The sequence below is a fragment of the Macaca nemestrina genome, chromosome 12 (genome assembly GCF_043159975.1).
Source record: "Macaca nemestrina isolate mMacNem1 chromosome 12, mMacNem.hap1, whole genome shotgun sequence".
Lineage (NCBI taxonomy): Eukaryota > Metazoa > Chordata > Mammalia > Primates > Cercopithecidae > Macaca > Macaca nemestrina.
The window spans coordinates 11,672,057-11,743,520 of record NC_092136.1 but is presented as its reverse complement, the minus strand read 5'-3'; the positions used below and the strand labels follow the sequence as shown (position 1 = coordinate 11,743,520).

General features: G+C 46.9%; 1 protein-coding gene and 1 pseudogene across 1 annotated transcript; both read left to right on the top strand.

Annotated features, from left to right (window-relative positions):
• Nucleotides 1–18,479: 18,479 nt before the first annotated feature.
• LOC105469438 (nucleophosmin pseudogene) lies at nucleotides 18,480–19,604 on the top strand (annotated as a pseudogene).
• A 6,054-nt stretch (nucleotides 19,605–25,658) lies between these two features.
• LOC105469439 (asparaginase and isoaspartyl peptidase 1) lies at nucleotides 25,659–58,204 on the top strand. Its single transcript, XM_011720436.3, has 7 exons — nucleotides 25,659–25,798; nucleotides 26,189–26,389; nucleotides 41,332–41,474; nucleotides 41,997–42,154; nucleotides 53,964–54,082; nucleotides 56,337–56,447; nucleotides 56,890–58,204. The coding sequence occupies exons 2-7, from the start codon at nucleotides 26,200–26,202 to the stop codon at nucleotides 57,093–57,095; spliced, it is 927 nt and encodes a 308-aa protein (XP_011718738.2). The 5' UTR covers nucleotides 25,659–25,798; nucleotides 26,189–26,199; the 3' UTR covers nucleotides 57,096–58,204.
• The last annotated feature ends 13,260 nt before the right edge of the window (nucleotides 58,205–71,464 follow it).

Sequence of the window (71,464 nt, the reverse complement as noted above, 5' to 3'; positions counted from 1 at the left end):
ATGTTCTTCTCTAAACTACTTTCTAGTTAGCAATTCCTCTAACCTTTTATTTTGTTGGTTTATTTTTCCTCTAACCTTTTTTCAAGGTTCTTAGCTTCCTTGCATTGGATTAGAACATGCTCCTTTAGCTAAGAGGAGTTCGTTATTACCCACCTTCTGAAGCCTACTTCTGTCAACTCATCAAACTCAATCTCTGTCCAGTTTTGTTCCCTTGCTGGCAAGAAGTTGTGATCCTTTGGAGGAGAAGAGGTGTTCTGGTTTTTGGAATTGTCAGACCTTTTGTGCTGGTTTCTCCCCATCTTCGTGGATTTATCCACATTTGGTCTTTGATGTTGATGACCTTCAGACAGGGTTTCTGAGTGGACATCCTTTTAGTTGATGTTGATGCTCTTCCTCTCTGTTTGTTAGTTTTCCTTCTAACACTCAGGCCCCTCTGCTGCAGGTCTGCTGGAGTTTGCTGGAGGTCCACTCCAGAGCCTGTTTGCCTGGGTATCACCAGCAGAGGCTGCAGAACAGGAAAGATTGCTGCCTGTTCCTTCCTCTGGAAGCTTCGTCCTGGAAGGGCAACCGCCAGATGCCAGCCAGAGCTCTCCTGCATGAGGAGTCTGTCAGTCCCTGCTGGGAGGTGTCTCCCAGTCAGGAGACACAGGGGTCAGGAACCCACTTGAGGAGGCAGTCTGACCCTTAGCAGAGCTCGAACGCTGTGTTGGCAGATCCACTGCTCTCTTCAGAGCTGGTAGGCAGGGACGTATAAGTTTGCTGAAGCTGTGCCCACAGCTGCCCCTTCCCCCAGGTGCTCTGTCCCAGGGAGATGGGGATTTTATCTATAAGTCCCTGACTGGGGCTGCTGCCTTTTTTTCAGAGATGCCCTGCCCAGAGAGGAGGAATCTAAAGAGGCAGTCTGGCTGCAGTGGCCTTGCTGAGCTGTGGAGGCCTGGTTTTGTTTACATTGTGAGGGGAAAACCACCTACTCAAGCCTCAGTAATCGCGGATGCCCCTCCCCTGACCAAGCTCAAGTGTCCCAGACTGACTGCAGACTGCTGTGCTGGCAGAGAGAACTCCAAGCCAGTGAAACTTAGCTTGCTGGGATCCACAGGGGTGGGATCCACTGAGCTAGACCACTTGGCCCCCTGGCTTCAGCCCCCTTCCCAGGGGATTGAATGGTTCTGTCTCACTGGCACTCCAGGTGCCACTGAGATATGAAAAAAAAAGAAAAAGGCCGGGCGTGGTGGCTCAAGCCTGTAATCCCAGCACTTTGGGAGGCCGAGACGGGCGGATCACGAGGTCAGGAGATCGAGACCATCCTGGCTAACACAATGAAACCCCGTCTCCACTAAAAATACAAAAAAATTAGCCGGGCGTGGTGGCGGCGCCTGTAGTCCCAGCTACTGGGGAGGCTGAGGCAGGAGAATGGCGGGAACCCGGGAGGCGGAGCTTGCAGTGAGCCGAGATCGCACCACTGCACTCCAGCCTGGGCGACAGAGCGAGACTCCGCCTAAAAAAAAAAAAAAAAAAACTCCTGCAGCTAGCTCGGTGTCTGCCCAAACAGCTGCCCAGTTTCGTGCTTGAAACCCAGGGCTCTGGTGGCATAGGCACCCAAAGGAATCTCCTGGTTTGTGGATTGCAAAGACCATGGGAAAAGCATAGTATCTGGGCCAGAGTGCACCATTCTTCATGTCACAGTCCCTCACAGCTTCCCTTGGCTAGAGGAGGGAGTTCCTTGATGCCTTGTGCTTCCCTGGTGGGGTGACGCCCCACCCTGCTTCAGCTCGCCCTCCGTGGGCTGCACCCCCTGTCTAACCAGTCCCAATGAGATGAGCCAGGTACCTCAGTTGGAAATGCAGAAATCACCCGCCTTCTGTGTTGATCTCACTGGGAGCTGCAGACCGGAGCTGTTCCTATATATATAGGTTTAATTTTCCATCAATCCTTTAACTTATTAGTACCTGTGTTGTTCCCCAAATAAAATAAGTGCACTAGCTCAGTCTCACCTCCCTTCAATCACTTCTACATTATACCTCCATCCTCACCATTTTACAACATCTCAAATTAATCCCTGGTTGTCTCAGTTCACTTTCTCCTTTTTTAGATCTCGCTTTCTTGGAATACAATAAACTTTACTAAAATATTTGCTTTCCCACACCTCTCATATCAGCATTCTGGTTTTATTTCTCTTCTTACTGAAGTTCTTTCTTTAAGATTCTGTTCACAGAAAGTTTTTGTGTGGCAAGTCGTATTAGGCTATGTATTAGTCCATTCTCACACTGCTATAAAGAAATACCTGAGACTGGGTAATTTATAAAGAAAAGAGGTTTAATTGACTCACAGTTCTGCAGGCTGCACAGGAAGCTGGTGGCATCTGCTTTGAGGTTTCAGGGAGCTTTTAGACATGGTGGAAGCCAAAGTGGGAACAGGCATCTTACATGGCAGGAGCAGGACCAAGTTGGGGGGAAGGCCACACACTTTTAAACAACCAGATCTCACGAGAACTCACTATTGTGACAACAGCACCAAGAAGAAATGACGTTAAACCATGAGAAACCACCCCCATGATCCAATCACCTCCTACCAGGCCCCACCTTCAGCACTGGGGATTACATTTCAATATGAGATTTGGGTTGGGACACAGATCCAAACCGTATCAGGCTACATGTATCAGTTAGAAATTTATTTGGCTACAAATAACACCCAAATGACTGACATAAACAAGATGGTGGTATTTTGTTTTGTTTTGAGACGGAGTTTCACCCTTGTTACCCAGTCTGGAGTGCAATGGTGTGATCTCGGCTCACTGCAACCTCCACCTCCAGGGTTCAAGCCATTCTCCTACCTCAGCTTCCAGAGTAGCTGTGATTACAGGCGCACGCCCCCATGCCTGGCTACTTTTGTATTTTTAGTAGAGATGGGGTTCACCATGTTGGCCAGGCTGGTCTCAAACTCCCGACCTCAGCTGATCCACCAGCCTTGGCCTCCCAAAGTGCTGGGATTTCAGGCGTGAGCCACCGTGCCCGGCCGGTTTCTCTTCTTTTATATAAAAGAAATCTGGAACTAGTTGTTGTAAAGTTGGTACATTGACTCCATAATAATCAATTTCCCAGGCTCCAGGCTCTTTTTCTCTGTCTGAATTTCACCCTACTCAGTTCATGGTTTCAATACTCAAGGTGGCCTCATATTCTAAGAATGCCAGAGCTCCAGTCATCATGTCCATGTTCTGCGAAGGGACAAGGAGAGAGGGAGAGCAAGGGGCACATTTCCCATCCAGATGTGCTGCCTGGGCCGGGTGGGTGAGGGCTGCACACAGAGCAGAAGTTCATCTGGAGACTTACACATCCACCACACAGAAGCTCATCTGAGTCCCTGGCCGAGTCCTGATCCGGCTGCAGTAGCTTTTTCCCTGTGAAAGTTAATCTTCAGGAAATGGGCATCCCACTCCGTATGTGGCAATGAATTCCAGGGCTTCCAGGTTGAAGCTCCTCTGCCTCTGTCACCCGCAAACATCAGGCAGCAGCAGATGTTCAACAGGACCGGCCCGCGGTGCTCTCTGCCGCTGCGCCACAGCACCACCTGCTGGTCAGGAGACTGCTCGGCATCCCCGCCGGGGCTGGAACTCCACTGCCACCTCAGGTCAAGAGCAAGTGGAACCTCTCCTGCAGATAATGCACGATGAGAGGACATTACAAGAGGCCCCAAGCCTGTAATCCCAGCACTTTAGGAGGCCAAGGCGGGCAGATCACCTGAGGTCAGGAGTTTGAGACCAACCTGGCCAACATAGTGAACACCCCGTTTCTAATAAAACTACAAAAATTAGCCGGGCATGGTGGTAGGTGCCTGTAATCCCAGCTACTTGGGAGGCTGAGGCAAGAGAATAGCTTGAACCTAGGAGGCGGAGGTTACAGTGAGCCAAGATCGCGCCATTGCACTCCAGCCTGGGGGACAAGAGCGAGACTTCATATGAAAAAAAAAAAAAAAAAGACATTGCAAGGAAGTGCCACAGCCGGCTGGGTCCTCTGCTCTGGCTGGTACTATAGAAGGACGCATGGAGCCCTTGACAGCATTTTCAGGGCAGGGTAATTCCCCATTTTATGCTCAATCGCAAGACCTTATTTCTTTTCTTTTTGTTTATTTTCTTTATTTTATTTTATTTTATTTTATTTTTTAGATTGAGTCTCATTCTGTCATCCCAGCTGGAGTGCAGTGGCACAGTCATAACTTACTGCGGCCTCAGCCTCACTGGGCTCAGGTGATTCTCCCACGTCAGCCCTCCAAGTAGCTGGGACAACAGGCGAGCACCACCACACCCAGTTAATTTTTGTATTTTTTGTAGAGACGGGGTCTCATCATGTTGCCCAGCCTGATCTCAAACTCCTGGCTCAAGCAATCCACCCACTTTGGCCTCCTAAAGTGCTAGGATTACAGGCATGAGCCACCGCATCCAGCCTGGCCATTAAGCCTTAATTCAAGGCAACCAGTTCTTTCCAATCCCTACACTCTACCTTCCAGGCCAGCCCAGAATAAGACTAGCACCTCCCACCTCATGAACCCAGAACTACCCTTCTTGCCGCCTCAGAAACCAGCTCCCCACCCCAGAATGAAATCACTTCTCATTTAAGCTCTCAAAATACATAGGGTCTTATCATAGTCCTCGCCTCAGATGCACAGGGCCTCCTTCCCTACTCCTGTGCTTCCAAGGATGGCTACTGCGATGGAGGTCTTGCATTGGTACCCACCCCACCTATCATAATTTATAATTCTCTATCCTGCTCTAGGACCTGGTGGGCTAACCTGTGTGTTCTACATAGACAGACCCCTTTGCCCTCTGGATTCCAGTTGGATTTGGCCAATGAGAAGCACTGGCAAGAGATGAGGGAGAGAGCCTGGGCACGATGGCTCATGCCTGTAATACCAGCACTTTGGGAGGCCAACACGGGCAGATCACCTGAGGTTCAGGAGTTTGAGGCCAGCCTGACCAGCATGGCAAAACCCAGTTTCTACGAAAAATACAAAAATTAGCCTGGGGTGGTGGATGTGCCTGTAATCCCAGCTACTTGGGAGGCTGAGGCAGGGAGAATTGCTTGAACCCAGGAGACAGAGGTTGCAATGAGCCAAGATCTTACCGCTGTACTCCAGCCTGGGCAACAGAGCATTACTCTGTCGAGAGAGAGAGAGAGAGACAGACAGACAGACAGAGATGAGGGAGAGAGGAGAAAGAGATCAAGTCTTTATTTCCCCACTTCCCTCTTTGTAAGGTGGCAGCATCCCTTGACCAAAGGCCACAGCTCTTATCAAGCAGCTCCCTCCACAGAGCTCTTTCTGACCCCAGGTTCTGGCAACTGCTTATTTCCCTTGTATCTTCAGGGCTAGGAGAGGTCACAGAGCCCTGTCGCTAGGGTACTGTGCTATCCCTTGTGTTTCCTACCTCCCGCCCACACCTTTGTAAAGAGTCCCCCTATGTATTTCTCCTTGATCTGAGTGTGCGCTCTTCTGCCAGGAGCCTAAGACAGTTACCTTCAGTGGCAGTCATTTCAAGGTGGTTTTCTGTACCAGGATGCACTGTAAAAACCTAGAGCTTTTCTTGCTAAAGAAAAGAATAATCACAAACTAATCCCAAGCAGGACAGCCCTCTCCAGAAGTTTCCCCAACCTAATTTACAGAGATGATTTTCACAAGGGTTATGTCTTTTGACCCTAAACTTTTATATACCATACAAGCAAAATCATATTGACTGCTAGGTGGTTGGCTAAGTCCCCTTGAGAGCTAATTGGCTGACTCCCTCCCACTAACCTTGAAACATGAATGATTTTACTTTATACCTCAACAAAAATACAAACTTCTGGGAATATTCAATCTGGGAAGGCCAAGAGTAGCCAGCTTCAGAGGGAAAACACAGTGACCAAAGAAGGCACAGGACACGGTGCTCAGGCCACCCAGCTCATCCTCACCAGGTGAGGTCACGTAAACCATACCCCACCCCCCCCATACACAGGACAGCATCTCAGGGAGAGAAGCAGGGGCGGGGTGCAGGCCAGTTGAGAGTAGAACAATTTTATCCAAAAGAGGGTGAACCCTACCTAAAGGTAATTTGCTAATCAGATCCTAAGTTTTTAACTGGATTGGACGTTTAGTGAAATGTTTTTGTTTTTTGTTTTTTTTTTTTCTAACCAGTAGGTAGGGGACTTAGGAGGAAGGCCAGATAAGTTATAAGAAAAAAAATTTTAATTATACTTTTTCTGTATTTCTAAGTTGTGATATAGGTTAAATTTTTGCAACTTGTCACGCTTACTAAGGAGCATTTCTGTCAAGGAAATCAAAGGGAAACATGACTTGGAAAAGAGACTTCCAGCAGGAGTAAGGAAGTAGGAGACCAACTGGGCACTGGTGCCAATGTAACTATAGATACTATATATATCCTATATAGATATGCTATACTATATAGCATATACACTCCACTATTAATATTACAATAGTATGTATACTATAGTATACATACTGAGTATATATGAGTAATAATATATTACTGTTTATACATAAAAATAATTATATATTGTGTAATAATATATTTGTATGATAGATTACTATATACATTATTAGTTATATTATTAGTATAACTATTAGCATAATATGTTATTATATATAATCATATATAGTTGTATATTATATTTACTATATATAATTATGGTTATTACATAAGTGTATATACATAGCTAGTTAAGTATATAATAATCTATCATACAAATATAATTAAATTATTACATAATTAATACATAATTATTATGTATAAACGGTAATATATTATTACAGTTTTATATCTGTATACTCAATAGTATATAGATACACACTGCACACACACGCACACATGCACATACACAAATGTGTACATCGAAGTGTTTCTGGTGCTATCTCCATATATTAATACTTTAGGTGGGAATATTCAATCCGGAAAGATCAAGAGTAACCAGCTTCAGATGGAAAAGGCAGTGACCAAAGGAGACACAGGACACTGTGCTCAGGCCACCTATGGATATTTTTCTTTTAACAGAATTTGAATATTCTGGTTACACCTGCATTTGATATTTCAGGTGAATTTGTTTCCACAGATCTTAGCCACTCCCTTGATGTTTCTGACCCAAGCACAGGGCAGAGCCCTTTGTGGCTGGCTTGCAAAGTAAGGCGAGAACACAGTAGAAGTTTCTCCAACCCCAGCCCTTTCCCTCCAGCAGAAACCTTCGCAGATCCGCGTGGAGACTCTGGCCCAGCAGCAGGGTGTTGGGAGCCCCTTGACATTCTCTTGGTTGCTGGTATCTGGCCCCATCACGAGCGCTGCAGTTGGAAAGCTGCAGAGGCAGGGGCCTCGCCTGCACCTGGAGGGCAAGGTTCTGCAGCTTACATCCGACTAACGGGCTCACTGATGGCTTCTTGGCACAGTAAGGGCAGCACATGGAGCTCCCAAGGGTGAGGAACTGGACTTCGGTCATATTGATCTTTGGTCTTTTCTTCACACCCTCTCCTTGAATCTCCCTCTCCCTCTGCCAGAAAAATTGCAGATCCCTTCGAGAATAATCTATGGAGCCTCCTTATCAAAAAACGCTCACACTTCAACATGATCTTTCCATGCTGAGTTCCCGTAATTTTCCGGTCTAGAGACTCTTTACTGGAAGGTTTTGGGAGAGGCAGCTTGCTCCCCTAAGGAGATGCTAAGAAGTTGACGGGGGCACTATTGGGCTGCGGTGAAAAGCACAGGCTCAGACATCCGTTGACTCTTGATCCCAGTCCTTTGCTGTGTCACCATGAACAAGTTAGTCAACCTGTCTAATCTTGATCTCCTCACTTGTAAAATAGAGGAAATAATACATACTTCGTACAGTTGTAAGGATCAGTTGAGATGTGCCTGGAAACTCCATATCACAGTTTCTGGCCCTTAGTAAACAGTAAATTATCGTTATAATTATGACCGCAGGGAGCCCTCTTCTGCCCATTCTTTCCAGATGCTTAGTGAGGACCACTGTGCATAACAGAATCTTCCCAATGGGGACCTGTGGCCCATGTGAACCCTGCGGAGTCAGAACAAAGATCTAGAACCACTGCATTCGCCAATTCTGCCCAACCTCATACATTTGGGCACATATACTTGTTACCCACACTAGAATGAAAGTGTCTTACAGAAATGTCATATTCCTTTTGTATCCTCCACAATGTCTACAAATCCCTGGGTTGGGCATGCTATTAATATTTGATAAATGCTAGTTGATGAATTGTTGCTAGTAGTACACTGGAAAGTAATTAGGATGAACAGTGGCCTATCATCATCGGAAAGCATCTGGCATCATGGAAAAGTATTTACTGCCTACCATTCATCCTTTAGTAGAAATAGCGCCCTGCTTATAAATTAGAAACCCTGATTGTCTTGATGGATGCCTCTTTTGCAGCCTCAGGTAGTTTGACTTTGCTTACTGTTAAGGAGGTGTTCAAATTATTTAAAACAATTACTCAAATTGTTTTGCAAAGCCTGGAGAGCATCATAAAAACTCTAGATCATAAATCAGAAAGAAAAACAAGACAGAGGCAAAGTCACAGATGTGACCTTTGTTTTCAGTATTCTTTCCAATGAACAGCTTGGAACTGCCACGATGTCAAAGCCATGGCTGCCTTAGTTTTCATGTAAAGTATTACTGCCTTTTTCCAATCAATGAACAGTCTCCACTATGGGCCAGGTTCTATACTGAGCTCTGAGGCTATAACAGTGAAGAAGATGGATAAGGCCCCTGTCCTCCTGGAGTTCACAGTCATGGCTTTTGTGTTTGGCGGCGGGGGTACTTGTGTCCTTCAAAGATGTTGTCCATTAACCTAGGGATTAGCACTTTGTAACATTCTGTGTGTCACTTTTAGAGAGGCAGCTCCCAAAAGACAGGGCCCGTGTGAGGTCCATGGCATGATGTGCTACATGGGGCAGCCTGCAGCCTGGGAATAGAGGAGATGCAGAACCGAAAAGAAGATGGGATCTAAACAAAAGTCAGTGTCCACAGGAGACATGCAGGAGAAAGTGAATATCGAGTGACAGAAACAAAAGTCAAAATGAGGCTGGGCGTGGTGGCTCACGCCTGGAATCCCAGCACTTTGGGAGGCTGAGGCAGGCAGATCACTTGAGGTCAAGAGTTCAAGACCAGCTTGACCAACATGGGGAAACCCCGTCTCTACTAAAAATACAAAAACTAGCTGAGTGTGCCAGCGCATGCCTATAATCCCAGCTACTGGGGAGGCTGAGTCAAGAGAATCGCTTGAACCCAGGAGGCAGAGGTTGCAGTGAGCCGCGATCATGCCACTGCGCTCCAGCCTGGGTGACAGAGACTCCATCTCAAAAAAAAAAAAAAAAAAAAAAAAGTCAAAATGGATGCGCCTTCGCGAGGTGAATCAAAATCCATCCCTGCCTGCGCCAGGCCCCATGGATACACACGGGAGCCGGAGAGCCACAGAGCTGACAATGCAGACGGGGAGAGCCATCATAGACTCCAGCTGCACGGTTACTGATTTCAGCGGGGAAAGACTCTCCAAGGGAGAAATAGGGGTTCTACGAACGCATCGTACAGGGACCTATCCTGGCCTGAAGGGACTGCTATATCCTTTCCAAGAAACCTAGACATAAAAGATGAAATAAAGGGCAGGCACGGTGGCTCACGCCTGTAATCCCAGGACTTTGGGAGGCCGATATGGGCGGATCACGAGAGGAGATCAAGACCATCCCGGCTAACACGGTGAAACCCCGTCTGTACTAAAAATACAAAAATTAGCCGGGCGAGGTGGCGGGCGCCTATAGTCCCAGCTACACGGGAGGCTGAGGTGGGAGAATGGCGTAAACCCAGGAGGCGGAGCTTGCAGTGAGTGGTGATCACGCCACTGCACTCCAGCCTGGGTGACAGAGCGAGACTCCGTCTCAAAAAAAAAAAAAAAAAAAAAAAGGTGAAGTAAAATAAACATGATAGAAGAACTGGACACACGGGTGGGTAAGGAAAAACCAAAAATTCCAACTTAGCAACTGGGAACTGATGGTGCTGTTTATGAGGTGGGGAATTCTGGAGACAGAAAAGATTTGGAGGAAGCATATTAAGTTCAGCTTGGGATGTGCTGAGTTTGAGATGCCTAGAGGACATCAGAGTAGCCAAAGTGATCATTTAAATTGTTCCATAGAGGCTGGGCGTGGTGGCTCACGCCTATAATCCCAGCACTTTGGGAGGCCGAGGCAGGTGGATCTCCTGAGATCAGGAGTTTGAAACCAACCTGGCCAACATGGTGAAACCTCATCTCCACTAAAAATACAAAAATTAGCCAGGTGTGGTGGCGCATGCCTTTAATCCCAGCTACTCAGAGGCTGAGGCAGGAGAATCACTTGAATCCGGAAGACGGAGGTTGCAGTGAGCTGAGATCATGCCACTGCACTCCAGGCTGGGTGACAGAGCAAGACTCCATCTAAAAAAAAAAAAAAAAAAAAAAAAAAAAATTGTTCCATAGAACCTTCCAGTGGCTTGCCAGCAGAAGCCACACTTAGGATAGAAGCCACACTTTTTTCTTTTTTTCTTTTCTTTTTTTTTTTTTTAAGGCAGTCTGGCTCCGTTGTCCAGGCTGGAGTACAGTGGCACAGTCTCGGGTCAATGCAACCACCGCCTCCGGAGTTCAAGGGATTCTCCTGCCTCAACCTCCCGAGTAGGTGGAATTACAGGCGCATACCACCATGCCCGGCTAATTTTTGTATTTTTAGTAGAGACAGGGCTTCACCATGTTGGTCAGGATGGTCTCAAACTCCTGACCTTGTGATCCACCCATCTCAGTCTCCCAAAGTGCTGGGATTACAGGCATGAGCCACCGTGCCCAGCCATGAAGCCACACTTCTTACCAAGGTTTTTGGGGTGTGGACCTTGCTGACTGGCACAGCCTCATCTCATGTTTCTGTCTCTTACTATGCTCCAGCCACAGCAACCTTCTCTCTCTTTCCTGAGTACGCCAAGCCTGCTCCTCCTTCCCTGGACAGATCTACCCCTGGATTTTGCACAGCTGATTCTTTCTTACTATTCACAGTTAAACCTAAATATCCTCCCATCAGAAAGAGCTTTCCTAACTAAAAGAGGTATTCATGTCCTATCACCCTGTTTTATTTTCTTCAAATGCCTTTTGCTCCCTGAAATTATTCCATACACTCATTTGTGTCTGTCTTTCGACACCCTAATTTTACCCAGAATGTAAGCTGCTCCATGTGGGTCAGGGGACCAACCCTGTCTTGTTCAAGGATGTACTGTGAGTACTTAAAACATGGCCTGGAACATAATGGAGGCTCAATAGCCATGGAATGAATGGATAAGATATTAAGGAATACATAATATATGTGGATTTGCAAGTGAGATAAAAGGTCTGACTGCAGGTAAATACCTTGGAGTTGTCAGTGTACAGATAACAACTGAAGCCAGGGAAGTAGTGGGTCTAGGGAGAAAGATTACAGTTAAAAGAAAAAAAAAATTTTAAGCCAGTCTAGGCTGGAGCCTGAAAAACACCCAATAGGTCAGGTGGGGCTCATAATGGAAACTGAGAAGGAAGGTCCAGAGAAGGAGGGAGGAAGAGGCCTAAGAGAGTGCGAGGCCACCGAGAAACGGAGAGGAAATTTGGAGGACAGAGCGGTAAAAAGACTCAAATGCTACTGTGAGACCAAGCAAGACAAGAATTACGAAGTGTATTTTAAATGTAGTGCCTTTTAAAAGTTTTTTATTTTTAATTTTGTGGGTACACAGTAGGCATATATATATTATTTTCGAGTTACATGAGATATTTTAATACAGGCATACAATCTATAATAATCACATCAGGGTAAATGGGGTATCCATCACCTCAAGCATTTACCCTTTGTGTTATAAACAATCCAATTATACTCTTTTAGTTATTTTTAAATGTACAACTGAATTATTATTGACTCTACTCACCCTGTTGTGCTAGCAAATACTAGGTCTTATTCGGTCTTTCTATTTTTTTGTACACATTAACCATCCCCACTTCCACCACCATCCCCCACTACCCTTCCCAGCCTCTTGCAACCATCCTTCTACTCTCTGTTTTATTTTTTTTGTTTGTTTTTTTGTTGTTGTTGTTTTGCTTTTGAGATGGAGTCTCACTCTGTCGCCAGGCTAGAGTGCAGCCGCGCAATCTCAGCTCACTGCAATCTCCGCCCCCCAAGGTCAAGTGATTCCCCTGCCTCAGCCTCCAGAGTAGCTGGAATTACAGGTACGTGCCACCCAGCTAATTTATTTTATTTATTTATTTATTTATTTATTTATTTATTTATTTATTTATTTTCTGAGACGGAGTCTCGCTCTGTCGCCCAGGCTGGAGTGCAGTGGGCAATCTCAACTCGCTGAAGCTCCGCCTCAGAGCTTCAGCTCTGAGAATGGTTCGCACCATTCTCCCACCTCGGCCTCCCAAGTAGCTGAGACTACAGGTGCCCGCCACCACGCCCGGCTAATTTTTTGTATTTTTAGTAGAGACAGGGTTTCACCATGTTAGCCAGGATGGTATCAATCTCCTGACCTCATGATCAGCCTGCCTCGGCCTCCCAAGTGCTGGGATTACAGGCATGAGCCACCGCCCCCGACCTACTCTCTATCTTTAGGAGTTCAATCGTTTTAATTTTTAGCTTCCATAATTAAGTGAGAACATGCAGTTTGTCTTTCGGTGCCCGGCTTGTTTCACTTAACATAATGACCTCTAGTTCCATCTATGTTGTTGCAAATGGCAGGATCTCATTCTTTTTATGACTGGATAGTACTTCCTTGCCCATATGCACCACACGTTCTTTATCCGTTCATCTTTGATAGACATTTAGGTTGCTAACAAGTGTTGGCTATTGTGAATGGTGCTGCAGTAAACCTTGGAGTATGGATATCTCTTCAAAATCCTGATTTCCTTTCTCTTGGGTATACGCCTACCAATGGGATTGCTGGATCATATGGCAGCTCTGTTTTTAGTTTTTTGAGGAACCTCCAAACTGTTCTCCATAGTGATTGTACTAATTTACATTCCCAGCAACAGTGTACAAGGGTTCTCTTTTCTCCACATCCTCACCAGCATTTGTTATTGCCTGGATTTTGGATACAAGCCACCTTAACTAGGGTGAGGTGATATCTCGCTGTAGTTTTGATTTGTATTTCTTGGATGAGCAATGATGTTGAGCACCTTTTCATTTGCCTGTTTGCCACTTGTATGTCTTCTTTTGAGAAATGCCTATTCAGATATTTGGCCCACTTTTAATCAGATTATTATTTTTTTCCTATAAAATTGTTTAAATGTGGCCAGGCATGCTGGCTCACGCCTATAATCCCAGCACTTTGGGAGGCCAAGGCAGATGAATCATTTGAGGTCAGGAGTTCGAGATCAGCCTGGCCAACATGGCAAAACCCCATCTCTACTAAAAATACAAAAATGAGCCAGGTGTAGTGGTGGGTGCCTATAGTTCCAGCTACTCGAGAGGCTAAGGCGGGAGAATTGCTTGAACCCAGGAGGCGGAGGTTGCAGTGAGCCAAGATTGCTCCACTGCACTCCAGCCTGGGCAACAGAGTGAGACTCTGTCCCAAAAAAGAATGTTTAAATGTAATGTTTGAGCAGACAGGTTGACCTTGGAGGGAAGAGTTTGGATGACAAGTGTGCTGGTGGCAGGAATGGAGTGAGTGGGTGGTGGGATGGGGACACAGGGAGAGAAGAGGATTTTAGAGAGAAGATAACGCAGTTGGCAGATTCTCTAGAGCCTATTAAGGCATTGCCTTGTGGGATGAAGTCATTATAAATATGGGATCTCAAAAAAACAATGGGTATAGGGATCACGCAAAATCGTGAATTTATGTACAAAGCCTCAGCTGCCCACATATAAAACAGGCCAGTGTGAAACTCCCAGTTAACCGTGCTTCTGAGGAGAGTGTCTGTTCATCTGAGGCTAAGGCAACACTGACCATTATAGCTCCCACTGAAAGCTGATGGTTCTGGCTTTCAAGTCAGGGACCTGTGGTTATCAGTCCTGGATAAATCTAACAAAAGGAGTGACAGGCAGAATTGCCTGCAGCAGTAATGAGAGAATCCAAAACCAAAAAAGATATATAGGATGACTCCTCCAGGATACTTGGACATGCACCTGGAGGCTCTGCAGTTAACCTGCATATAGGAAGGGAGGAGCCTGGGATTCTGTCGCTGACACTCCAGCTTCTGTTGCATCCCCTCTCCACTTTTCCCAAAGGCACAGCAACTCCTTGGGTCATCGTACATTGGCAGGAGAAAGCTGGGTTTGCCATCAGACAAAGAGGATGACCTCGGTTAACAAAAGTAAAGCATTTGGGAGGCCAAGGCGGGTGGATCACCTGAAGTCAGGGGTTCGAGACCAGCCTGACCAACATGGTGAAACCCCATCGCTACTAAAAATACAAAATTAGCTGGACATGGTGGCACATTCCAGTAATCCCACCTCCTTGGGAGGCTGAGGCAGGGTAATCACTTGAACCCGGGAGATGGAGGTTGCAGTAAGCCGAGATCGCACCATTGCACTCCAGCCTGGGCAACGAGAGCGAAACTCTGTCTCAGAAAGAAACACAAACAAAAACAAAACTAAAATAACAGGAATGCTAACGAGAAAGGGCAGCTCTGGGTCAGCAAGCACACCCTTCTTTGTCCAAAGGTCAGAACCCAACACCAGCAGCAGAGAAGGAGCCCAGGGTAACCTGGAGGAAGACATCAGCTGGCAGTCAGAAAGGCTGCTCCGGGGCTGGTCAGGCAAACGAAATGACCTCAGCCAAGCCTATCTTATAAAATAACAATCATGTCCAATATATCATTCTAGTCTACATCTCATAAAGTACTTTCACATACATTATTTCTTCTCATTAATCAGTTGGAAGGAATATATTCTAGAGTGGCTCCTGGAAGAGAATGGTCTAGATTTATTTGAGCATAGGGAGGATAACAGTGTTGGTCCAGCTCAGAAGAAGCAAGTGAGGCTGCCAGGGTCACCCAAGGCAGACACACAGCATGGGAATTTCGGCGTGGGCCCTTGACCCTAAGATGCACAGGAATGGAACACTCAGGCTTCATTTTAAGCTTTCCCTGCTTGTGAAGGTTAATTTCAGGTGTCAGCTTGACTGGATTAAGGGATACCCAGATAGCTGGTAAACCACTGTTTCTGGGTGTGTCTGTGAGGGTGTATTCAGAAGAGGTTGGCGTTTGAATCACTGGGAAGATCCACCCTCACCTAACGTGGGCCCAATCAGCTGAGGGCCCACATAGAACAGAAAGGCAGAAGAAGGGTGAGTTTGCTCTTGCTGTCGTTCTGCTGGAGCTGGGACACCCTTCTTCTCCTCCCCTAGGCCATAGGAACTGGAGGTTCTCTGGCCTTTGGACTCTGGAACATACATCAGCTGCCTCCCAGTTTCTCAGGCCTTCGGCCTCAGACTTCCATTTCACAATATCAACTCGTCTGGTTCTGAGGCCTTTGGGCGTGGACTGAGCCATGCTTCAGGCTTCCCTGGTTCTCCAGCTTGCGGCTGGCCTGCCATGGGACTTCACAGCCTCCATCCTCACATAAGCCAATTCCCCCTAACAAATCCCCACATATATTTATACAGATAGATAGTTATATATAATCTCCTGTTGGTTCTGTCTCTCTAGAGGACCCCAACTAATACACCACTCCACACAGCTGTACAGTAATGGAGGTCTAAATGATAATCTTAGTAAAATGTTTGCTAACTACCTGCCATCTCTAATTAGCTACCCCGTTAGCTAGATCAAATAGCTAATCAACTAGCTAGACCAACATGCAAAGGAGAGAATCCTCCTCTCATTACACATACTTCTGGAAAGGCTAATAAATGTAGAAGAAAGAAAAGTGTCAATCGCCTAACTCAGGATCAGCAAACTTTCTGCAATGGGCCAGGAAGTAAATATATGAGGCTTTGTAGGCCACCATACTCTGTTCCAGCAACTCAACCCTGCCACTCTAGGGTGAAAGCAGCCGGAGGCATTATGTAACAAACAAATGAATGTCAACTAATAAGAAATAAGGGCCGGACACGGTGGCTCACACCTGTAATCCCAGCACTTCGGGAGGCTGAGGCGGTAGATCATGAGGTCAGGAGATTGAGACCATCCTGGCCAACATGGTGAAACCCCATCTCTACTAAATTACAAAAAATTATCTAGGCATGGTGGTGTATGCCTGTAGTCCCAGCTACTCAGGAGGCTAAGGCAGGGGAATCACTTGAATCCAGGAGGCGGAGATTGCAGTGAGCAGAGATCGCACCACTGTACTCCAGCCTGGCGACAAAGCGAGACTCCGTCTCCCCCACCCCTCCCCACAAAAAAAAGAAAGAGAACCCCTGCAGGGCAGCAAACAAGAGAGGAATTGCAATGCAGGAGACACAAATCTAGCAAGCAGCTAAATCACGTTCCCTCCAAATGAGGTTGAGCAGGAGATTATAGGGGTTTACTGTAAATTTACACAAGTGGGATAATTTAGCATGGTCTATGATTAATGGTGATTGATTGACAGCTTCGAGTGTCTCTAGCAGATGACCAGCTTATGTTGGCACAGGTCTCTCCCCAGGAGATTTGTGATCAGGCCCAATATAAATAGGTTAAACTAAAAGTACCTGCTTCTTCAGGATGTTTACAGTTTGGCCCAGTTCCACAGGTGACATTCTGTCTGGGTGTATATAGGCCTGGGTCCAACTCTTCCTGCCCACCCAGCAACTTTTTAGATGCCTCTGACATAGCCATTTCCATCCTGGATTTCCTTCCATATGAATGTGTTTGTTTCCCAATAAGACTTTATTTCTGAACCCTGAAATTTGATTTCACATAATTTCCATGTGTCACAAAGTACTGTTCTTCTTTTGATTTTTTTAACCATTTAAAAATATAAAATCCATTCTTAGCTTTCAGAATGTATCAAACAAACAAATAACAAAAAAAAAAATGTAGGGCTGGAGTTGGCCCACAGGCCATGGTTTGTGAACCTCTGATCTAACTCACTAAAGATTGCCAGCGCAGGTAAGATTTACTAATTTTCACAAACCTTCAAGGATCAGATCATTTCCATGCCATTTTGACTGTTTCAGAGCACAGGTCAAACAACAATAGCTAACATTTATTGCACGTTTAGTGTGTGTCAGGCAATGTGTTATGTTCGTTCTACCTACTATTTAAATAGTCCATGTTCCAGAATACCAAACTGAGACTCAGAAAGGGTGATTTGCCAAAGGTCACAAAGCTAGTAAATGAATGAAAGGATCAGGATTTGAACCTGGGTCCTCTGCCTCCGGAGCCCACACTGTTGCTTTGAGGGTATGAAGGCATCACATCTCTTCTGAGTTTTGAATCAAGTGAAAAACATGCCTGGGAGTAAAATATTACTTTTAATGGCGAAAACCGCAATTACTTTTGCACCAACCTAATAGCCATCACAAGATCTCAACATCAAGTTAGATTCTAGGCCAAAATGAACTTTGCGAACCACTGTGGCTCCATCTTCAGGCCTGCCCCACTGAGCTTAAAAACATTCAGAAGGGCCGGGCACAGTGACTCACGCCTGTAATCCCAGCGCTTACTTTGGGAGGCCAAGGCGGGCAGATCGCCTGAGGTCAGGAGTTTGAGACCAGCCTGGCCAACGTGGTGAAACCCCATTTCTACTAAAAATACAAAAATTATCTGGGCTTGGTGGAGGGCGCCTGTAATCCCAGCTACTCGGGAGGCTGAGGCAGGAGAATCACTTGAACCCGGGAAGCAAAGGTTGCAGTGAGCCGAGATCGTGCCACTGCACTCGAGCCTGGGCGACAGAGCGAAACTCTGTCTTAAAAAATAAATAAATAAATAATTTTACAATGATAAAACTCAGTTTAAAATAATAAAGCAGAGGGCTGGGTGCGGTGGCTCACACCTGTAATCCCAGTACTTTGGGAGGCTGAGATGGGCGGATCACCTGAGGTCAGGAGTGTGAGACCAGCCTGACCAACATGGCAAAACCCTGTCTCTACTAAAAATACAAAAATTAGCTGGGCATGGTGACGGGCACCTGTAATCCAGCTACAGGCGCTGAGGTGCTGAGGCCTCCCAAAGTAGCTACAGGGAAGCTGAGGCGGAAGAATCACTTGAACCCAGGAGGTGGAGGTTGCAGTGAGCCAAGATCGTGCGCCACTGCACTCCAGCCTGGGTGTCAGAGCAAGATTCCGTCTCAAAAAAAAAAAGAATAAAGCAGAAAAGGAGAAGCAGTAAATGATCTAAATCTTCATCTAGCCAAGCAAGAAGTCAGTAAGTAATGTTAAATCGGGGAGTTATGGGTGTATACACTTATCCGTAAAAGATGTGGTGCAGCTTTTCCCTGGTGTGATTCCAACCTGCGCGGCTGTTCTCTTGAGCAGTGGTCATTTATCTCCATCCACCTTCTCTCCCACCTAAGTGCGTGCGGCCACCCAATGGAAGATGCCATGGACATGGACATGAGCCCCCTGAGACCCCGGAACTATCTTTTTGGTTGTGAACTAAAGGCCGACAAAGATGATCACTTTAAGGTGGATAATGATGAAAATAAGCACCAGTTATCTTTAAGAACGGTCAGTTTAGGGGCTGGTGCGAAGGATGAATTGCACATTGTTGAAGCACAGGCAATGAATTACGAAGGCAGTCCAACTAAAGTAACACTGGCAACTTTGAAAATGTCTGTACAGCCAATGGTTTCCCCTGGGGGCTTTGAAATAACACCACCAGTGTCTTCTGGTTGAAGTGTGGTTCAGGGCCAGTGCATATTAGTGGACAGCACTTAGTAGCTGTGGAGGAAGATGCAAGAGAAGATGAAGAGGAGGGGGATGTGAAACTCTTAAGTATATCTGGAAAGCGATCGGCCCCTGGAGGTGGTAGCAAGGTTCCACAGAAAAAAGTAAAACTTGCTGCTGATGAAGATGATGATGATGATGATGAAGATGATGATGATGATTTTGATGATGCGGAAACTAAAGAAAAAGTGCCAGTGAAGGAATCTATATGAGATACTCCGGCCAAAAATGCACAAAATTCAAATCGGAATGGAAAAGACTCAAAACCATCGTCAACAACAAGATCAAAAGGACAAGAATCCTTCAAAAAACAGGAAAAAAAACTCCTAAAACACCAAAAGGACCTAGTTCTGTAGAAGACGTTAAAGCAAACATATAAGCAAGTATAGAAAAAGGTGGTTCTCTTCCCAAAGTGGAAGCCAAGTTCATCAATTATGTTGAAGAACTGCTTCTGGATGACTGACCAGGAGGCTATTCAAGATCTCTGGCAGTGGAGGAAGTCTCTTTAAGAAAATAGTCTAAACAGTTTGTTAAAAATTTTCCATCTTATTTCTTTTTGGTAACAGTAGATATCTGGCTGTCCTTTTTATAATGCAGAGTGAGAACTTTCCCTACCATGTTTGATAAATGTCGTCCAGGTTCCATCGCCAAGAATGTGTTGTCGAAAATGTCTGTTTAGTTTTTAAAGATGGAACTCCACCCTTTGCTTGGTTTTAAGTAGGTATGGAATATTATGATAGGACATAGTAGTAGCTGTGGTCAGACATGGAAATGGTGGGGAGACAAAAACATACATGCGAAATAAAATTCAGTATTTTAATAAAGTTAAAAAAGAGAGAGAGAGAGATGTGGTACAGTCTCCCAGAAGATATAACCAAAAGTTGTAAAGTGGCTGTCCCTGGGTAGAAATGCCAGCGTTGGGAGGTGGGGAAGTGGGGAGTGGTGAGGGGGAAAAGAAGAAGACTATACCTTTAATTTTAAATTATTTTGTGCCATTTCATTTTTTAACTATATGCAATGGAATAAAATTATGTGCTTTTCCTCTTTCCTGTATTTCTCTTCATATCATGACTCTCCTCCCAATGAGACTTCCAGACTTCAGTTTTGTGTGTGTGTGTGGTTTTTTTGTTTTGTTTTGTTTTGTTTTGTTTTTGAGACAGGGTCCAACTCTGTCACCCAGGTTGGAGTCCAGTGGTGTGATCTCAGCTCACGCAACCTCTACCTCCCAGGCTCAAGCAATCCTCCCACCTCAGCCTCCTGAATAGCTGGAATTACAGGCATAGGCCACCATGTCTGGCTAATTTTTTTTGAATTTTTGGTAGAGACGGGGTTTTGCCATGTTGCCCAGGCTGGTTTTGAACTCCTGAGGTCAGGAAATCCACCTGCCTCCGCTTCCCAAAGTGCTGGGATTACAGGCGTGGACCACTATGCCCAGCCATGGATTTTGAGTTTAAAAGAGACAGCCCAGATATAAATCAAAATATTTATAGGAATCCAAATTCAAGCACCCATACATGCCCCATCCTAATGAAACAGGAAAAGTTCCTTATCCCCCTCGCAGGGCATGCAACAGGGGGAGTGGCTCGCTTCTTCAGTGCCCCACGGCTCAAACCTCTAGGGAAGCATGCAGATGGGCAGGTTGTGTGGCTCCGACCCCTCGGCAGCACCTGCGGGTGAATGCTGACAGCTCCTGAAGCCCCAGTGGGCGTGTGTTACAGGGTGCTCTTTTAGTTTTGCCATCCACAGGCAGCTTGTGTTAATCAGCTCTATTAGACCTTCTGCCTTATCACAAGGACAGAGGGCTTTCTGTATCCCGGGGTTCCTGCCTTGGTGTACCAGAAGAATTGGATCACACGTGGGGTTGGAGAATGAGTGCAAGGTTTTTTATTGAGGAGTAGCTCTCAGCGAGGTAGATGGCGAGGCCAGAAGGGGGATGGGGTGGAAAGGTGATTGGTTCCCCCCCCCCCCCCCGCCCCGGCTGCCCAGTGGCCAGGCTCTGCTCTAACTGCCCCAGGCAAACTCCACCATTGTTCCACCGCTCCATGGCCTGCTGGCATCTGTTGGTGCCTGTCAGTGTGCTCTTCCACCGATGTGCTCCTCTCGACGTCCAGCCACTTGTGTTCCTGCCCCCTAGGGTCTTGAGGTGTTTTTTTGTTTTGTTTGGTTTGGTTTGGTTTGGTTTGGTTTGGTTTGGTTTGGTTTGGTTTGTTTTGTCTTTGAGACAGAGTCTCACTCTGTCACCCAGGTTGGAGTGCATTGGTGCGATCTCGGCTCACTGCAACCTCCGCCTCCCGGGTTCAAGCGTCCTCCTGCCTCAGCCTCCTGAATAGGTGGGATTACAGGCACACACCACCACTCCCGGCTAATTTTTTGTATTTTTAGTAGAGACACTGTGTTAGCCAGGATGGTCTCGATCTCCTGACCCCGTGATCCGCCCGCCTTGGCCTCCCAAAGTGCTGGGATTTCAGACGTGAACCAGCCACCACACCTGGCTGGGTCTCGGGGTTTTCATATGCACAGGATGGGGGTGTGGTGGGCCAGAGTGGTCTTGGAAAATGCAACATTCTAGCCCGAAGGCAGGAGTGCCTGTCCTCACCTAGGTCCATGGGCACAGGCTGGGGGTGGAGCCCTAGAAAGGGACCATGCCCTTCTCTACCCAGCACTTCCCTGCCCCCATCCCATATCACTAACTGAATTACAACTCTCTGGTCAGAGGGGAGGAGAAGAAAGTTAGAAAGAAGTGCTATTGCACAAAATGCTGATGTGGGCCTCCTAAAAACAGCCTCACGCCCCGTTCCTGAACAAATTCATGAGTTCTAGATCTCCTAAATAAATTCAGGGATCTCAGAGTTGAAAGGTACGTGTCCCGCTTCTTGTTTGAAAGCCCTGGAAGGCAGCAAGCTCAAGATACTTTTACACATTCTAGAATTTGGAGGGAGCCTCACAGATTCGCATCCTGCCCCCAGTGGGGTCAGCCAAAAGCCTTTTCCTCATGTAGCTGAGACTGGCGGGGATGGGAAGTTGCTAGGCAGTAAGAACGTAGTAAAGGCAGCCTGCCGGTTCCCCAGTGGACCTTCAGAAAATGTTAGTTGTGGCCAGGTGCAGTGGCTTACACCTGTAATCCCAGCACTTTGGGAGGCCAAGATGGGCAAATCACTTGAGGTCAGGAGTTTGAGACCAGCCTAGCCAAGATGCTTAAATCTCATTTCTACTAAAAATACAAAAATTAGCTGGGTGTGGTGGTGCATGCCTGTAATCTCAGATACTCGGGTGGCTGAGGCAGGAGAATCATGTCGGAGCCTCGGGAGATGGAGATTATAGTCAGCCAAGATCACACCACTATACTCCAGCCTGGGCAACAGAGTGAGACTCCGTCTCAAAGAAGAAAGAAAAGAGAGAGAGAGAGAGAGAGAGAGAGAGAGAGAATGAAAGGGAAGGAAAGGAAGGAAAGGAAAGGAAGGAAATGTTACTTGCTTCTTTCTTTCTGTCTTCTCTTCCTCCCTCCCTCCCACCCCCATTCCTTCTTCATCAGTCTCTCTAACATGCCTCCTTCATTTCTGACCCAGACCCTCCCTGCTCAGTCCTCCTTTTCTGGTCTCATCTCCTCTCCCCAACTCTGGCATTCCCTAACGCAAGCCTCCTCCTCCTCCTAGAACATCCAGAGCCACTGTGGTTAGAAGCACCTCCTCGGGACTCTAGTCAACCTCCCTAGTCAACCTCACACAAATGGGTTACCCCTCCCTTTAAAATCCCTCTAAAATGATAGTAAACAATCTTAAAAAGAATACTACCCACAAAGACAGGAAGAATGGGAGAGATGACAATGGCAGGTGAAAGAGATCACTTTGGAAGATGAATAACAAATGGCAGATTAAAGGAAGTTATAATCTACTCGAGAGGTAAATCCATTTGTTCTGGAGAATGCTTGAGAGACTCAGTGCCTAGACACACAGGAATCTCAAAGATGGGGAGGCAGGCGTGGCAGGTGTTCCCAGCTGTCTATCCAATAGCCTGTCACCCTTCTTTCTTGCCAAGAGACCTTGATTTTATCCAGGGCCATGATGTACTCTGCTGAAATAAAAACTCATTCCCCAGACTCTCTTGCCACTAGAGGCAGCCCCTCAATCCAGTTCTGGCCAAGGAAAGTCCACTTGGAGGACTTCCAGGAAAGCTAAAGAGTTTTCCTGAATTAAAGGAGCAAAGGGGAGCAAGCAAAAGCCTTCTTCCCTCTGCCTTTCCGCATTCCTCCTGCCCCAATAGTGATCAAAGTACCTAGCAGTGCCACAAGTGTGAAAGCCACACTCCGAAGAGAAAGAGAAGGAGATGGGACATCTGTGTCACCTTGGAGCTGCTGTATCAGCCTGGGCAGCAACCACTAGATTTCTTGTTGTTGTTGTTATTTTCTTTTTTTTTTTTTTTTTTTTTTGAGACGGAGTCTTGCTCTGTCACCCAGGCTGGAGTGCAGTGGCCGGATCTCAGCTCACTGCAAGCTCCTCCTCTCGGGTTCACGCCATTCTCCTGCCTCAGCCTCCCGAGTAGCTGGGACTACAGGCACCCGCCACTTCGCCCGGCTAGTTTTTTGTATTTTTTAGTAGAGACGGGGTTTCACCGTATTAGCCAGGATGGTCTCGATCTCCTGACCTCATGATCCGCCCGTCTCGGCCTCCCAAAGTGCTGGGATTACAGGCTTGAGCCACCGCGCCCGGCCGTTGTTATTTTCAAATTATCTGGTTAAACCACTGTGGTCACATTTTGTCAGGGACAGTTGAATACAATCCTTAATCCATAACATGGTTGTTGCTGGAACATCGTCTACAGAGGAGTTAGCCAGGTTCCTTCTCCTATCCCACAGAGTCAGACAAAAAGATGCTTCCTCCTTCCTCCTCAAAGACCAGAAGGTTATTTTCTAGAGAATTTATCTAAGAGACTTTGCACTGGGACAGGGAATATGAAGCCCATCAGAGAAGTAGATATAGGCATGAGACTGAGATGGGAGGATCAAATGGAAACCAACACTCTACCCGCCTGGGCCACCAGCCGCCTTCCCCAGCCTCGACAGATTCTTACATTCCAGATCCATCAGGAAAAACAGTAGCGATGGGGTTTGAGTTAGGGCTGGGCATAGGGTAGGGTTCAGGTTCCTATAAATAGCTGAACCCAAATGATGGTGAGCTGTGTTACGATGACACAAGCAGGCTCACAAACGAGACACGTGCTAAAATAATCCTCTTCCAAGAGGTGAGTGTGGTAGACAGAATAATGGCCCTCAAAGGTGTCACATCCGCATCTCCACCTGTGAACATTCCTCACGTGGCAAAAGGGACTTTGCAGATGAGAATACAAATTGTAAGAAAGGGAGACTATCCTGGACTATCTGGGTGGACCCAATGTCATCCCTAGGGACTTCCTTTAAGAAGGAGGCAGAGGCCGGGCACGGTGGCTCAAGCCTGTAATCCCAGCACTTTGGGAAGCCGAGACGGGCGGATCATGAGGTCAGGAGATCGAGACCATCCTGGCTAACACGGTGAAACCCCGTCTCTACTAAAAAAATACAAAAAACTAGCTGGGCGTGGTGGCGGGCGCCTGTAGTCCCAGCTACTTGGGAGGCTGAGGCAGGAGAACGGCGTAAACCCGGGAGGCGGAGCTTGCAGTGAGCTGAGATCCGGCCCCTGCACTCCAGCCTGGGAGACAGAGCGAGACTCTGTCTCAAAAAAAAAAAAAAAAAAAAAAAAGAAGGAGGCAGAACAGTCAGAGTCTGAGAAGAAAATCGTGATTATGGTGACAGAGAGAGAAGTGACACAGCAGCAGAAACAGAGGCCAGAGGGAGAGAGAGTTAAAGATGCTAGGCTGCTGGCTTTGGCAATGGAGGACAAGGCCATGAGCCAAGGATACAGGCAGCTTGTAGAATCAGGAAAAGACGGATTCTCTTCTGGAGCTTCCCCAAGGGACTCAAGCCTGCAGACTCAGTTTGAATTTCTGATCACCAGAACTGTAAGATAATGTGTGTTGTTTGAAGCCAATAAATTTGTGGTAGTCTCTCACAATAGGTCACTAGAAGGGGAATGACCGATCCTTAGTGGGATGCCAGGGAGGCTTTGCAGGAGGGGTTCATTTAAACTGGGCCTTAAGGCAGGAAACGAAGGTAAAAAGGAGTAAAGGGAATTCCCAAGAGTGGTAAAATATGTTATTAGTGTGGGTAAACAAGAAGGGAAGGGATTCTCCAATCCACAGGAGATCAATCACAGTTTGCCTGGATCTGTCCCTGTTTATGCCCATTGTCCCGGTATAATTTTTTTTTCTTTTGTTTCGGAGTTTCACTCTTGTTGCCCAGGCTGGAGTGCAATGGCGTGACCTCGGCTCACCGCAACCTCCGCCTCCCGGGTTCAAACGATCCTTGTGCCTTAGCCTCCCGAGTAACTGCGATTACAGGCATGCGCCACCACGCCCGGTTAATTTTGTGTTTTTAGTAGAGACAGGGTTTCTCCATATTGGTCAGGCTGGTCTCGAACTCCCGACCTCAAGTGATCCGTCCGCCTCGGCCTCTCAAAGTGCTGGGATTACAAGCCTTGAGCCACTGTGCACAGTCTAGAGTAGATTTTCAATCTGCAATTACAAAACTGTGGCACGCCACTTCACGCTTCTCGCCACCAACCCAACCACCCAGCCTCTGCGCTGGTCAGGAGGAGGAGGGTCTCCGCATGCCACCACTAAGCTCGCGCCGGCCAAGAGCCGAGACTCAGAATAAGAGTGAGATCGGTGCGTGCCGGCCGGGCTTCGGGGCTTTACGGGAACTGGGCGGTGCGGCGGCCCCGCCCTCGTGCGCAGGCGCAGAACCGTTGTGGCCGGAGCGGTTGCGGACTGAGCGGTTTCAAGCCGGCGTCAGGGAGCGGCGGTACTGGGCGATTGCTGGGGCGGCTCGACCCAGCCTGAGGCCTCGGCGTCCGCCTCCGGCTGTGCGCTGGGTAAGTCGGCGGCCCTCCCGGAGCAGCCGCCCGAAACACGGGAGGGCGAACGAAATAAACGAAAATAGACATTTTCCCCAAGGCGAAATAGACATCCTCCCACCGCGCCGGGGCTTGGAGGCGGGCGGCGGTGGGCGCGGGATTACGTCCCCGGGGAAACTGAGACCCCAGCTGGTCCGGGCCGGGGCGGAGATGAACGCAGGAAGGCGCCGGGCCCCTGGGCTCTTCCTACCAAGCCCGACCGAGCCGCCCCTACGCACCCCCAGCTGCGAACCCGGCCTCGCATAATAGAGACTGGGCATTATCCCACCGGGGTCTCCCGAGGACCTTGTGCCCGCGCGACTTCCCTGGGCTGGGTTTGGACGACGCTTTCGCCTTCCTGCTGCCTAGGATCCGCCGACATGAATCCCATCGTAGTGGTCCACGGCGGCGGAGCCGGTCCCATCTCCAAGGATCGGAAGGAGCGAATGCACCAGGGCATCGTCAGAGCCGCCACCGTGGGCTACGGCATCCTCCGGGAGGGCGGGAGCGCAGTGGATGCCGTGGAGGGAGCTGTGGTCGCCCTGGAAGACGATCCCGAGTTCAACGCAGGTAAATGTGCCTTTCAGCTAGTAAATAATGTGAGTCAGGTCAAGCTCCTTCTTCAGAATAAATATAACCTACGTAAAGCGTTAGGGAATCCAATGAGCCTTGGGGGTGAAACTCTGTAAAAAAGAAACAATATTTAATTTTTCTACCTGTGATGAAGAGAGTCAAACGCTAAAATATTTGGAGAGATTTATACTGAGCCAAATATGAGTGACCAATGGTCTGTGATACAGCTCTTGGGAAACCCTGAGAACATGTGCTTTTAGAGACATAAGATGTCAATCAATACATACTAGAGGTACATTGGTTCCATCTGGAGAGGCGAGACTACTGGGGGAGGGGGAGTGGCTTCCAGGGCATAGGTAAGATTCAAAGATTTTCTGATGAACAGTGGTTTAAAGTTTTGTCTAAAGACCTGGAATCCACAGAAGGGAATGTCTGGATTATATAAGGACTTGAGACTGCAGATGGAAGTAATAGAAGGCGGTTTAGCATGGTGGCTCGCTCCTGTAATCCCAGCACTTTGGGAGGCCAAGGCCAGTGAATCACCTAAGGTCAGGAGTTTGAGACCAGCCTGGCTAACAGGCGAAAGCCCATCTCTACTAAGAATACAAAAAAAAAAAAAAGCCGGGCATGGTGGCAGGAGCCTGTAACCCCAGCTACTGGGGAGGCCGAGGCAGGAGAATCGCTCGAACCTGAGAGGCAGAGGTTGCAGTGAGCCGAGATCATGCCACTGCACTCCAGCCTGGGGGACAGAGCAAGACTCCGTCTCAAAAAAAAAAAAGCTGAAAAAAGAAGGTATGCCTTAAGATAAGGGGTTGGGGAGACCAAGATTTCCCTTATGCAGAGGAAGTCTCCAGGTAGCAGGCTATTGAGAGAATAGATTGTAAATATTTCTTATCAGAGTTGATCTCTTCTGAATCAGGAAAAAGGCCTAGGGGATTTTCAGAATCAGGAAAAGGAAGGGGATTCTCTTCAGAATGTAGATTTTCCCCACAAGAGATAACTTTGCAGGACTATTTCAAGATATGGCAAAGAAACATAATTTGGGGTAAAATACTTCACTTTCAGGACTTACTGTCATGTGATGTCATACTAGAGTCCCGCTGCAATTTGGTATCTTGTTGCTACAAAGTCTGCTTTGTCCGTCTTAAGATCTGTTTTATTGTAAATGCTGGTCAACTGGGCTTGAATTCCAAAAGGGAGGAGGGAATAATGAGGCATGTCCTACCTCCCCCGAGAAGGTTCCAAAGTTTTCAGGTTAACCTTGGAATGCAGAGTGTATTCCTTTGTGTTTCGCTTCTTTCACTCAGTTCACCCTTTTTTAGAATACTAATCATTATAGCTAATTATGAGTATCTACCATGTATCAGGACGTGGTCTAAGAAATTTACTTGATTTATTTAATCTGAACATTAAATGAGTTGATCATTTAACTCAGTTAAGTTGGTTAATTTGTGTTAAACTAACTCATGCTAACTCTTAATGAACATTAAATGATTAACTCACTTATGAGTTAATCACTTAAACTCACTTGAGTTAAATGAGTTAGGTATAAGTTAGGAATAATTATTATCCTCATTTCTCAGATCAGACTAAGGCACAAAAAGATTAACTTACTGGAAGACATTCATCTCCTTGTTTTAAAATGGAACACCTAACATCTAGGCTAGGGATTGAAATACTTCTTGGAATTATACCACCCACCCAACATCTGTCAGGGAAAAGAATTTCAGGAAATCTTAATTAATCATCAAATATTTACTGTTTGTTCTGTCCCCTTTACGCAACACTCTTTAACGCTTGTGAAAAATTGTGTAAGTCTTCCTGAGACTGGCGCAGTGGCTCACGCCTGTAATCCCAGCAATTTGGAAAGCTGAGGTGGGTGGATCACTTGAGCTCAGGAGTTCAACGCCAGCCTAGGCAACATGGTGAAACCCCATCTCTACAAAAATAAAAAATAAAAATATCAGCTGAGCATGGTGGCATAAGCCTATAGCCCCAGCTGCTCAGGAGGTTGAGAAGGGAAGATTCCTTGAGCCCAGGAGGTCAAGGCTGCAATGAGACAAGACTGCGCCACTGCACTCCTGCCTGGGTGACAGAGTGAGACCCTGTCTCTGAAAATAAAACTAAGTCCATCTGAATTTAAAATGAGACCTAATAGTGTGCTTTCATGGCTCCGTTTGTAGAGCCAGAATTTACCAGATAGGGACTGACTTTGCCAGCAGAGGGAGCAGCCAGCTCTTTCTGTAGGTGACTTGTTAAACCATATACCTCCTAGCACTCAGAGCCCCCTGGGCTGACAAACCCTCACTTATTTACACAGGACCTTCATTTGAAATGGGTCACTCTGGTTTCCGACCATCTCTTATTCTAACCATTTGTCATGTGCATGAATTGGGAAGCACAGATTAGGGAATTGGAGCAGCTAGTTCTCATTATTTTTGCTCTGTATCCAGAGGCCTTCCTTCTCAATGTCTGCCCTCTCATCTTTCAAATGTCGTCTATTCAGCACATTGAGGAAGAAAAGAGTAGAGCTGAAAAGAAGGAAAGCAAAGATTATGGGGGGAAAGGTGGGACTTTAAACGGCATACTGTGTACCTTGGCTTTTCCCAGCCGAGGTCAGTACAGGCAGGCAGCATTCCCAGCAGCCTCTGCTATAATTCTCTAGAATAAATAACTGTTTGGGAACTTCATACAAAAAGCTGACTCTCAGTAGATATTGAGTTCAGTGGCAGTGATTAGCATTCATGACACAACTTCTCTGAACATTTGTAAAAACATTGTTTATTTACATTCTACTCCTGTTTCAGTATGGATTTTGCTTTATGTTTAAAGCTTATTTCATAATAGTTTATTAAAAAGTGGTTGATTTTTAGATACCAACACTGTAAAGATTGAACTTTTAAATTTGAATGCTAGAAATATTCTTTAAAAACTTACTTAGATTGGCAACCAAATGACCATTTGCTTTCACTAGAGTTCAACGATATTTACACAGCATTTGAAATATTCTCTCTACAATTCAATTTTATAAGCTATTAAAGAATCTTTGAGATAACAGGATTTTTTTCTTTTTTTTTTTTTGTTTTGTTTTGTTTTGTTTGAGACTGAGTCTTGCTCTGAGACTGAGTCTCACTGTGTCGGCCAGGCTGGAGTACAGGGGTGCGATCTCGGCTCACTGCAGGCTCTGCCTCTCAGGTTCAAGCGATTCTCCTGCCTCAACCTCTTGAGTAGCTGGGACTATAGGCGCCCACCACCACGACTGGCGAATTTTTTGTATTTTTAGTAGAGATGGGGTTTCACCGTGTTAGCCAGAATGGTCTCGATCTCCTGACCTCGTGATGCGCCCGCCTCGGCCTCCCAAAGTGCTGGGATTACAGAGGTGAGCCACCGCGCCCGGCTGAAAACAGGATTTTTTTCATTTATCCACTCTCTTTCTGGACTTACAGTGTAGAATCAATGAGGTAAAATCTGTGGTGGGGTCTAGGAATTGTGATTCATTTCTTTGTTTTGAAGATTCCCAGGCGATTCTGAGATACAACCAGGTTTAGAATGTACTAGCCTAATACCATACAATTTTAATGGGTTTGGTGTTGGTTTGTTGGTATAATTTGCATACAGTAAGATCCCCTTTTTGGTATACAGTTCCATGGCAGTGACAGATACATAGAGTCATGTAATTACCACCACGATCAAGATATAAAACAGTTACATTACTCTCCCACATCCCTTTGAGTCCACGCCTCCATTCGCTCCCAGCCCCTGGCAGCAACTAATCTGTTTTCTATCCCTGTCGTTTTGTCATTTCCAGGATGTCATATGTTTGAAATGTTTGTTTTTTGGTGCTGTAAAGAAATAGTACTCGAACATAAATTTCTTTAGTAAGGCCATTTTTATTTTTTGTAGAAAGGGTACACTTGTCACCATTTTCGTCACGAGAGTATACTGAACACAGGAGACGGGGTTGTTTATGACCTGGCGCATTTACCCTACTGCTGTGTCCAGTTTCTATTGGCTAGAACGGGACCTTACATTTTGTATTTGTGTCGATTGGCTAGCAACTTAGAATTTCTTAAAAGAGGCAAAGGTAGAGGAGAACAAAGGAAGGAGGAAGTAACCTGTGGAATGCTGAGGAAGGTAAAAACACCTTTAAATAAGAAAGAGGAACAGGCTATGACCTGATGCTCGCTTGGACCAATATAAGCCTGCCAGGGCAAATATTTAGGCTACATTGTGGGAGCTAAGAACGTAAAGTACAGTGATTTGTTTATTACGGCTAGCAGATGCTCAAGAACGTTAGCACAGGTCTTTGAATACATTTTGCTTCTAAGAGAAGTTGCTGTTTATTCCTAATTAGGCAGGAAGGAAAGTCTTTGAAGAGGAACCTCCACTTTACTTTTTACACATAAATGGCAGCACTTTCAGAGGCCGAGGCAGGTGGATCATTTGAGGCTAGGAGTTCAAGAACAGCCTGTCCAATATGGCAAAACGCTGTCTCTACCAAATATACAAAAATTAGCCAGGCATGGTGTGGCACACCTGCAATCCCAGCTACTCAGGAGGCTGAGGCACGAGAATCACTTGAACCCAGAAGGGGGAGGTTGCAATGACTCAAGATTACACCACTGCTCTCCTGCCTGAGCAGCAAAGGGAGATTCTGTCTCAAAAAAAAAAAAAAAAAAGTCATAAATGGAATCATGCAATGTGTAGCCTTAGTCTGGATTCTTCGGTTCACATAATGCATTAGAGTGTTACCCGTGTGGACACGCGTATCAGTAGTTTTTCCCTTTGTATTGAGTAGTATTCCACTGTATGAATATGCCACAGTTGGTTTAACCGTGTAACAGCTAAAGGACATGTTCCATTTGGGGCCATTATAAATAAAATCACTGTACACATGTGTATACAGGTGTTTATGTGAACATAAGTTTTTATCTCCCTTAGGTGAATACCTGGGAGTGGGACTGCTGGTTTATGGCAAGAATTTAACTTCAGTAGAAACTGCCAGCCGGGCGTGGTGGCTCAATCCTGTAATCCCAGCACTTTGGGAGGCCGAGGCAGGCGGATCACCTGACATCAGAAATTCAAGACCAGCCTGGCCAACATGGCGAAACCCTGTCTCTGCTAAAAATACAAAAATTAGCCAAGTGCAGTGGTGGGCGCCTGTGGTCCCAGCTGCTCAGGGGGCTGAGGCAGGAGAATCGCTTGAACCTGGGAGGTGGAGGTTGCAGTGATCTGAGATCGCGCCACTGCCCTCCAGCCTGGTTGACAGAGTGAGACCCTGTCTCAAAAAAAAAAAAACTGCCAAACTTGTACATTCCCACTAGCAATGTATGAAAGTTCCTCTTACAGGCCGGGCGCGGTGGCTCATGCCTGTAATCGCAGCACTTTGAGAGGCCAACATGGGTGGATCACGAGGTCAGGGGTTTGAGACCAGCCTGGCCAACATAGTGAAACCCTGTCTCTACTAAAAATACAAAAATTAGCCAGTTATGGTGGCACACGCCTGTAGTCCCAGCCACTCAGGAGGCTGAGGCAGGAGAATCACTTGAACCTGGGAGGCGGAGGTTGGAGTGAGCCCAGGTCACGCCACTGCACTCCAGTCTGGGCAACAGAGTAAGACTCCAGCTCCAAAAAAAAAAAAAATGTTCCACTTAATCCACATCTTCACCAGCACTAACGAGTGTCAGCATGTTTTATTTTGGCCACTCCAGTAGGCATTTAGTGGAATCTTATTATGGTATTGATTTGCATTTCCCTAAATGGGAAGAGATATTTAACATCTTTTCATGTGCTTTTTTGTTGTTCGTTTTTTTTTTTTTTTCTTTTTGAGATGGAGTCTCATTCTTGTTGCCCAGGCTGGAGAGCAGTGGTGTGGTCTCAGCTCACCACAACCTCTGCCTCCCGAGTAGCTAGGATTACAGGGCGTGTGACTCCACACCCGGCTAATTTTTGTATTTTTAGTAGAGATGGAGTTTCATCATGTTGGCCAAGCTGATCTTGAACTCCTGACCTTGTGATCCACACACTTCGGCCTCCTAAAGTGCTGGGATTCCAGGCATGAGCCACTACGCTTGGCCTGTTGTTCATATTTCTTCAGTGAAGTATCAAAGTCTTGCTGATTTTTTGGTTGGTGTTGTTGCTTACTATTGAGTTTTAAGAGTTGATATATTCTAGATATACCTTTTATCAGATGCGCCGATGGGTCTGCAGATATTTGCTTCCAGGCTGTGGTTTGTCTTTTCTTTCTCAGTATTTTATTGCAAAAAGCAGAAGTTCTCAATTTTGCAGAAGTCCAGTTTATCAGTTTTTTAAAAATCAGTCATGCTTTTTGTGTTATATCTTAATATTTGCCTAACCCAGCATTGCAAACATTTTTCTTATGTTGTCTTCTAGAAGTTTTAGGTCTGTGATTCACTTTGAATAAATTTTTGTATAAGATGCAAGGTATATATCAAGGTTCCATTTTTTGTTTTTGTTGGGTTTTTTTGTGGCTACTTAGTAGGTGTATTTATTTGTGGGACTACATGAGATACTGTGATACAGACGTGCAATGCGTAATAATCAGGGTAAATGGGATAGTCATCCCTTCAAGCATTTATCCTTTGTGTTATAAACAATTCTATTCTTTTAGTTAGTTTGAAATGCATAATTAAATTATCAACTATAGTCACTGTTGTGCTATCAAATACTAATTCTTATTCTATTTTTTGTACCCATTGCCTATCCCCCCTTCTGCCCCAACCCCACTGTCTTCCCAGCCTCTGCTAACCATCTTTTTACTCTCTATGTTCATGAGTTCGATTGCTTTGATTTTTAGCTCCCACAAATAAGTGAGAAAGTGTGAAGATTGTCTTTTTGTGCCTGACTTATTTCACTTACCATAATGACCTCCAGTTCCATCCATGTTGTTGCAAATGACAGAATCTCATTCTTTTTTATGGCTGAGTGGTACTCCATTGTGTATATGTGTCATTTCTTTATTCATCTGTTGATGGACACCTAGTTAGCTTCCAAATCTTGGCTATTGTGAACAATGCTGCAGCAAGCAAGGAGTGCAAATAACTCCTCCATATACTGATTTCCTTTCTCTTGGGTGTGTAGCCAGCAGTGGGATTGCTGTATCATATGGTAGCTCTATTTTTAGTTTTTTAAGGAACTCAGGGTTGTTTTTTGTTTTTGTTTTTGTTTTTTCCTGGAGTGCAGTAGCATGACCTCGGCTCACTGCAACCTCCACCTCCTGAGTTCAAGCAGTTCTCCTGCCTCAGCCTCCCAAGTAGCTGGGATTACAGGCACCCACCACCATGCCTGGCTCATTTTTGTATTTTTAGGGGAGACAAGGCTTCACCATGTTGGCCAGATTGGCCTTGAACTCCTGACCTCAAGTGATCCACCCGCCTCAGCCTCCCAAAGTACTGAGATAACAGACATGAGCCACCACCCCTGGCGCAGCACCAATTGTTGAAAAGGCATATTGCAAGTCCCCTGGTTATGCACACTTCTGTCCAACGTGGCCACAAATCAAGGGTTACCATGACCCCCTCCTCAGGCTTGATAATTTGCTAGGATGGCTCATAGAACTCAGGAAAACATTTATGTTTACCAATTTATTATAAAGAATATGATAGAGCAGTGGTCCCCAACCTGTTTGGCACCAGGGACCAGTTTCGTGGAAGACAGTTTTTCCACAGAGACTCGCTGGCCCAGTTCACAACAGGGTGCACACCCCTATGAGAATCTAATGCTGCCGCTGATCTGACAGGAGGCAGAGCTCGGGCAGTAATGCTCACTCGCCTGCCACTCACCTCCTGCTGTGGGGCCCAGTTCCTAACAGACCACAGACCAGTACCAGTACCGGGGGATTGGGGACCCCTGTGATAAAGGATACAGATGAAGAGTTGCACAGGGCGAGGTCAATTCAGTTCTGACGCTGTCTATCTGGGGTCAGAGTCCAATCCCACAGGTTCAGGGCTCAGTCCCATAAGACTGTGTCCTACTTCAGATGCCAATCTTTAGTAGTAGCTTGTCACTTCTACTTCTGACCAACCAGCTATAAATCGGGGTTCCCGTGACTACCTCCTTGAGTTCAGTTAATTTGCTAGAGCAGCTCGCAGAACTCAGAGGAATGTGTTTACCGGTTTATTATATGAATACTGGATACAATGGAGGATACAGACAGATGAAGAGATGCAGAGGGCCAGGTGTGGGGGCACGGGTGTGGAACTGCCCTGCCCTCTTCAGCACACCACCCTCCTGGCACCTTCACATATCCAGCAATCCAGAAGCTCTCCCGTCATCAGCCCTATGGGTTTTTAGTGAAGGCTTCTGTGCGACTGAGTAACAAATGTAAGAAGTCATGTTTGCTCATTTCTACATGCCAACGTCATTTCACAAAGCCCCTGACTCTGTGACCATGTGCAGATGTGCCACTCTCTGGAAGAATGAAGACAAAACTGGATAGAGCACACGGCCTCCATGTCGCTTGCCTGAGTCACTGTATGTCTTAAAAGATAAATGGGCCGGGCACGGTGTCTCACGCCTGTAATCCCAGCACTTTGGGAGGCCAAGGTGGGTGGATCATAAGGTCAGGGGTTCAAGACCAGCCTGGCCAAGATGGTGAAACCCCCGTCTCTACTAAAACTATAAAAATTAGCCAGGTGCAGTGGCAGGCTCCTGTAATCCCAGCTACTTGGGAGGCTGAGGCAGAAGAATTGCTTGAATCGGGGTGGCAGAGGTTTCAGTGAGCTGAGATCACACCACTGCACTCCAGCCTGGGCATGAGACTCTGTCTCAAAAAAAAAAAAAAAAAAGTAAATGATATATGATCCTAGTCCTTGCCTTTACCTACACTTAAGATAACATCTGGGCCGAGAGTGATGGCTCACACCTGTAATCCCAGCACTTTGGAAGGCCAAGGCAGGCAGGTCACCTGAGGTCAGGAGTTCGAGACCTGCCTGACCAACATGGTGAAACCCCATCTCTACTAAAACTACAAAAATTAGCCAGGCATAGTGGTGGGTGCCTGTAATCCCAGCTACTTGGGAGGCTGAGGCAGAAGAATTGTTTGAACCCAGGTGGCAGAGGTTGCAGTGAGCTGATATCACGCCACTGCACTCCAGCCTGGGCATGAGACTGTCTCAAAAAAAAAAAAAATGGTAAATGATATATGATCCTAGTCCTTGCCTTTTCCTACACTTAAGATGACGTCTGGGCCGAGTGTGGTGGCTCACACCTGTAATCCCAGCACTTTGGGAGGCTGAGGCAGGTGGGTCACCTGAGGTCAGGAGTTCGAGACCAGCCTGACCAACATGGTGAAACCCCGTCTCTACTAAAACTACAAAAATTAGCCAGGCATAGTGGTGAGTGCCTGTAATCCCAGCTACTCGGGAGGCTGAGGCACGAGAATCACTTGAACCCAAGAGACGGAGATTGTGGTGAGCCAGGATGAAGCTGAATTTGTCTCACGCCAAGTACTCCAGCCTGGGCGACAGAGCGAGACTCCGTCTCAAAAAAAAAAAGGTTAACATCTGACAGGATTAGTGATTATACATACCTCTGTCATCTATAGCCAGATGCACTCTTGCACCCAAACTTTGATGTGATTCTGCTTTAATGTAACTTCTGAGCAAGTCTCATGTAACCTCCGAGCCTGTACTAACCCTCCACAACCTGTGTATCAGCTGTGAGCGGAGACACGGTTTGGGAGCAGTTTGAAGCACCTCTCTGAAGGACCCCTCCGTACTGTAGTCATCAGTCTGTAGTCCTCAGTAAGATTTCTAAATAAAATGAATTCTTTAAAAGCTCAATTATTTTTTTCTCTAGTTGACATTTCATGGCATAGGCACAGTTGATTAAATCGTTGGCCATTAGTTATCAACCTTCAGCCTCTCTCCCTGTCCCCGGAGGTAGAGAGGTGAGACTGAAAGTTCTGGCCCTCTAATCACACGGTTGGTTCCCTGGCAACCAGCTCCCCATTTTGAGGTTATCCAGCCCCTAACCATCGGTCATCTCGTTGGCATACAAAAAGATGCTTTACCACTTTGGAGCTTCCAAGTGTTTTGGGAGCTGTGTGTCAGGAAACAGGAAGACCAAACTTTGTGTCCAGGCCTTCCACATCTGTGGATTTACCTAATCTCAGGTTGAAAATATTTGGGGAAAAAAAAATCCATAGAAGCGTGCCTTTGCAGGCCAGGTGTGGTGGCTCATGACTAATCCCAGCACTTTGGGAGGCTGAGGCGGGTGGATCACCTGAGGTCATGAGGTCGAGGCCAGCCTGGCCAACATGCGAAACCCCATCTCTACTATAAATACAAAAATTAGCCGGGCGTCGTGGCTCACACCTGTAATCCCAGCTACTCGGGAGGCTGAGGCAGGAGAATCACTTGAACCCGGGAGATGGAGGTTGCAGTGAGCCAAGATCGCACCACTGCACTCCAGCCCGGGCAACAGAGCGAGACTCCTTCTCAAAATAAAAAAAAAGAGAAATGAAAGGGGGCTAAAACTGTCCTCTTTTGCACTGAATTGTTTCTGGGTGAGGCCACAGGGGAGGGGGTTGGCAGGTCCAGGTAGAGCCATGCATGTCAGACATGCATAAAAACCTAAAAAGATATTGCAAAAGGCCAGTCTGCAGTAGTGGTGGTATCTGAAGGAATGGTTGGCAGTCTGTGTCTACACCTCATTAGAATCAGGTTCCCCTCCTCCCCCAGCTTGATGAACTTTTTATTTTTTTGAGATGGAGTCTCGCTCTGTTGCCCAGGCTGGAGTGCAATGGCATGATCTCGGCTCACTGCAACCTCCACCTCCCAGGTTCAAGCAATTCTCCTGTCTCAGCCTCCTGAGCAACTGGGATTACAGGCATGCACTGCCACGCCCAACTAATTTTTGTATTTTTAGTAGACAGAGTTTCACCATGTTGGCCAGGCTGGTCTTGAACTCCTGACCTCAAGTGATCCACCTGCCTCAGCCTCCCAAAGTGCTGGGATTACAGGGTTGAGCCACCGCGCCCGGCCCCCTAGTCATTCTTTTAGGTTAGGCCTGCTGGCAACAAATTCTTTCCATTTGCCCTTATATGTGTTATGGACTGAATGTTTGTGTCCACCTGAAAATTCAAGTGTTGAAGCCCTAACCTGGTTGTGTTTGGAGATGGCCTCCGAGGAAGTAATTAAAATGAAGTGAGGTCATAAGGATGGAGTCCTGAACCAATAGGATTAGTGTCCTTATAGGAGGAGACACCAGAGAGCTTGCCCGCTCTCATGGGCACAAGGAGAGGTCATGGAGCAGTGTGCACGCGGTGAGATAGTCACCACCTACAAACCAAGACAAGAAGCCTCAAGGCTGGGCGCGGTGGCTCATGCCTGTAATCCCAGCACTTTGGGAGGCTGAGGCAGGTGGATCACTTGAGGTCAGGCGTTCAAGACCAGCCTGACCAACATGGCGAAACCCTGTCTCTACTAAAAATACAAAAATTAGCCGGGTGTGGTGGCACATCTGTAATCCCAGCTATTCAGGAGGCTGAGGCACAAGAATCACTTCGACCCAGGAGGCAGATGTTGCAGTGAGCCAAGATCACACCACTGCATTCCAGCCTGGGCAACAGAGTGAAACTGTGTCTAAAAAAAAAAAAAAAAAGGCCGGGCACTGTGGCTCATGCCTGTAATCCCAGCACTTTGGGAGGCTGAGGCGGGCAGATCACGAGGTCAGGAGATCAAGACCATCCTGGCTAACACGGTGAAACCCCATCTCTACTAAAAAATACAAAAAATTAGCCGGGCGTGGTGGTGGGCACCTGTAGTCCGAGCTACTGGGGAGGCTGAGGCAGTAGAATGGCATGAACCCGGGAGGCAGAGCTTGCAGTGAGCTGAGATTGCGCCACTGCACTCCAGCCTGGGTGACAGAGTGAGACTGTCTCAAAAAAAAAAAAAAAAAAAAGCAGCAGCAGCCTCAGAATGAAACCTACCCCTTTTTGGCACCTTCCTAATACAATCTGAGAGTGTCTTGATTTCTCCTTCGTTCCTGAAGAATATTGTTGCTGGATATAGAATTCTGGATTGATAGTTCTTTTCTTCAGCACTTGAAAATGCTGTTCTTCCTTCTGGCCTCCATGGTTTCTAGTGACAAATTGTTTTGTCATTAAAATTGGTTTCTGCCCTATAGGTAAGGTGTCATTTCTCTCTTGCTACTTTGAATATTTTTTAGTCTTTAGTTCACTGGTGGTTTGGTTATGATGTGTCTTAGTGTGAATGTCTTTGTGTTTAGTCCTATTTAGGGCTTGCTCACCTTCTTAAATTGGTAGATTTATGCTTTTTACCAAATACAAGGAATTTTCAGCCATTATTTTTTTGAATACTTCTCATTCCCACCCATTTCTCCTCCCCTCTGGGAGTCTAATGACTTGAATGTTAGTTCTTTTGTTATGGTCCCACTGGTCTGCGGGGCTTTGTTCATTTTGGTGTTTTCCAGGCCCTGTTCTGCTGTTCAGACTGAGTGATTTCTAAGTCCAGTATTACATTTTTTCAGCTCTAACTTCCATTTGGTTTTTCTTTACATCTTATATTTCTTTGCTGAAACTTAATAATTTTTTTAGTTATTTCATGTTCATTGAAGCATTTTTATGATGCTGCTTTTTTTTTTTTTTTTTTTTTAGGGACAGGGTCTCAGTCTGTCACCCAGGCTGGCGTATGGTGGTGTAATCACAGCTTACTGCAACCTCGAACCCCTGGGTCAAGTGATTCTCTTGCCTCAGCCTCCCAAGTAGCTAGGGCTTTGAGTGTGTGCTACTATGCCAAGCTAATTTTTTTGTTTTTTAAAGATGGGGTCTTGCTATGTTGGCCAAGTTGGTCTTGAATTCCTGGCCTCAAGAGATGCTTTTGCCTTTGCCTCAATCCCAAAGTGCTGGGATTACAAAGCACAGGTATGAGCCACCATGCCTGGCCAATGGCTGCTTTAAAATTGCTGTCAGGTAATTCCAACATCTGTGTCATCTTGGTATTGTCATCTGTTAATTGTTTTTCCTTAGGTTGAGCTGTTCTTGGTTCTTCGTATGATGAGTGATTTTCTCTTGGACTCTAGACATTTTGCATATTATGTTTTAAGACTTTGGATCTTATTTATTTAAATCTTTTATCAGGTCTTCTCTAACCTGTGCGGATCAGTGTAAGGGGATGCTGCCTTGTCATTGCCAGATGGAAAAGGTGTGAGCTGCTTTGGCAGAAGAAAGTAGATGTCTAAGCCACACACCTGGATTTGATTCCTTGCTCTTTACCCAGAAGACATTTGATATTGGAAAGTTGCCTTTTTGGTTTCCCCACCTGTGAAATTGGCATGTAATCAGGGCAGCAAACACTTACTGTTTACCTCCACATGCTAGACATTATTCCAAGTGTTTAATATGCAATACCTACCTCATTGATGGTTGTAAGGATTAAACGAGTTGATGTTCTTACTCATTTTACTCATGAGGAAACAAGCACAAAGAGATTGAGAAGCATAGCTGGACTGGTAGGCATTATCTGGGCAGAGAAGTATGGAGAAAGGGTGCTAGCGGTAAAAACAACAGCATGTGCAAAGGCACAGAGACACACAGGCTCCTGGCATATAGTAGCCCTCCCCTATCTCTGGGGGATGTGTTTCAAACCCCCAGTGGGTGCCTGAAACCACCAGTAATACTCAACCTTTTAGCAACTGGTTTGGTTTTTTTCTTTTCATCTATACATTAATTAGCCACAGTAAGAGATTAATAACAACTGATAATAACATAGAACAATTGTAACAGTATACCAGCATCACTACTCTTGTGCTTTGAGATCATTATTAAGTAAAATAAGGGTTTCTTGAACACAAGCACTTACAGGTGCTATTGCAGTTGATCTGCTTGATATTCAAGACAACTGCTAAGTGACTAACAGGCAGGTAACCTATACAGTGTGGATATGCTGGACAAGGGGAGGAATCACATCCCTCTGAAGGATAGAGTATGATGGTGCAAGAAGTGTTTATTTCTGGAATTTTCCATTTAATAAGGGGCCATGGTTGACTAAGGATAGCTAAAACCCCAGAAGCAAGGCTATAGATAAAGGGACTACTGTATTCAGGGAAAGCTAATATTTCAGTAAAATATAGCCAAGGAGAGAAAATGAAGCTGGAAAAGCAGGTCAAAGGCCAGGTTAGGAAGGGCTTTGTACTTTTTATTTTGTAGGTCATGGAGTGCCAAGTCAGATTTCTCTTTTTTTTTTTTGAAACGGAGTCTCACTCGTCACCCTTGGCTCATGGCAACCTCCGCCTCCCGAGTTCAAGTCATTCTCCTGCCTCAGCCTCCCAAGTAGCTAGGATTACAGGCACGCACCACCACGCCTGGCTAGTTTTTATATTTTTAGTAGAGACAGGGTTTCACCATGTTGGCCAAGCTGGTTTCAAACTCCTGACCTCAAATAATCCACCTACCTCCTTCTCCCAGAGTGCTGGGATTACAGGCGTGAGTCACCACATCCAGCCTCTAAGTCAAGATTTCTCTCTCTTTTTTTTTTTTTTTGAGACAAAGTCTTGCTCTATTGCTCTATTGGAGTGCAGTGCCGTGATCTCGGCTCACTGCAACCTCCACCTCCCAAGTTCAAGCCATTCTCCTGCCTCAGCCTCCCGAATAGCTGTGACTACAGGTGCGGGCCACCATGCCCAGCTAATTTTTTGGATTTTCAGTAGAGACGGGGTTTCACGTGTTAGCCAGGATGGTCTCAATCTCCTGACCTCGTGATCTACCCACCTCGGCCTCCCAAAGTGCTGAGATTACAGGCATGAGCCACGGTGCCCAGCCAAGATTTCTCTCTTAAAAAATAAAATGTTCCTCTGGCAATGGAATAGAGGATGGATTAAAGGGGGCAAAGCAGAGGAAAATCTGGAGCCATTTCTAAATTCTTAATTCTTGCTTTTCAACTTCTTTTTGGTTTTAGGTTGTGGATCTGTCTTGAACACAGATGGTGAGGTTGAAATGGATGCTAGTATCATGGATGGGAAAGACCTGTCAGTAGGAGCAGTGTCCGCAGTCCGGTGTATAGCAAATCCCATTAAACTTGCTCGGCTTGTCATGGAAAAGGTATATGTGACTAAAGCAGCCTTTTCTTATGAATTGTTATCACTATACTTCAGTGATAAGGGCTCCAACTGTGTGGAAATACTTGAGATCACTGTTCTCCTAAAACATATATACAAAACAGAAGCAGTGTATTTGAGTTTCTCACTCAGCCAAGATTGTTGACTAAGAATCACTTGACCAGTGAGTGATTACTTTATCTTCCTGTATTGTCTTCATACCACATACAAACTGACCAGACCAGCTATTTAATAGCATGTGTTAAAGATGGATTGAGTTCTCTAAATTTAACATAATATGTAAATCGCATCTCTAGTAATGTTCCATCAATTGGGGTCTTTTCTTTTTTAATGCAAAAACTCAGTCAGGCTTTTTTCAGCATACAGAAAAGCAAACCACTGGAATTTGTATTTTGGATCCTTTGCACGCAGAGAGAAGTAATTATTTCAACACAGTTGGAACAGTTAAAAAGATTTAAAATTTTCAAAAAAAAACAATCATTTTCTCTTTTCTTTCTGGCCTCAGACACCTCATTGCTTTCTCACTGACCAAGGTGCAGCACAGTTTGCAGCAGCTATGGGGGTTCCAGAGATTGCTGGAGAAAAACTGGTAACAGAGAAAAACAAAAAGCGCCTGGAAAAAGAGAAGCACGAAAAAGGTGCTCAGAAAACAGATTGTGAAAAGTAAGTTATCAGGGGAACCCACCCCCAATAATTCAACGTAGTTTCTTTTCTATTTGCCTAAGTGTCGGCCGGTCTGAGAAATAAAGGGAAAGAGTACAAAAGAGAGAAATTTTAAAGCTGGGTGTCTGGGGGAGACATCACATGTCAGCAGGTTCCGTGATGCCCCCTGAGCCATAAAACCAGCGAGTTTTTATTAGCAATTTTCAAAGGGGAGGGAGTGTACAAATAGGGTGTGGGTCACAGAGATCATATGCTTCAAGGGCAACAAAAGATCACAAGGCAGAAGGTCAGAGCAAGATCACAAGGTCAGGGCAAAACTAGAATTACTGATGAACTTCCGTGTCCTGCTGTGCACGCATTGTCATTGATAAACATCTTAACAGGGTTCAAGAGCAGAGAACTGGTCTGGCTAGAATTCACCAGGCTGGAATTTCCTAATCTTAGCAAGCCTGGGGGTGCTGCAGGAGGCCAGGGCATGTTTCATCTCTTATCTGCAACTGCATAAGGCAGACACCCCCAGAGTGGCCATTTTAGAGCCCCCCCCCCCCCGGAATGCATTCTTTTCCCAGGGCTGTTAATTATTAATATTCCTTACTGGGGAAAGAATTCAGCGATATTTATCTTACCCGTTTTCAGTAATAAGAGAAATATGGCTCTGTCCTGTCCGGCCCACAGGCAGCCAGACTTTAAGGTTATCTCCCTTGTGCCCTGAAAATCGCTGTTATCCTGTTCTTAAGGTGCCCAGATTTCATATTGTTCAAACACACATGCTCTACAAACAATTTGTGCAGTTAACGCGGTCGTCACAGGGTCCTGAGGCAACATACATCCTCAGTTTACGAAGATGACGGGATTAAGAGATTAAAGACAGGCATAGGAAATTATAAGAGTACTGACTGAGGAAGTGATAAATGTCCATGAAATCTTCACAATTGATGTTCTTCTGCCATGGCTTCAGCTGATCCCTCCGTTCGGGGTCCCTGACTTCCCACAACAGTCAGTCTTACCTGTGGCTCACATTATTTGGGAGTTATTAAAATATGAAAGTTTGGCAAATACCTGGTTATCTACAATTCATTTGTTTTGTTATGTTTTTTGTTTGTTTGAGATTGAGTCTCCCTCTGTTGCCCAGACTGGAGTACAGTGACCTGATCTTGGCTCCCTGCAACCTCTGCCTCCCAGGCTCAAGCGATTCTCCTACCTCAGCCTCCTGAGTAGCTGGGACTACAGGTGCACACCACCACACCCGGCTAATTTTTTTTTTTTTTTTTTTGTATTTTTGGTAGAGATGGGGTTTCGCCATGTTGGCCAAGCTGGTCTCAAACTCCTAACCTCAGGTGATCCGCCTGCCTTGGCCGCCTGAAGTGCTGGAATTACAGGCATAAGCCACCGCGCCCAGCCTCTGACATGATTTAGTAGAAGAATTTCATGTATTAATGTATCAGTTATCTGGATTCTTCTTGATCAGTTTATCTTAAATAGACTAAACAGGTTATCTGTGATCTAGTGTACCTTATAAACATAAGTACTCTTACATAGTTTAGAGAAATCAGCACAACTCTTAGAAATTCAAATTAGTCATGTTCTGAATTACAGTTTTCTGTTACAGATTTTTAAATCCCAAATAAAAGACCACTTATTTAAAGCAAAATTTGAAAGTAAAATGTGAATATGGCCTGGGAGTTTATAATGGAATTTAATCTATTGACTCTGCGTACTTTTTAGAGTAATAATATTTAACCAGAGGTATACCTTGTATCACCTAGGAGCTTTTTCAAAATATACATGTTTAGGCCACCTCGCCAGAAGAATCAGGTTTAAATAGATCTGAGGTGGAAAGGCCAGACAGGTATGTTATAAAAAGCGTTCCCAGGTCATTCTGATGTGTTCCTCAGGTTCAGACTCTGTTTTAAAAGATTGGCGTTGGCCGGGCGCGGTGGCTCACACCTGTAATCTCAGCACTTTGGGAGGCCGAGGCAGGCGGATTGCCTGAGCTCAGGACTTCAAGACCAGCCTAGGCAACATGGTGAAACCCCGTCTGTACTAAAGATACAAAAAAGTAGCCAGCCTCGGTGGCACATGCCTATAATCCCAGCTACTCGGGAGGCTGAGGCAGGAGAATCGCTTGAACCCGGGAGGCGGAGGTTGCAGTGAGCGGAGATCCCGCCATTGCACTCCAGCCGGGGTGACAAGGCGAGACTCCGTCTCAGAAAAAAAAAAAAAAAAAGATCGACCTTACGTTGGCAGCTGTTGACGACCTGACTGAGTGTGCTTTTGTGTCTGTGGGCTAGAGTCATAGGAGTGGGGTTGCCTTATTCATGATTTACGTTCATTTTGAAAGATGTCACCACATTGCTTTCCAGAAATTCAGTAACACCTCTCCAGCAGCCCCTGCTGCTTTTCCACGTAAGCAAGAGGGGCTCCTGCCGTGGGCCCCGCACTTTAAGGACCTTCATATCATAAACACACAAAACAATTGACTTATTCCAGAACACATAGGACCCCTTTGTCACTCAAGATTGACACAGCTTGACCCATAACCCTAATCATTGCTCTTGTGACTAACACCATTCAGCCACCAAGGAAATCTCCACATCCCTTGCTCTGTGTCTTGGAAGCAAAAGGCACCTGAGTTCAAGGTTTGTGGGTAGTGCCACTGTTGACCTCAGAAATGGACATTGCTTTGGAGTGTGGGGAAGATTCAAACAGCAGAAGGACTTAGGTAAGAGAAAAAGACTAATTAATTAACTGGTGAAATAGATTCTTGCCTCACAAAGTATTATTTCCCTGTAGTGCCAGGTATCCATTTTCTTGCCTCTCTACGTGTTGGAATGTGTGGTTCTGAAGATTTTCACAGGGAGGGTTCTGTGGTGTAATGGTTAGCACTCTGGACTCTGAAGATTTTCATGAGTTCGTATAGTGTCTGCAGAAGTTGCACATGGGGACTGTTACTTTTCAGTTTGTGTATGGGTAGGTCTAGAACAGCACCGTCCAATAGAAATACTGTGAGAGCCACAAATGTAATTTAACATTTTCTAGTGGCCACATCCACAGTGGCTCACGCTTGTAATCCCAGCACTTTGGGAGGCCAAGGAGGGTGGATCACATCTGAGGTCAGGAGTTCAAGACCAGCCTGACCAATAGGGTGACCCATGTCTCTACTTAAAATACAAAAATTAGCTGGGTGTGGTGGCGGGCACCTGTAATCCCAACTACTCAGAAGACTGAGGCAGGAGAATCGCTTGAACCCAGGAGGCAGAGGTTGCAGTGAGCTGAGATCTCGCCATTGCACTTCAGCCTGGGCAACAAGAGCGAAACTTTGTCTCAAAAAGAAAAAACGTGAAATTAATAATATATTTTATTTAACCAAATGTATCCAAAATATCATTTCAACATGTAATGAATATAAGAAATTATGAAATGTCTTGCTCTTTTTTTATACTAAATCTTCAAAGTTTGATGTGTTTTACACTTACAGTACGTCTCACTGAGAACAGCCACATTTAGCTAGCAGCCACTCAGTAGCCACATGTAGATGTAGCTTCTGTAAGTGCACAGCACAGGTCTAGACAGAACCTGTGTGAGAAAAACTGATAACAGAGAAAAACAAAAAGCACCTGTAGTTGCTAATTCTCCATGTTAGCAACTACATGGACGTTAACTATTAGAATTATGAATGGTTTTATTTTGATGAAAATATTTAAAAGATGTAGTTAATTTAAAAAAATATAGTGTTAAAATTTTTAGCTTTTATGTATTGTATTTACTAATTATAATTCATGTTTTAATGTTAATAAAAATTTTGTATATTTTATAATTACTTTTATAACTTTTTGGAAATTATATCTGCAAATTACTGGGTTTTTTCTTTTTTCTTTTTTCTTTTTTTTTTTTTTGAGACAGCGTCACACTCTGTTGCCCAGGCTGGAGTGCAGTAGCACGATCTCGGCTCACTGCAACCTCTGCCTCCCAGGTTCTAGCAATTCTGCCTCAGCCTCCTGAGTAGCTGGGATTACAAGTGTGCACCACCACACCTGGGTAATTTTTGTATTTTTAGTAGACACAGGGTTTCACCATGTTGGCCAGGCTGGTCTCAACCTCCCACCACCACGCCTGGCTAATTTTTTATATTTTTAGTAGAGACGGGGTTTCATCGTGTTAACTAGGATGGTCTCGATCTCCTGACCTCGTGATCCGCCCACCTTGGCCTCCCAAAGTGCTAGGATTACAGGTATGAGCCACTGCGCCCGGCCAACTGTTTTTTTTTTTTTTTTTTAGATTAGCTCTTTATTTTTTGATGAAAATACATTCTCATTTTTTATACTTTGGATATAATTACATTTTACTTTTAATCCCTTAGATTATTGAAAATGAGTATAAGTCAAGATTTTGGTAGAATAAGAATGCTAAAGTGGAGCTCACAAAAGAAAAATGAAAAAGGAAGTAAAAATCTTCAAAGAAGCAGGCTGCTTGCATTTTCCAACACTGGAAGCAATAAAAGTAAGCGGTCTTCTTCCAGGGTGACCCACATAAAATTCACTAACCAGACCTTACAAAGGTTTTGTTAAATGAAGATTTACTTGTTAATCAAAACAATGAAAATTAGTAAGAAAATTGTTCTCACCAAATCCCAGTTTGAACAAGTCAGATGAAATCCTTTGCAACTTCATCTTCTTTACTAAAGGAAGATTTAATTGCTAATCTCAAAGAATCACACACAAAAAAACACATATCCAGTTACAGGAATTGAGGGAAAGAGGCCAAATAAACAGACAATTGATTTTACCGGAAACAGAACACAATGTAAAATACTGATGTAATATTCTCGAAAGAATAATACAATGTGTCTAATATTTAGCCAAGCCTAATCATTCTTTTCATGACACCATTAGTACAGTGTGTGCAGAAAACAATGGAAATTTTCTAGGTTTAGTAAAAGAGATTTCAAAATTTGGTAAAATGCCAAACATGTCATTAAGACAAAAATAATGAAAGTAATGATTGTTCCCTAGGATGGAGAATTCCAACAGATTATGAGTTTAATAGGGAATAAAGTGAGATGTGAAGTCATATATAAAAATTTTTTTGTCAATAAATTTTTTGGTTTTGTGGGATTTTTTTGTTTGTTTTTTTTGAGACAAGGTCTTATTTTGTCACCCAGGCTCGAGTGCAGTGTTACAGTCAGAGCTCACTGCAGTCTCAATCTCCCAGGCTCAAGTGATCCTCCCATCTCAGCCTCCCAAGTAGGTAGGACTGCAGGCATGCACCATGCCTGGCTAATTTTATTTTTAGTAGAGACGGGGTGGTGCCATGTTGCCCACACTCGTCTTAAGCTCCTGAGCTTAAGGGATCCTCCTTCCTGCTTGGCCTTCCAAAGTGCTTTGGTGAGCCACCAAACCTGGCCAATTTTTTTTTGAGAGAGAATCTTGCTCTGTCACCCAGGCTGAAGTGCAGTGACGTGATCCCGGCTCACTGCAACCTCCACCTCCCGAGTTCAAGAGATTCTTCTGCCTCAGCCTCCCGAGTAGCTAGGATTACAGGCACATGCCACCACGCCCAGCTAATTTTTGTATTTTTAGTAGAGACGGGGTTTCACCATATTGACCAGGCTGGTCTCCAACTCCTGACTTCGTGATCCACCCGCCTCAGCCCCCTAAAGTGCTGGGATTACAGGCGTGAGCCACCATGCCTGGCCCAAAATTTTTTAATAAAATAGTTACTCAGTTCAACTAGAGTGTACCATGGTACTCATAGTACCATGAGTGTACCATTACTGCTTGAAGAAAAGTCTGAATCATTCCATGTTTCATTGGCTTTATATCTCCTCCTTAAAGTGTGATTTTTTAATTACGTGAATAATTGAAAGAAAACTTTCCATTTTAGACATTAATTTCAAGGATTGTTGAAGGCAAGCCTGTGATAATGGAGCAAATGTGGTTGGTAAATGAGAGATGTACAAGCAAGAAGCTGGGCTAAGAATCCAGAAGCAGGCCGGGCGCGGTGGCTCAAGCCTGTAATCCCAGCACTTTGGGAGGCCGAGACGGGCGGATCACTAGGTCAGGAGATCGAGACCATCCTGGCTAACACGGTGAAACCCCGTCTCTACTAAAAAATACAAAAAAAAACTAGCCGGGCGAGGTGGCGGGCGCCTGTAGTCCCAGCTACTCAGGAGGCTGAGACAGGAGAATGGCCCGAACCCGGGAGGCGGAGCTTGCAGTGAGCTGAGATCCGGCCACTGCACTCAAGCCTGGGCGACAGAGCGAGACTCCGTCTCAAAAAAAAAAAAAAAAAAAAAAAGAATCCAGAAGCAAACTCTGTGGCGCACACAGCCCATCGTTTGAAATTTGTTTCTAGGATGCATGACCTCCACTGTGCCACTAGTGGTGATGCTTGGGAACAATAGAGGGAATACATGCAGTGTTTTCTAGATGTGCCCAAAGATGGACTATCCTGATTAAACTTACATTTCACCCTATAACAAGTCTCAGGCGCACCATGAGAATACCAACGAAATGCTGTTGAAGTAATTAAATTGAATTTAGATAAGAAGAATTCAGCAAAACCATAAAAAGTCTTCAAAGAGCAAATCGTGGACTTTAGCAAAAAGCAAAATTAATTTTGAACTTGTAGTATTTAGTATAAATCTGATTTCTATTAATAAATTTAACAAAACCATAACATATATATATATATGTATATATATTTTCTGGGAGTACCTCCTTTCTTATCTGACATACACACACACACACACACACACACACACACACACACATATATATAGCATAGCTACTTCACCTTTAAAGGATTTAAATTTTTTTTAAGTTTATAGAAACAAAACCGAAACTGCATGTGAGATATACAACAAAATCCAAGGAAATTGAAACAAGGGAAGAAAAGTATTTATCTGGCTTGAAGAAAATTCACAGATAATCCCTAAACCAGTTTCCATAGAGACTTTTTTCAATTCATTATAAATCAGAGCGTAGTATCTGAAGAGAGATCTGAACAAAATTGAATAACATTCTCCTGTTTTTTATTTTCTTCAATATGAATATACCAGCATCAAAACTTAAAAAAATTTATGTGCATCGACCTAGATACTGTTTAAAAGATTATAGAAACAACTGTAAGTGATTGTGATTTATATGATCAAGTTAAAAATTTTAATACTCTCTGCAGTCACAATTTATATATAAATCCATACAGTATTTGAGTGTGATAATGTGAAAATCAGGATTCATTTCTAAATCTAAGTACTGCTTTGAGAATTTTGTTGGTAATTCCAGTTGCTGCTGCTTCAGCAGAAGGAAGCTTCTCCAAATTAAAATTAATTAAAAACTTGCTAAAAACTATGTTGACTCAAGAAAGGTTTTCTCTTTTTTTGCCATTTTGTCAGTAGAATCCATGTTAAGTATAAGAACATCATCAGGCCAGGCTTGGTGGCTCACGCCTGTAATCCCAGCACTTTGGGAGGCCGAGGCGGGTGGATTGCCTGAGCTCGGGAGTTCACAACCAGCCTGAGCAACACGGTGAAACCCCATCTCTACTAAAAAATACAAAAAATTAGCCAGGCCTGGCGGCATGCACCTGTAGTCCCAGCTTCTCGGGAGGCTGAGGCAGGAGAATTGCTAGAACCCAGGAGGCAGAGGTTGCAGTGAGCCGAAATCACACTACTGTACTCCAGCCTGGGTGACAGGGCAAGACTCCATCTCAAAAACAAAAAAAACCATCATCAGTACTCCCTGGAATGAAGCCAAGAAAAAATATTTTTATGGAATAAATACATAATTTATTAAATGTGTCTGTGTGTGTGTGTGCGCGCATGTGTGTGCGTGCCATTCATCTGCCATCACCAGCCAATTAACAAATGACCCTGGTATGCACAATAATAACTAAGTTAAGTCATCATTGGTAGTTTGTCAACTTTCGGTCATGTGAAAACCACAGCTTTTCAATATTTTTCCAGATAAAATAGTATGGAGGTTCCTAAAGAAATTAAAAATAGAACTGCCTTATAACCCAGCAGTCCCACTGCCGGGCATATACCCAGAGGAAATGACATCACCATCTAGTAAATATATCTGCACTTCCATGTTCATTGCAGCATTATTCAAAATAGCCAGGATATTGAAACAACTACATTGTCCATCAATGAAGAATGCATAAAGTATAATGTATATATACAGTGGAATATAATTCCACAGTAAGAAGAGGAGATCCTGCCATTTACAACATGATACTAAGTGAAATAAGCCAGCACAGAAATATACTACATGATCTCACTTACATATGGAATCTTAAAAAAAAAAAAAAAAAGAAAAGAAAGATTGAGGCGGGGAGTGGTGGTGGCTCACTCCTGTAATCTCAGCACTTTGGGAGGCCAAGGCAGGCAGATCACCTGAGGTCAGGAGTTCGAGACCAGCCTATGGTGAAACCCCATATCTACTAAAAATATAAAAATTAGCTGGGCATGTGGCACACGCCTATAATCCCACCTACTCGGGAGGCTGAGGCAGGAGAATAGCTTGAACCTGGGAGGCAGAGGTTGCGGTGAGCCGAGATTGTGCCACCGCACTGCAGCCTGGGCAACAGAGCGAGACTCCGTCTCAAAAATAAATAAATAATAAAATATTTTAATTTTGGGGGGGCAAGTGGATTACTTGAGATCAGGAGTTTGAGACTAACCAGTTTAGGATTACAGTATTATTGGCTGGGCGTGGTGGCTCACACTTGTAATCCCAGCAGTTTGGGAGGCGGAGGCGGGCAGATCACGAGGTCAGGAGATGGAGACCATCCTAGCTAACACGGTGAAACCCCCTCTCTACCGAAAATACAAAAAATTAGCCGGGCGTGGTGGCGGACGCCTGTAGTCCCGGCTACTCGGGAGGCTGAGGCAGGAGAATGGTGTGAACCCGGGAGGTGGAGCTTGCAGTGAGTGGAGATGGCGCCACTGCACTCCAGCCTGGGCGACAGAGTGAGACTCCGTCTCAAAAAAAAAAAAGGATTACAGTATCTCCCCCTTACCTGCAGTTTCACTTTCCGTGCTTTCAGTTACCCACACCCAACCGTGGTGTGATGTTTTGAGAAAGAGACCACATTCACATAACTTTTACTACAGTATATCATTATAATTGTATTATTGTTAATCTCTTACTGTGCCTAATTTATCAATTAAACTTTATCATAGGTGTGTACATACAGTATAGGGGAAAACATAGTGTTTGTAGAGGTCAGTGCTAGCTGAGCTTTCGGGCATCCACTGAGGGTCTTGGAACGTATCCCCTGCAAATAAGAGGGGACTACTGTATTACATCTACTGCTGCTGTGAACACCTTGTGTAGGCTTTTTTGGTGAACACCTGTCCACATTTCTGATGGACAGATACACAAGTGTATAATTTGCTGAGTCATGGGATGTGCATATGATCAGTTCCAGTAGACATTGTGAAATGGTTTTCCAAAGATGTTGGTACAGTCAACACTAACAGCAGTATTGAATGAGAGTTCCGGTTCCTGCACATCCTTGCCAGGTTTGATGTGCCTCTTCATTTTAGCCGTTCTACTGGAGGGCGGGTGGAGTGGAAAGTGATTTTTTTTTTTTTCTTCTGAGATGGAGTCTCACTCTGTCACCCAGGCTGGAATTCTATGGCACAATCTCAGCTCACTGCAACCTCCACCTCCTGGGTTCAAGCAATTCTCCTGCCTTAGCTTCCCGAATAGCTGGGATTAGAGGCACGCGCCACCACACTCAGCCAATTTTTTTTTTTTTTTTTTTTAATAGTAGGGATGGAGTTTCACCATGTTGGCCAGGCTGGTCTCAAACTCCTGACCTCAGATGATCTGCCTACCTCGGGCTCCCAAAGTGCTGGGATTACAGGCGTGAGCCCCCGCACCTGGCCAAGAATGATTATTTTTAAGATTGAACTGAGATTGTGTCACTTCTTAACTCAAACTGCCCAGTGTCCTCCCATTTAGCTCAGAATAAAAGCCTTTGCAATGGCCTAAAGGTAGGATGATTATATTCTTTAATGTTTAAACTGGAACTTAATTTTGAGAGTAAAAGTGGCGCTATTAATAATACAGCCATGACAGCAGGCATAAATTTGAACTGGCCTGGGTAACTGGTGTGTGTGGTCACCCCACTTGTCAGAGATGTTGTGATCTGGCCTTGGCTGTCCCTCCGATCATTCTCCTACCACGCTCTCCCTCATTTTATTCTCTCCAACCATGCTTGCCTCCTTCAAATTCCACACACGTGACAGGCATGTTTGTGCGTCAGGAACACTCGTCCCCAGTAGCTGGCATGGCATGATTGCCCCCCTGTCCTGTAGAGACACCCTGTATAAAACAGCACCTCCCCACCATCACTCTTCCCTGGTGCTGCTTTGTTTTTTGTTTGGGTTTTTTGTTTTGTTGTTTTGTTTTTGTCACCTGACATATTACTGCCCTGTTACTACCACCGTCTACCCCAAACGCAGGCTCCATGGGAGAAGGACTTTGTTTCGCTTACCACTGTGTCCCAGCACTTAAAACAGTGCCTCAAATACAGTTCATTATAGAATCTTGCTGGTGGGTACGGGGTGTTCGTGTACAATTTCTTCAACTTCGTTACAGTCACGCATCGCATGACAGGACGAGAAATGCATCCTGAGAAGTGCATAGCCGGGCAATTTCATGGCTGTGCAAACACCATAGGGTGCACTCACACAAACCCAGATGGTGGAGACTAGTACACATCTGGGCTGTGTGGTCCAGCCTGTTGCTCCCAGGCTACAAACCTGTGCAGCGTGTGACTGTCCTGAATACGGTAGGCAGTTGTCTCACAATGGTATTTATGTATCTAAACATAGAAAAGGTACAGTAAAAATAGAGTATTATAATCTCATGGGACATGCAATCTGTTGATCAAAACATCATAGGTGACACATGACTGTATTCGAGAATTCATAATAAAATGTTAGGGGAAAATTAACTGATTTCATCTTTACAACAACCCCGTGCACAGGGTGCATAGGCAGGCAGCATCAGCGACATCCTGGAGGTTGTCAGAAACGCAGGATCGGCCGGACGAGGTGGCCCACGCCTGTAATCCCAGCACTTTGGGAGTCCAAGGCAGATGGATCACCTGAGGTCAGAGGTTCGAGACCAACCTGGCCAACATGGTGAAAACCCCATCTCTACTAAAAATATAAAAATTAGCCAGGTGTGGTGGTGCACGCCTGTAGTCGCAGCTACTTGGGAGGCTGAGGCAGGAAAATCACTTGAACCCGGGAGGCGGAGGTTGCAGTGAGCCAAGATTGTGCCACTGCACTCCAGCCTGGACGACAGAGTGAGACTTCATCTCACAAAAAAAAAAAAAAAAAACTGCAGGATTTTGGGTCCACCCGGTATCTACCAACTCACTTTTTCCTTTCCTTTCTCCTCTTGGTGGCAGCTTCAGAATCTCTGTGGGCCCAAGGATCCAAGGGATTCTTATATGCACTAAAGTTTGAGATGCACTCTTACTTTTATCCCCATTTTATGATGGAGACAGTGAGACACAAATTAAAACTTAAGGTCACAGCTAGAAAACGGTGGTGTTGGGATTGGATGTACTCTTAAAGCTGAGTGGTAGAGGAGTGCCCAGCGATCCTCCTGTAGCTTCCACGTAGAATGAGAAGCAAGCAGGCTCTGTCTAGAATGTTGGAATGGGTGCCCCATCTGCCATTAACATCTAACATGAGACTTTAAGTGGTTTTAAGCTACGCTATTGGTTATGGGGTTCATTCTCATTTTCAACCTGTCGCTTTTTTCCTGTTTATTTTCGGCAGAAACCTGGGAACCGTGGGTGCTGTTGCCTTGGACTTCAAAGGGAATGTAGCCTACGCAACCTCCACAGGGGGTATCGTTAATAAAATGGTCGGCCGAGTTGGGGACACACCGTGTGTAGGTAGGACCAAGGGATGGCTCCTGCCCCTTCTCCTTTTCTCCCACCCTCAGGCTCTCCTCATTCTCTATTCCCTGCCCCTCTCCCTTTCTTGATGCGTTGCCTTTCTGCTCTTGGTGCGGCTCCAGGATGTCTGGGAGTGACAGTGGGGTTGGAAGGGGTTATCCGGGGTGCTGCCTTGAGAGAGTGTTTGTATCTGGCGCCACTGTTTTTCCTAGATTGCATGCGTTTTTGGAACAACCTGGGGAGAGAAGTGGAGACAGGATGCTAACGTTGCCCCCAGTCTACCCTGTAGTGATTCTGTCTTCTCTTTAGCCGCAGTTTCAGGATCTGCAGACTTACTTGAGTAAGGCTTACTCCCAAGACATGGGCAATCTGAGAAATCTGAGACTGCAGTTATTAGATTTGAGCAGCCTGAAAGTGACATACTTCTACAGACACATTACAGATTGAGATGTCGTTTACATTAACGGGGAAGCGCGTCATCTCGTTCCCGGGAGCGGGTGAGAGGCGGGGCCGGGGGGCTGTATGTTTCACTCCGTGCACTTTCACACTTTTCATGCAGGAATCCTCATGAACCCCTGCAGGTGACTGAAGATTTGAGAAGCAGCTAAGTTGTTCCATCTGCCCTAAAGAGCAGCTTATTCTTTCAGAGGAAAATTAGCCTTACCTTCCCTTTTTAATATGTTGCTCTAGTCTTTAGTAATAATCTACACTCTTGACAATTCTTGACGCCCTTTTTCCGTCATGAACTCAGAGACCGTGGAAGCTTCCTTAAAGAGTAGGGGCTTGGCAACTCCTCTGCTCCTTGGTGTATCACCCAAGAGATGTGAAGTAGTCTACCTTTCTTTCTCCTTGGCAAAAATCCCACCAAACTATGCCTGGTCAGTAGTGCAGCTTGCTTCAGCTGGGTTCAGACCAGACCACGGGGCCACTCCAGGTTAGATCCTAGAAATTAATTTTAAATTGAGTTACAGTGGTAAATCTTGACAAGAAATGGCATAAGCTAAATATTCAGAAGTCTTTGTCCAGCCGTGAGCACCAGGTATTCTCTGCCTGGCCTTCTGAGGAGCCTCTCCAAGGAGCCCTGCCACTGGCCAGGCCCCCGCCTGGACAGTCAGCAAGGACAGTGCTAGGCACATCAGTGGTCACCTCAGGCAATGCACTTGTCCTGAGAAATGCATGTGGCGGGGAGGACGCCTTCACATACCCAATGCCTGTGCCAGGATCGCCCTTGGAGACACCTGACCTTCTGTGGTCCTAGAGTAACTGGAAAGTAAGCAAAGACTTGGCTGCTTCCAAATATTAGGGCACATTGACACCATGGGACCTGGTCAGTTAATTCCCCAGCAGAAGCTTATAAGAAAAAGTAAAGGCGCCTCCTCCCACTGCAGCAGTTCATTTGCTGCCCAATGTCAGCTCCCTCCCGAGCCAGAGCCAGGGATTCTCTGCCTTTGAGAACCTGTGGGGCCTTGTGACAGTCCAGTGCAACATCTCAACTTCTGAGTCCTCGCCCATGTCCAGCATCAGTAAGCAAGGCACATATCAATCATCTATGCTTCTGTATCAACTGCGGGAGGGTAAAGGCAAACCCTTCCAAGGCTAAAGGACTCGCAGGCTGGTAGCAGTGTGTGAACAGATACAAGAATGACTTAGAGAAAGCTATAAGGTTCTTTAATCCAAGACCAAAATAGGGAAGAAATCTTACCAAAGTAGCTTTCACTCCAGACCCCCACTTAAGGGGATAGCCCAGAGTAGTTCCCTGAGGTCCAGTTATGCCCACCCTCAACAAATGCAACTGCCACCCATCGGACAGTGTGCATGGCTGTTAGGTTGTGGGTACACGTTTTCCCCAAATCTCTGGAACATGATGGCCTTGCTAGAGATCCATGTAATGCAGCCATGCTGTTTCCTCCTTCATAGTAGGTGGGGCATGAGGAGGAGACAGGGAGAGGGTGGCTTCATTGAGCAAAAAGGAGTGGCTATGCTTTGGGGCCAAGGAGACGCTGTCCTGCTGTAGCTGCTCTGTGAAAGGTCCGGCCTGCCCCTCTGAGGCTTCCTTTATCCTCCTAAATTCTGGGGCATCTACATGATGCTTTCTAGTCCACCTTTGCATCCGCGGATCATGGCTACTAACCTGACCTTTGTCTGTACTTGAGCACCCTTCGCGATTTAACTTCTATGTAGTGTCTGACTTCTAATATGGATTTGAATTTCTTGACTGTTACTGCTCAGAACAATCACCCTTTTTGAGCAGGAGCTGGAGGTTATGCTGACAATGACATCGGAGCCATCTCAACCACAGGGCATGGGGAAAGCATCCTGAAGGTGAACCTGGCCAGACTCACCCTGTTCCACATAGAACAAGGTACACAGACCACAGGACAAGTAACATAATTTGTGAAGATAAGTACATAGAAGGTATTTGATAAGTAAGCGTATGAAGTGTAGGAAACCCTTTCCTGTTGGCTACAATGTTGCTTTCAGGTCCTTAACACCTTGTTTTGACTTTCCGCCTTCCCTTAGGTCTGGAATGGGAGAGCATTGAGTACTGTTACCTTCCCCATCTCAGGAGAAGGGGCCAGTAAAGAGACCCTGAGCCTGGGTGTGGGAGGGAAGACGCCTCCACTTGGGCTAATGCTAGGGCTCTGTCTCAGGGCAAGGAGGTGAGGACCCTCCTTTTAAGCGTTCAGGTGTTCATTTACCAAAAATCCTTGCTAGCTCACTTGGGCATTTCAAATGGCAAATGATTTTCCCATGAGATTCCTTTCAGTAACGTGTGTTGTTTCTCAACCCCTCCTTGTTTTCAGGAAAGACGGTAGAAGAGGCTGCGGACCTATCGTTGGGTTATATGAAGTCAAGGGTTAAAGGTTTAGGTGGCCTCATCGTGGTTAGCAAAACAGGAGACTGGGTGGCAAAGTGGACCTCCACCTCCATGCCCTGGGCAGCCGCCAAGGACGGCAAGCTGCACTTCGGAATTGATCCTGACGATACTGCTATCACGGACCTGCCCTAAGCCCCTGGAAGATTGTATTCCAGATGCTAGCTGAGAGGTCAAGTACGGTCTCCTCATGAGACGTAGTCTAATCAATTAGATCTAGAATTGGAAAAATTGTCCCGTCTGTCACTTGTTTTGTTGCCTTAATAAGCATCTGAATGTTTGGTTGAGGGGCGGGTTCTGAAGCGATGAGAGAAATGCCTGTTTTAGGAGGATTGCTCGAGCCTGGGAGGTCAAAGCTGAGGTGAGCCATGGTTACTCCACTGCACTCCAGCCTGGGCAACAGAGTGAGACCCTGTATCCAAAAAAAGGAAAAAAAGCAGCAGCATGATCCTGACACCACAGATGTGGGAGACCCACAGCATGCAGACACTGTGGGCTGAAAGGTGGGAAGGGAGAGGCCAATGGAGGTGGAGGCGTTTGAAAGTGAGACAGCAGCAGCAGAGGCACTGGTGGGCCAAGTCCAGGTGACCCTCAGAATGTTGCACAAGAGCATCGGGGGAAAGAACCAGAATCCTTTAAGGGAAATGTTCTTCATGTACAAGAGAGTAAAGGGATTTTTCTAAGAAGGTTCAGCTCTTCTCTGACTTACCTGGACATTTCTAGATACTTCCAAAGGACCCTGTGGGAACCCATAGCTCCCTAACCTGAAGATGGGAGGTCGTAATGGAGATGCTGTGGGATTTCTTGAAGTTTCTTGGGTTCACAGAGAAGCCCCCTCACTTGTTGTTCTCCCGCGAGCCAGCCTCCACCTGCCAAAGACACTCTGGTCCTCGTATAGTGAGTAGTGGGGCTCACGGCCTCTCCAACAACAGAGAGGAGCTGACTGCTGTAGAGCTGGCCCCATGACTTCCTGAGTCCTCACCCTGTCCAGTGCTTTGAGATTCTTCCCACCTCCCCATCCCCCCAGCTGGATCGGGCGCTGTGCAGTGTGGTCAGCGTGGTGAAGAAAGTCATTTCTTTGGTGGACAATATTCCCCTTTATCTCTCATTACACTGGAAATGTTACTTCTGCTGTATCGTCCGTGCTCAAGGTTTTAGTCTGTCAGGGCTCACCTTCTCGCTGGAAAGAATTTGCTTAACTTGACATTCCATGTGCCGCTAATAAAATCTATTTTGAAAGAATAGGGGTGTGGTTGGGAGTCACTGTTGACAAAGACCAGAATGTACACGAGCTCTCCCCTTGGTTTCAGTTCCGACAGGTGTTACCACAGAGACCTGGAGATGAGGATGGTGTGGAGGGTGATATGTGCCGCCTTGTGGAGTACTCGTGAGTTTTCCAGAAGAACTGAACTTTTTCTGAGTGGGTCAAGGAAGAAGTCAAACCATGATAGGGTTTATGGCTCAGTCTTCCTGCAGTTTGCCAGCATCCATCCCAGACAGAGGTGCACAGTAAAAACCTCAACATGCAACAGCTCCCCGTTTAGAAACAAGAATTTTAGCCGGGCGCCGTGGCTCACGCCTGTAATCCCAGCACTTTGGGAGGCTGAGGCGGGCGGATCACAAGGTCAGGAGATCGAGACCACGGTGAAACCCCGTCTCTACTAAAAATACAAAAAAAAATTAGCCGGGCGCGGTTGTGGGCGCCTGTAGTCCCAGCTACTCGGGAGGCTGAGGCAGGAGAATGGCGTGAACCCGGGAGGCGGAGCTTGCAGTGAGCCGAGATCGCGCCACTGCACTCCAGCCTGGGCTGGGCGACAGAGCGAGACTCCGTCTCAAAAAAAAAAAAAAAAAAAAAAGAAACAAGAATTTTATTAGGAGGTGCATTAGTTGAGGATTGCCACAACACGATTCCACAGACTAAGTGGCTTAACCAACAGAAATGTATTAATATTTTCTCACCTCTGGAGGCTGAAAGTCCAACATCAAGGTGTCGGCCGCATTGGTTTCTCCCGAGGTCTCTCTCCGTGGCTTGTCTTAACAGCTGGCCATCTTCTCGCTGTGTCCTCACGTGGTCTTTCCTCGACATGCACAGCCCTGCCGTCTGTCTCGGCATGTCCTAATCCCCTCTTCCCATGAGGACACCCGTCATGTTAGATTAAGGTCCACCCTAATGACCTCATTTAACCTTCATCACCTCTTTAAAGGCTCTGTCTCCAAATACACTCACATGCTGAGGTGCTGGCGGTCAGGGCTTTCAGCATGTGAATTTGGGAGGGGACAGAATTCAGCCCATAACAGGAGGCAAAACAGAATCATATTGGGGTTTGGAAAGGGGAGACCCTTTGGAGAAGACAACAATTGCAAAGTAGATAGAAAAAAGGAAGGAGGGGCCGGGTGTGGTGGCTCACGCCTGTAATCCCAGCACTTTGGGAGGCTGAGGCGGGTGGATCACGAGGTCGGGAGATTGAGACCATCCTGGCTAACGTGGTGAAACCCCGTCTCTACTAAAAATACAAAAAATTAGCTGGGCGTGGTGGCGGGCGCCTGTAGTCCCAGCTACTCAGGAGGCTGAGGCAGGAGAATGGCTTGAACCCGGGAGGCGGAGTTTGCAGTGAGCGGAGATCGCACCACTGCACTCCAGCCTGGGTGACAGAGTGAGACTGTCTCAAAAAACAAAAAAAAAAAGGAAAAAAGAAACAAGGAGGAAGCTGGGGTATAGGGAGGCCAGTTGAAAGATCTGGTTTTGAGCTTGTCTCATCAGTTCTCCAGTTCACAAGGAAATTGGCTCTAGTTACTTAAAGACTACCGTAGGCTCAGCATGTGGCCACTTGGCCTCTTTGGCTGGGCAGCCCAGGTACTAGGGTACGTACGGGGTCGTCAGCCCCTTTGTGCAAAGCCAAAGTGTGTATTTTTGCCCTCAGACCTGAGTTGTACCAAAAGCCACCTCCACCAGCCTGGGAGTTCTGTAAGTGGAGACCACGTACAGTTCTTGCTTTTGCCCCACAGCTTGTCCATAGACTGCTCATTGTCAAACAGAGAAATGAGCCTGATAGCATCTGAAAGGGGAAGACAATCTTGTTATCACTTCTGTGCCACAAGAGGGCAGCAAACTGTAAACTATCCATGGCTTCAGCCGCCTAAAGGGAAGGTACTGTTATCTGGATCAGAGCAGTCTACTTAGAAAATTTGGAACCAAAAGAACATTCTTCTTCCTGACCTTCATTTTCGTCCCAATACTACAATTTATTTTAGAGCAGAACTGTCCAAAACACAAACGCTAGCAAATGGCCCGAAGAACCCATCCAGATCAACAATGGAAGCTTGCTGTGCCCTGGGCGCTGCCAGATGCCGGATGCCAGATCCCACGGTGAGCAAGCTCTGGCAGCCAGGCCCTGCCCCCACTTGCTCCTTCCAGCCGGGAAGACAGATACATCGTCATGTGACTGCACCCACCAAAATGGTAGGATAATAAGGAGCACAAGACGGGCCCCGAGCCAAGGGCAAGTGTCCCCAAGGAAGAGATGCTGCAGTCAGGACTCAGGCCCACTGCTGGGCTGCAGGGAAGAATCCTGGGTAAGGAAGGGCCTTGACCTTGTAGCTGTTGCATAATACACATTTTTCTCAAATAATATTCCTAGACTTCTTCCTCTCTAGCTTGAGGGATTGTAAACTCTGAGAGCAAAAGGAGGAGTGGGGCGCATGTTAGTCCCCTTCAGTGTCCTGTTTTCAGGGGTGATGGTGTGTGGGGAAGGCTGGGAAGGGACACTCATTCTTCCCGCCCCCACCTGCTCCTCTGAAGTCCTCCCATCAGCCTTCATCTTTGCACAAAACCATCACTGCATTTGGATTTTGTAACTGTTTCTTTTTTTTTTTTTTTTTTTGAGACGGAGTCTTGCTCTGTCGCCCAGGCTGGAGTGCAGTAGCACGATCTTGGCTCACTGCAAACTCCGCCTCCCAGATTCAAGCAATTCTCCTGCCTCAGCCTCCCTAGTAGCTGGGATTACAGGCACCTGCCACCATGTCCAGCTGATTTTTTTGTACTTTTAGTAGAGACGGAGTTTCATCGTGTTGGACAGGCTGGTCTGGAACTCCTGACCACAAGTGATCCGCCCGCCTCGGCCTCCCAAAGTGCTGGGATTACAGCGCCACCCCACCCAGCCTTTGTAGCTGTTTCATGGGAACAAGGAAGTGGCCCCATCAACCTTGTCTGGCTAAGAAAAATGCAGGTGTCCTCTCCCTTTTGCATAGGTGTAGGTGTGACCCAGAGAGGAATGGGGATAGGCAGAAGGACAGAGGCAGAACCAGGCCTAGGAATGGGAGTGGAAGTATGGGCCTGCAACACAGTGGAGGTTGGGGGAGGTGGTGGGGGTGGGGGGGGTGCCCATTAGTGGTTGCATCCAGAGTGTAAATGCCATTAAACAGAAAACCAGCCTTTCCACCTCACCCCACCCCACATCCACACCCCCACAAATTACTGAGCCACAGCCGTCCATAGTACGTCTCTTCTGAGAAGTTAAAAATATGCAGGGGGAGGCACAGGGATTATTCTACACTTTTGGAAGTTGAGAAAATAAGGCTTAGAAAAATTGGAGTCTCCCCAGGCTCCCTTCCCTCTAAGGTGAAAGTGAAGTTCCACTCAGCCTCCCCTGTTTCCACATCCTGTGGCTCTCACCGCTAAGCTGCTGCTCCTAGATCCAGGGGCAGCCCCAAAAGGGCCCCAGGCGAAAGCAGGAAAGACCAGCACACATGGACAGCCCTAGCTTTCAAATTCTGGGGTTTTTACAAACCACTACTTCAATGAAGTTGGATTTTCAGTCAAAGAGGTAGGGGCCAGCCATGGACTCTGCTGATAGGGGAAACCAGCCTCGGGTGATTTTTTTTTTTTTTTTTTTAATCACTGATCATCTCAAGAGTTGCCTTTTTTGCTATGCAGTTATCAGCACTTTCTGGATCATGTGCAGAACTCAGATAAGGGTTAGAGTTCTTATCCACAGCAGGGAGCCAAGGAGAAAAGAGGCTGGATCTTCCTGTCCTGTCCCTGTAAGACCCTGGTCCGCTCCTCTCAGCGGCCACCACCTCATGCCTGCCCACCTTGGCCCTGGATTGTCACCTTGCAGGGCGGTAGTTATTAAACTTTTTTTTTTTTTTTTTGAGACAGAGTCTCACTCTGTCGCCCAGGCTGGAGTGCAGTGGCGCGATCTTGGCTCACTGCAACCTCCATCTCCTGGGTTCAAGCGATTCTCCTGCCTCAGCCTCCCGAGTAGCTGGGACCACAGGCACACGCCACCACACCCGGCTAATTTTTGTATTTTTAGTAGAGATGGGGTTTCACCATGTTGGTCAGGATAGTCTCGATTTCTTGACCTTGTGATCCACCCACCTCAGCCTCCCAAAGTGCTGGGATTTCAGGTGTGAGCCCCGCGCCCAGACAAGAATAATGAAAAATTTAAAGCGTACGTCAGGAAACATCAACAACAAAAAATAGGGGATGCTGGGCATGGTGGCTCACGCCTGTAATCCCAGCACTTTGGGAGGCTGAAGTGGGCAGATCTCCTGAGGTCAGGAGTTCAAGACCAGCCTGACCAACATGTAGAAACGCCGTCTCTACTAAAAATATAAAATTAACTGGGCATGGTGGCCTGTAATCCCAGCTGCTGGGGAGGCTGAGGCAGGAGAATCGCTTGAACCTGGGAGGTGGAGGTTGTGGTGAGCCAAGATCGCGCCATTGCACTCCAACCTGGGCAACAAGAATGAAACTCCGTCTCAAAAAAAAAAGGGGGGGGAAAATTTCCTATCAGCCAGTGAATATCACCTTACTGTATGTTCTTCTAGATCTTTTTCTGGGTGTGTATATGCATAATTATTTTTTCAAACGTGAGACCATACCATATATGTTTCAGTTAACACTCTCCATCTTTCCTTGCCAAGAAATGTTCACCTTACCTAATATTTGGTCAATATTCAAATTTCCTCAGTTTTCTCAAAAATTGTCTTTTTAGCAGAATTCAAATCCTGCACTTTTCTTACTGGCACTGCTTGCTGGGTAGTTAGCGCCCCGGGCCCCTCAGTGTCACGTCTTCCGCTTGGTCAAGCTGCCCCTCGTTGAGTGAGGGAAGCACCTGGCTGAACACCGCCACAGGCACTGGGGGCCAGGCCGACCATTCCAAACAGAAACGTGGACACCCTGCCGCCGCAGGAGCCATGCAGCGCTGGCCTGTGGGCTGGGGAGGGTTCGGAAAGGGAAATATGGGTTGTGCCAAAGCACAAGGCCCCACCCAGAAGTTTGGCAAAGGGTGACTTAGAGTGAGAAGAGCAGGTGGGGAGCGAGCCCGCCCTGCGCCACCACCAGGAAAGGATCTGCCCCCACCCTTCCTCAGCGGCCTCTTCTCAGGTCAGTTTGCCTCGTACAAAAAGCGTCTGTGCTCCCTTCCCAGCTCCCCTCGCCTCAGCCTTTCCCACACAGCTAGGAGCCGGAGCTACCGAACTACGTGTTGGCCAAAGGGCAAAACACTTTCAGGAGTGTTTACAAATTAGCTCAGGTGGAGGCCACTCACACCAAATCCAGGAACGTTTACCTTGAGCTCAGGATCCCATGGTTCCCCTGTCTTTGAGAACCACGTTCCCCTGGCTACCCAGTGAAGATCCCGGGGGCTTGAACTCCCAAATTCTCCCAACTTTCTATTGAGACACCAAGTATTTCATCTTTTTTAAAAGTGAGAAACACCAAGGCCAGTTCCCTTCCTCCTCCCATCTGCTCCCCACCCCTCCCCTGGGCCCCCTCCGCCCCAGCTCACTGCAGGCCCGCATGCCTCCCCGGTGACCTCACCCCGGATCTGGCCTTTCTCTGTCAGGCCTCACAATCTTCCCGGCCATCTTTGTTGTCTTATCTCTGGCTCTGGCACAAATATCACACCCTGGATGCCTCACGACTAAAAGTCCGTCGCTTTCCCCAAATCCTTTCCCTGTCTTCCCTAGAAATTCCAATATATGGCCGAACGCAGTGACTCACACCTGTAATCTCAGTACTTTGGGAGGCCAAGGCAGGCAGATGACCTGAGGTCAGGAGTTCAAGACCAACCTGGCCAACATGGTGAAACCCCGCGTCTACTAAAAATACAGAATTAGCTGGATGTGGTGGTGTGAAACGCCGTGTCTACTAAAAGTCCAAAATTAACTGAGCGTGGTGGCACACGCCTGTAGTCCCAGCTACTCAGGAGGCTGAGGCAGGAGAATTGCTTGAACCCGGAAGGCCGAGGTTGAAGTGAGCTGGGATCACGCCACTGCACTCCAGCCTGGGCAACAAGAACAAAACTCCATCTCAAAAAAAAACCAATAAAGAAAAAATAAAAGAACTTCCAACATATTTGTCCACCGCTCTCAAGCACAAAGGGTCAGGACTCAGGGCAAGGCACCCTGCAGAACTGAGAATTCTCCCCACACTCGCCTCCTTAGCATTCCCAGCCCAGAGTTCGCACTTGGACTCTGTAGAGAACAGGCAGCCAGTTCGTGTGGTTGCAGATCCGCTGCTGCTGTTCTGCCGGGTGCCCCACCAGTGTGTCTACACCAGCTCCTTCAGACAGGACGCCTCCATCGTGCCAGCTCTGCAGTGGCCTCCCTGGCAGGGGGCTTCATTTTATTTGAGAGAAAGGGTATCAACACTGCTCCTGTCTCTAACCACCATGGCTATGGCCCTCCTGCCTCCTCCCCAACTCGGCCAGCCCCTGGCCAGGCTCTGCCTGCAGCAGGCTCAGATGGGGAAGGCATGAGTGTCCTGCTGGTGTGAGCAAGATGCGCCAGTCACCCCTAGGACCCAGCGGGCAGCACTGCCCTGACCTGCTTGGGGTCAGCTCCCAGGATAGGGTGCAGTGGCCCCTGGAGAGCTACTGTGAGGGCTAGGGCACAAGCAGCTCAGGACCAGGTTGCAGGCCATTTGGCTGCCACCCTGGCCCTGCCTGGGCTCTGAGACCCCATACCACACAGCCTGGCTTTTGAGCCCATCTCAGCATCGAAGCTGCCCGTGGCGGCCACTAGAGTGGCAGCTGGGCCTGTGCTCAAGGATGAAGACCCAAGAGTGAGGAAATCCCATCCCTTCCATGAACTCTCTACCCACGCCACTCCCAGAAGCGCCATCCTGTGGGGAAAAGAAAGATCAGACTGTTACTGTGTCTATATAGAAAGAAGTAGATATAAGAGACTCCATTTTGTTCTATATTTGAGATGCTGTTAATCTGTGACCCTACTCCCAACCTTGTCCTTGCAAGAGACATGTGCTGTGGTGACTCAAGGTTTAACGGATTTTGGGCTGTGCAGGGTGTGCTTTGTTAAACAAGTGCCTGAAGGCAGTATGCTTGTGAAAAGTCATCGCCATTCTCTTAATCTCAAGTACCCAGGGACACGTACACTGCCAAAGGTCGCAGGGACCTCTCCCTAGGAAAGCTAGGTATTGTCCAAGGTTTCTCCCCATGTGATAGTCTGAAATATGGCCTCGTGGGAAGGGAAAGACCTGGTCATCCCCCAGCCTGACACCCATGAAGGGTCTGTGCTGAGGAGGACTAGTATAAGAGGAAAGAAGGCCTCTGGACAGTTGAAATAGAGAAAAGCATCTGTCTCCTGCCTGTCCTGGGCAATGGAACATCTCAGTGTATGTTCTGTTTACTGAGAAAAGAGAAAACCGCCGTAGGGCTGAAGGTGGGACGTGCTAGCAATGCTGCTCTTTATGCATTAGAAAGGTTTATGGAGATGTTTGCATATGCCTATCAAGTCACAGCACTTTTCCTGAAACTTTTAATGTCACAGAGATCTTTATACACATGTCTTACTGCTGACCTTCTCCCTATGATGATGCTATTATCCTGCCACTTCCATTTTTCTAAGATGGTAGAGATAATGATCAATAAATACTGAGGGAACTCAGAGACCGGTGCCGGCATGGGTCCTCTGTATGCTGAGCGCGAGTCACCTGGGCCCACTTTTTCTTTCTCTATACTTTGTCTGTGTCTCATTTCTTTTCTCAAGTCTCTCGTTCCACCTAACGAGAAACGCCCACAGGTGTGGAGGGGCAGGCCACCCCTTCACATCCCACCCACCCTCCAGAATGAGGTCACGCAGGGGGCTCCAGGGGCTCCTCCTGCTGCCTGGATCCAGTCTAAACCCCTTGGCTGCCTTTCAGGGTCCCATAGGCCAGCCTCTCCTGGCTGTAGGCCGGGTCCCCCGCTGACCCTCAGGATATGAGGGGCTCCCCAAGCCTTTGCACACCCAATTCCCTCTCCAGAAATGCCTTTCCTCCCTCAAAGGTCCTCACAGGGGGAACCATCGTAACCTCTCTGAGAGGGTTGTTATGAGGATTGATTAACAACTGGAAACTTCTCAGAAGTGTGCCTGCCCCTTCGTAAGCCCTCGGTAAACGTTAGCTATTATTTTATTAACCATACCAACCAGAGTGAGCCCTGCCTTTTCTGAGCCCCGGCCCTCATGTTCACCAGCCAGCAGCTTCTGAAATGCACCTCTGTTCCATGGACCCAAAGTTGCTTTGACCATTTTGGACACGTGGACCAGTGGGGGCGCGGCTATTTCTGTGCGGGGCTTGGCCACTGGGCAGAACCCCAACCCTCCATGCTATGAACACAGAGGAGAACCCCAGCTTCATATTTTATGCTTTATGAAACATGTTTGCACCTATTTCTACTTTGTGGAATAACCAGGGCAGAAATCGTCATTGCCATTTTCCAGTCGGGGCCCCCGACGCTCAGGGCTGTGGAGTGCCTTACCCGCGTCACACAGCAGCTGAGTGGCTGAGGCAGACTTCGAGGCCAGCTCTGCTTGATCCCAAGCCCAGGGCTTCTTCCTCAGCACCGAGCTGGGTCACAACCAGTTAAGTGCATCTCCCTTCTTCTGAAAAGCAGCTCAGATGCCAGAGGAATTAGAGCCGGCTGCACAGTGAAAGCCAGACGCCCTGCCCCTCGTCCCTGGACCGGCTCCCAGGAAAGGGAGGACAGCTGGCTGATATGTGGCCTCTGCGGCCCGCCCTGCCCATGAGCTCAGCTCTGGCAGAAAGAGCTCCTCACCAGGGAAGGCCTGGTGAGCCCCTCGGCCTGGGAAAGCCTCTCCACAGAGCCAGGGCCAGACCGCAAGGCAGCCGAACTCCAGAGGTCAGAACAAGGAGTGCCCAAGGCCAGCCGCATGGCCATTAACCCTCTGTAACTTTCCCAGTCCTGCAAACTAGGTGCTGTGCCTGTTTTTCAGATGAGAAAACCGAGGTTTGGAGAAATGCGATTTTCACTCTAGCAAATGAAGATGCCAGGATGTAAGCCCATATCCTTGCATCTGCACCTTCAGGCCAGTTCTGGGAAGCTCATAGTTGGGGGTTGGGGGAGCGGCTCTCTCTCTGTGGCTGCCTTCAGGACAGAGACCACCTCTGCCTTGCTCATAGCCATTCTCCGGCACCGTGAGCAATAAATAGCTATGAAAAGAAAGAATGAATCCCTAGGTGCGTCCTTCACTTATCCTGAAGAAGGCGGGATTACAGCTGCTTCTGCCCCGCCTGCGAAGGTGCCTGGTTGAGGCAAGCCCACCCTGAGGCCTGGGAAACATAGCCAGCCCTGCCCACCACCCCCCCAACCCCACAGCCTACAGGGCAACCCTATGCACACCAGTCACTTCGCAGGGTTGGGGTCCCTTTGCCCTCACTCCCTCCCTTGCCTTTGAGGACAAGAGCTCAGCCCCCAGTCACTGGTGAAGCTCTCACAGGAGGGTCCCCTGCAGGTCAGGGCCTGCAGGAAGAGAGGGCAGGGCTCCATGAGAATGAGAGTTGGGGTGGAGGGAGCAAATGTGGGGGTGGTAAGAAGCTGAGAACAGAACAGGGGGATACAGGAGTACGCACCTGAGAGCCCCCAAGTCACTGGCCCTGTGCACAAGGTACTGTTGCCTACAGGAAGGCCCGTGGGACTGAGGGCAGAGCCAGGCTGTGTGGCGCAAGGGGAGGCCCTGGCAGGGCTCAGGCCTGCGTGGGTGGTAGCCGGGTGGGATCCAAGTCCATGAACCCAGGCAGAGGGATCATTCACATTCATTTAACAAACATAACAACAGCCATGGCCACAAAGCAGAAATAACAATGAAACCAAACTCCACCCCAATCCCAACCCGCCCGCTGCTGGCCCGGAGAGCTCAGCACGCAGATCTCAAAAAGACCCTGAATTGAACTGTGGCCCCGGCGCCTGGCTGTGCCCACCTCCCTCCCACCCCCCAACAAACCCCATTCTCCAGTCCCTGGGGGCACTTCCTCCTCCCATGACCACTGCCCTCACCACCCCAGCCCCGCCTCCTTTGACCCCACTTTCATGCCTTTTGTAGTGTCCCATGGACTCCCAGGTGAAACCTCAACGCCTCTTTGGCACTCACAGCTATGGTCTGGCCCTGCCCTGGGGTTCCAGCCTTGTGAGCGCTCAGCGCCTCTGTGCCACGTGCTCCACTTCCTCCCACCACCGAGCTCCACCCTCTTCCCTCTGCCCACAGCGCTCTTCCTCCCCACTTCAGACACCAACAGAGCTCACTCAGGGCCACCTCCTCCGACCCCCTCACCCGGTGCTCCCTCCAACACCCCTGAATCTCTCCTTCCTGGAAACTGTCGCCATTGCAATGAGCATCTGTCTCCCCCACTAGACAGTGGCCCAGTGCTAGCACCAGGCGTGGCCTTCTTTTGTGTGTTGGATGAAAGAGCCTCGAACAGAGGCTCCTGGCCTCTCACAGCTCTGACCTTGCTTCCTCCCATGAGGTCTATCCCAGCCCCCACCAGACCCAGCCCAGACACCTCCTCCAGGAAGCCTTCTGCACCCACCCAGAAGTTGTGTTTTTTCCCTCTGAGCAATTCTTAGGGGACTTCCCATGAACTATCGTCAGATTTGTCCTTCTGTCTCCCCATTCAACTGTGAGACCCTTGAGGCGGTACCAAACCCCTGGGCCCGACCCCAACAGTGTCTTCCCACGCCAGCCCCTCGGCCACACCAGCCCACACCCTCCGGGAGCTTTGATTCTTCCCTTCACTTAACAAGCTGTGGCAGGCCGGGCGCGGTGGCTCAAGTCTGTAATCCCAGCACTTTGGGAGGCCGAGACGGGCGGATCACGAGGTCAGGAGATCGAGACCATCCTGGCTAACACAATGAAACCCCGTCTCTACTAAAAATACAAAAAAATTAGCCGGGCGTGGTGGCGGCGCCTGTAGTCCCAGCTACTCGGGAGGCTGAGGCAGGAGAATGGCGGGAACCCGGGAGGCGGAGCTTGCAGTGAGCCGAGATCGCGCCACTGCACTCCAGCCTGGGCGACAGAGCGAGACTTGGCCTCAAAAAAAAAAAAAACAAGCTGTGGCAGCCCCTCTGATGTAGAGGCTGGTGGCCTCCACCAGCCCCAATTTACAGATAAGACCTCCGAGGCTTAGAGAAAAAAAGTGGAAAGTTCAGCTTTCAAACGTCCACATACTTGGCACTGTGTAGACTTGTGGGATGGAGGCCCAGAAGTGCCCGCCTTAGGGCCTGAACGTTTCACATGAAGGTCCCACCCTTCAGAAGAAAGAAAGAGAGACAAAGAGGACTTCATTACTTTAATCAGGACTGTATTTTAAAACTTACTCTTCAGCAGCTTAGACCACAGAGAAGTCTGTGATTTCATGAGAATTCTCAGATGACATTTACAGCAACTGCTTTCTGTTGGTCAGAGTTCTGTCAGCCCCTCCCATGGCATGATCTGTTCCTTCAAAACTTTTATATCTGATTCTATGAAGCCAATTTTTATTGGCAAGAATAATATAACAAAGGATGATATTAGCACCCCATCAGTCACCACCCCGTCAACTCCATCACCGCCTCAGAAAGAGGACCAGCCTCAGAAAGAGGGGTGGTGGCTCAAGCCTGTAATCCCAGCACTTTGAGGGGCTGAGACAGAAAGATTACATAAGACCAGCATGGGCAACATAGTAAGACCCTGTCTCTATAAAAAGTAAAAAATCAGCTGGGGGTGGTGAGGTGCTGCTGCAGTGCCAGCTACTCAGAAGGCTGAAGTGGGTGGGATCACTTGAGCTCAGGAGTGAGTGAGCTATGATCAAGCCACTGCACCCCAGCCTGGGTAACAGAGTGAGACCTCGTCTCTTAAAGAAAAAAAAAAAGAGGCCAGGCACAGTGGCTTATGCCTGTTAGTCCCAGCACTTTAGGGGGCCGAGATGGGTGGATCGCTTGAGCTCAAATGTTCAAGACCAACCTGGGCAATATGGTAAAACCCCATCTCTACCAAAAAAATTACAAAAAGTAGCTGGGCGTGGTGGTGCATGCCTGTAGTCCCAGCTACTCAGGAGGCTGAGGCAGGAGGATCACTTGAGCCCAGGAGGCAGAGGCTGCAGTGAGCTGAGATTGTGCCACTGCACTCCAGCCTGGGCATCATAGGGAGATCCTATCTCAAGAAAGAAAGAAAAGAAGGGGACCAAAACAGAAGGGGCTTCAGTTGGGGGGAAGAAGGGCCAGAATTAAATTCCATTTCACCCAGCAACTGTTATTGAGACTCAGGGTGTACAGAGGTTCTAGGAACAGCAAGGAAGACTCAGCCTCAAGATGAGGACACTTAATGGAAGGCATCCAGCAGGGACCAGTGCTACAAGTGAGGGGAGAGGTGAGGTGGGGCTGGAGGATGGTGGACTCATCAGGGCAGGTGTAGACAGTGGGTTTGGACAGTGGACTCAGCAGGCAGGTATAGACAGTGGGTTTGGGCAGCCTCCTGGTGTTTAAATCCTAGCTCCTCTCCTTGCTGACCATAGGGCCTTGGGCAGCTTCCTGAGGCTCAGTTTCTCCATCTTTAAAATGGGGACAAGAGCAGTGCCTACCTCAGAGGATCATTTCGAAGGTTAAATGAGATACTGCATTTAGCACAGGGCTGGCAGAATGCAGATGTTGGTTATCGCTGTTGTTGTCACGGTGAGACACTGAGTAATTAGTATGTGCCACACACTGCTCTGAGCACTGGGCACGTCCTCCCCACTGATTCTCCTGGAACACCTGGAAATGCAGCTGTAGGGTGAAAGGCTCAGAGCCCATCATCCATTCCATAAATATTTCATAAGCACCTACTAGGTAGCTGGGCCCGGGAGAATCAAAGGTGAGCATGTAGCTTACATTCTAGAGGGAGAGAGAGATCATTACACAAGGAAACACAGAAGCAAAGTCATTTCAGATGGTGACAAAGGTGATGAAGGGAAGAAAGTCAGACGCTGGGATCCTGAGGGGTTGGGGAGGGTGCGTCACAGTGACCAGAGAAGGTTTACCTATGAGGAGAAGAAGGTGCAGTCAGGAGATAACCTGGAGGAGGGCGCGCAGGCAGAGGGGAAACCAGAGTGAAGACCGGAGGTGCTCCGAGGGTGTTCCACGTACCCAGGAGGTAAGGAGGCCAGTGCGGCCACAGGGTGCTAGAGGGATACGGCGGTAGTGACACAGGATGAGGCTGGAGAGACAGGTGGGAACAAATCACAT

Coding starts and splice junctions, on each gene's coding strand:
- LOC105469439 (XM_011720436.3), top strand. CDS start 26,200: ATGAATCCCATCGTAGTGGTCCACGGCGGCGGAGCCGGTCCCATCTCC. Junction 42,155..53,963: donor CAGAAAACAGATTGTGAAAA/GTAAGTTATCAG, acceptor TATTTTCGGCAG/AAACCTGGGAACCGTGGGTG. Junction 54,083..56,336: donor TGGGGACACACCGTGTGTAG/GTAGGACCAAGG, acceptor CTTTTTGAGCAG/GAGCTGGAGGTTATGCTGAC.